Below are 71,181 nucleotides of genomic sequence, written 5' to 3'. Positions count from 1 at the left end.
TATAACTTGAAGTTCACATAATCTTACAACTCTGACTAAATGTATCTACATCATTGTTACTTTTGTATTGTAATAAAGCACAGGTGAAATGAAACCACCATATTTTTCAACAGGACACATTTTTGGATTGGAACTAAACACAGGCTGGGACAGACATTCTGGGAAGAGAAAATCAGGAGAAAATCAGACAACCATAGCCATATGATTCATCAGAGTACCCAAACCTTTGGAATTGTTATTCTGTCCCTGCTGCTGTGTCGTAGTCACACTCTTTATTCAAGGCTCCATGTGACATTTACATACAAAACAAATTTTTGCCTGTTGCTTTGATGTTTGCTCGGTAGAATTCTGAGGAGCTGAACTGCAGGGTGATGCAAAATTGCAGGCCACAAAACAGATAAATAATGTTTGGCAACATTTCACATCAGATTTTTTTTCACCCTTTTAAATTAGATAATTATTTAAGATATAAATGCACCGTTGAAACTACGAACTGCACTAATGTTAATAACAGCAGTGTTGTTGTTGAGTAAATTTGTGGCTAACATTTAAACATGGAATTGACAGTGAAAGTTCTTTGCACAGAATTCTACACACTTATTGTTTACATAAATTACCTAATGTGCAAGCAGAAGCTAAACCTCCCCTGTGAATACATATACTTCATCCAGACACACACACACACACACACACACACACACACACACACTACCGGTCAGAGCAGTTCTGCTGCATTTCCAACACTCCACAATGTAGAAGATACAGATGTGCTTACACTGAGACAGCTCTGTGCAGCAGATTCAGCCTTTCACATATGAATACGGGCACACAATGCTTCATGAAATGTTTAAGGTTCTCAAGTAGATTCAAGATAGTAGGTGACACTGGAAGCCCCGGAAGACCACAACAGTAATTACTGTAGTCTTAATTTACATGTGCATTAGCTCAAGTCCTATACGAGTATTTATTACGAGAACATTTTCAGGAATTCACGAGAATGTGCAGCTATCTTATAGGAAATGTTATATACAGTTAAACTTAGGGCCACACCCAGGTTTTTTGGGTTGTAGCTTTCCTTAGAACTTGAGTATTAAACAGAATTAAATCTGTTTTATTATTTACAATGCCTACGAATATCTTCATTAAAACATTTCAATAAAAAAATTCATAGGCCACTAGTAGCATGTCTCTAATAAAAATGGATTTGTCATAACACTTTAGATTTAGAACCTCAGCAGTTAATGGTCAGAATCTTGTTCCCTTATGTTACTATTACAGTCATGTTACAAAACAAACCTGACTCTCAGAAAAGCTGAAGTGCTGAAGCTACAAAAATACTCCTGACTGTTTTGCAATCATGTCAACAGTGTTACTGCCAACTCCCTTCATCAAATGATTCCACTGTATAAAACATACTGTCAGATGTACTGTATTTACACATAGACCTCTGACCCATAAGGTCACATAAGGGTTCTGCTAATAACGGAACCCTTCCCTAATCTTCCCTTTTCCACATGGCTATGTGTGATTTCTAAGTAGAAGTTAAGTAAAAGGTGAAGTTCCCCAAGCAACAAAGGGTCAAATTAACTTAAGTAACTTAAGGGTCAAATGTGTCTCATTGCTTCAGTATGTCATTGTATGTGACTAAATTCAGAAACACTGTTAAATTAACTTTATTCTAACTTATCATGTAAATTGTAAAATGTAGAAGACCTAATGGTGTCATTTGAAATGTATCAGACATACAGTATTCATGTCTATTATGCATAATTTGCACTGTACAGCATATAAATAAGCTGCATTATTACAAAAGTACACAGAAATTACTATGCCAAAATGTCTACTTCTCTAGTCAACTTGACACACAAAGTATTCTGAATTACAACCCTCAGATATATCTATATGTTAGTAGACTAAACAATAGAACGAATGCTTTTAGGAGGTCTTTTTTTTTTTTTTTTTAATCGCAATTGGTTTTAAAACTGTATCTTTCCATGAACTGCCTCTCTGTGTCTCTCCTGTACTTTTCGCACATATCACATGTATCCCTTCCCAGTGAATCACACAGTCATACACAAAGAAGTCACTGATGTTTTGCTTACATTATGTCATGCAGAAATATCAACAGAATTCAGATGAGTCCCAACCAATGCCCTCTAACACACAAAACACAAAAGACAACCACAACCATAAGTCAAGCACAGGTTCCGGTCATGCAGTAAGCAGTAAGAGCCTACATTAGCATATCCCTGGCCTATAGCCTGCTGCACCTCGGCTGTGCCATACTTGGACCTCCAATTGCCATGGAGACCAGAACTTCAGTGGCAGACTTCCAAAGGGGCCTTTTAGTTCTTTCAAAGAGCTATAGTTCAGTGTGGAGTGAGATTTCACAGTCACTTTTTCACTGCTCTTTACTCATATAGATAGATAGATAGATAGATAGATATACTTTATTGATCCCATGAGGGAAATTCTTGTGTTACAGCAGCATGGTCAGTAGCAAGATACAACACGTACACATACAAAATATAAAATATAAAATACAATAAGTTAAATTAAATGTAGTAGTGCAGATATGGAACACAGCTGCATACTACCCCCAACTGCATACTACCGTATTAACTAGTATTCCATATACATGGAATTATGAGAATTCAGTTGTCTGAACATGCTGAAAATGCCAAAAATGAAATTACCAAATTATGTCTACTCATCAGGAGTAGATGTCATCAGTGTGAGCTAATACTAAAACATTCATCCATTCTCTGTACCACTTATCCTACACAGAGTCACAGGGTCGTCTATCCCTGGGGACTCAGGACACATGGTGGGGGACACCGTGGACAGGGTACTGGGGTACCGGGGTACCGCAGCGCATGATCATGCACTAGAGACAATTTTAGAGGCACAACAGCCATGTCTTTAGACTGGGGAAGAAACCACAGTACCCAAGGGAAACCCCCAAAGCAGGGGGAAAACACAAAAGAGCAGATGTGGGAATCAAACCCCAGTCCTGTAGGTACAAGGCAAACGTGCTAACCACTAAACCACCAAAATACTAGGCACTGAGCATTTTATTACGTCATTAATACTACCGTATTAACTAGTATATTAAATCTGCACCACTGACGGTCGCATTCTCACACGGTCTCCATGGCTACCTGCTACTTTCACGTACTTTTAGTGCGCTAGAATGCGATTTTATTTATTTAAACACAGACTTTATGTAGCCGCGAACCATAGTACTCAACCCAAAAGTCATTTAAAGGCAAAGGAGAAGTTATTTTGCTGACACGAAACCTCTGGTGTTTCAGGACCTGAAAAAAGGGAACCAAATTAAAACTAAAGGCGTTTCCTGATTCACCTGGATCTGCTACATCCTCTACAGAGAAAGTGCCACAGCCTACCGTGCAACAGGTGTTTTTCCTTCTAGAAAGAGTTAAAATGATTATCTTCTTATTAAATCCCTCGTGAAACGACGGATGATCCTAGGGCAAGTTGATGCTGTGTGTGGAAAACAGGTAGTCGTGTTGGGAAGCTGGTCCGTAGGGAGTGTTTTGCGCACCAGGAGCGCATGAACTTAACTCTTTCAGCGCCTTGGCACAAAGACAGCTGCGCTGAACTGTGTGGCCTGTTCAATTTCATCACCATCACCTTTACCTGATGATTTACTGTTGACTGACATCATAAAGCATGTGAAAAGAGATTAACAGTTAAAGATTCAACAATAAAGTCACAATAAATCTCATGCAAACACTGTGGTCAGTTTTGGTCAGTTGTCTTGATACTCTTAGACCTATGTCAAGTGAGCTGGAGGGAAAAAAAATCAGCTTCATAGACCAGCAACTCCTCTTAGATGTGTTCATTTATCAGAATTTATCTGGAAAGTTACACTAACAGATTGAACACATACATCACCTACAAAACAGATAAACAGATTGTAATTCATTACCAAGAAAACAAACTTTCCAAATTATGGTTACTCTACATTGCCTTGTCAAAATATTCATCCCCTTGAACTTTTCTCCACATTTTTCTAGTATAGTGGACTTAATTAGAAAACAGATTTCATTAGGATAATATATAATTTTTTTTTACCTTGCTAATGAAAAATGACTTATCATTTCACATTTTGTCAATAGCTGAGTTTATAGCCCTGCGTTTATTAATCTATTTTGCCCCCTAGTGGAATAACTGAGAAGGCTGCTCCCAGCTCAGGGGCACATGTTTGACAGGCTTGATCAAATTATGTGAATGCTTTGATTTATCAAATAGGGTAGTAAATTAACATACTGTATATAAAACAAAACATATTAACATATAAACATATATAATGTATATATATTCTTCTGGAGACTTTGACTTGCTTCTTATTTTTGCAGCAAAACCCAGCAACCTTCATTATGTTTTTGTCTGAAAAGTGTCTCTTATGTAATATGCTGCTTTCTTTACTGACATACAGACATTTTTCTATAACATTTAATTTTGTGCTGGAAAACTAATGTTTGGAAATCTAAAAGGTTTTTGTACTGAATCAATAATGTAGAAGTCATAAAATAAAAACCAATAAAGTTTGTACTAAAACAAATAGGGTGCCTAAGACTTTGGCACAGTGCTGTATATATATATATATATATATATATATATATATATATATATATATATATATATATATATATATATAAAAGTACTGAATTTGCTTCAGGGCCTGTTTCATTGGGTGCCCCATAGCAATAGAGCAACCAAGCCAGCACAGAAGACATGCATCTCATTCACATGCAGATTGCTTGGCACAAAACACCATAGCGATTAAGGCTTTTCGACTGAGCATTTGATCATTGGTAGTAAATGAGTGAACTATGTTTGCAGAAATGGGACATTGCTTGCTACTGAATGTTATGAATGAATGTAATTGATGCTAAGAATATATAGCGTACAACAACAGCTATGTGCATTAAAAGCAAAAAAATCTAAAAATCTAAAAAGCTTATTTTCATTGAGAATTATCTCCTTTAGTTTTGGAACTGTTGCAATTTTTTTTTTTTTAATAAAAATTTGACTTGGCACACAGTCACAAAGCAGTATTATGATCAACATTAGATATTAAGAGTGATTATTATGACAGACAGTATTATGATTATGGGCATCATTATCACAAACATAAATAAATAAATATCATCTTCCTGAATCAGTGAGCTTTATACCACACCTTAGAACCTTCTGATGAAATTCAAGAGTCCAGTACTATAAACCAAGACTACAAACATTTGCCCAGAGGTACAAGGTTTCCACACAAGTCAGTCAAATAACAGACATTTTATGGATTACTCTTAATTAGTTTGCCTTCCAAGAAGGTGACCTTTAGTTAATTGGCAGACGTACTTTTCTAACACAAACATACAACACATTATAATTGTCTTTTGATAATACAGTTGGAGGTCACTTTAGGAATTTCAAAACTGCTCTTGGCAGATTAAAATAATCACAACTGCATGTACATAAGTCTAAGTCCAGTGCTCAATTCCCTTTTCCAGCAGGCATTACCTGAGGATGTGAAGTTAGCCTGTTATTTTCTGACACCATTTCTTTGCACTCCAAATTTTGTTGCTTACAGCACCACACAGTGGGGCCATGTGCATGACTAACACTTAGGTTTTGTTTACTACTCAGCAGTGAATGTACTGCTTGATTCACCCAGGCCATCCCTTCTAAATATGTGGCAATGCAACTGTCATTTTGAAAATATCCCATCTCTTCATCAAAATTATTAGCAGTACAAACTATGTGACTCAGGTCAAATTACTTTAACATAATATCTGTAAAATAAATCTGATGCATAAAAATGTTTTAATGGTTAGAAAACTGAGTCAAACAATTGGTATAATAATTTTTATTACAGTTGCAGTTTAGTAGTGTTGCAGTTAAAAATTTAAACAGAACATAATGGATAGACTGTTTTCCTTTTCATTTAAGTATAATTCTCATAGGGATGAATAAATAAAGATGGACTGTACCTTCTCAGTGAATGCACATGACATGTCAGTGGGAGAACCAGGACTCTGCTGTAGAGAAAATGAAGGAGATGTAGATGAAGGAGAAACTGGAGAGACCAGTGCCACTTCTACCTCCACATTTCTCTCATTGTCTTTAGTGTCCTGAACCACTGAATCCTTTACTGAATCTACAGACTCACATATACGGTCTTCCTTGAGGTCCCATATTTTTGGGTCCCAGCCAGCCCGTATGAGCATTCGAATATCATCGTTGAGGTCATTATGAGGATTTTCATTTGATTGAATCTCACTGGGCACTGTTAATGTTCTTTGCGAGTTAGTAGTAGGGATATGTGGTTGGGAGACAGCATATGCACTTTCCCCTTTAACCAGAGAAAAATAATTTGTTAAACCAAATTGGCTAATATCCAACTGGTTTGCGTCCTTGTACAAGTTGTAAGGATCAAGCCCTGGCTCAGCTTTAGCCTCATATGGCACATTCTCTGAGGATTTGTTTTTGTACTGATCACTTGGAATGACAACCTTGGAGATCCTGTGTTCATGCTTTTCATTAGCTGTCTTGATGAATTTTTGGTCTTTAATGGTCACCTCCAAAGACACAGGGGGCACTGTGTCAGAATATGGCATTGGAGTATCCTGCACATCCTGCTTATTTGAAGGTTGAATAGTCTCATTTTCAGAGGACAATACTGTGACATATTGGGCTGGGATAAAGAAAGGTTTGGTTGCCTCGTCTTTGCGTACATGCCACCAGTGGTCATTGGTCTTGGCCACCAGTACATAGCGTTCGTTGGGCTTGATGGACACATGCCTGCCGTCGCGTGCTGTGTATTCGTACTGAAAGTTCACCATCACGAACTGCGGGAGCGACATCTTTTCCCAGCTCTCAGTGTTCACAGGGTCAGGGCTCACAGTGGATAATCATTGGAACTGGAAGTCAAGAAGACAAATAGTGATGTTCAAGGGAGACAAAAAGATATTTTATTAATTCACCCTTGCACACTCTGATGATTGACATGAATTAGTCCAAATCATGATCTTCAGCTAAATCCACTACGTGTATGTTTTCTTTTTGACTGAACCTTGGTTGAGTACACTGTGGACTGAAAGACATATAGTTATGAATGTCATATAGTTAGATCATGTACAAGCAATCTAACTTTGTTTAACGTTGTCTTTTTAAGGATCATGTGTCAAATCAATCATGCCTTTGAGAACAAATTATTTAACAAACATTTTGGTCCTTCTAAATTCTTGACTATGTATAACAACGTTTCCAGAACCCCACATCCTTTTAGAAAAGAGGAATGTGGACAGACAAGAGGAACAAAAACCCTACTTCTGTTGGTTCTATTTCAAGTGCAGTGAGCAAAGGGTGAGGCCAGCTATGTGATGCACAAAGACTTAACAATAGAACTGAATCACCTGCAAACATGAAGAGCTGGTTTTCCTGAAACTGAGTCTAGCTGGGAAATATACATTTTCATTCTGCAATCCTTCAGAGCCCTTGGACTAGGCATAATTTATGTCTGGGAACAAACAGCTGCTCAAGTTTCAGAATTCAGGAACTGCATCTACCACAGTAGAAACTTATGACTCATGTATCTACTGTACACAAGTGCAATAGAGCTAATGGAATAGACTTAAGAATACAAATGCATATAATATGCGTTAATATGCATATAATATGCATCTGTATTCTTAATTCTTTTCCTTTTTGCAATTAGTTGGTTGAGATGCATTGCTACTTACACTTTATATATTAATACAAAATACTAAGTGAAATATTCAGGTGTGACACAGTACCGACTGCAGGAAGCAAAGCAGAGACACTTGAAAGAAGGGAAATGAAGTCACAACCCACAAACAGGAAATCATTCAGCAGCAGCAAATCATCATGTTGTTACATGCAGACATCAGGTTCCCATAAAAGGACTGTTCTAAACAGATTGTATAATAAGCTCCTGCATTATTGCTCCAACACCATTTGTTATGCCAGCAAAACAAAAATGCCTGCAAAGTGAATTTATTTCCATGGCAATACATAGTGCCTAAGCATGGTAATATAGGTGTCTTAAAATGCTATTTGGACAACTCAGGCATCTGCTTGGAAGCTGAATCTTAAAAACAAGTTGAAAAATAATTAATGACTGCTAATTTTTTTAAAAAAATAATATGAGTAGTCAGTAAAGTATGTTTCTTTTTATTGTACTTTGATTATAAGATAAATAAGCCAGTCAAATATTATGCTACACAAAAGTAGAAGAAATCAAAGAAATGAGTTAGACCCATTATAGAGCATTATACAACTAAGTGAGGTAAGTTGTCATTAGACATGTAATCAGTTTACGCTTCCTCAGTAATTTACCCAACAGTGTCTGTCTAGATGATGATGTCACAAAAAAGGTGTTTCCAGGTGTGGCATGTCACATATGCCAAAAATTTGAAAACAGGGTAGGCAGAAAGAGGTAAAAGTCTTATAATTTCATTAGCATTTATAATTCCATTTCATTTCATATTTTCATTAGCATTAAAAATGATTGTAATTTAATGCTAACTGTAATTTAATCCCTGCAGTATTATCTAATATGACAAGTTTATTTACAATACAAGAGTATTAGGGTTTTATGGTAAGGTAAACATTAACAGCTCTTCCAGCAGCCAACTCTATACGTTTATTCATTGCAGGAAGATAAAAAGAGTGCAGAGCGAGCACTCACTCACTCACACACACACACTCACGCACACACACACACACACACACACACACAGTATTACTCTGCGTGAAATTTGTGGTCAGAGTGTGTAAATTAAATGTTAGATGATAAAGGCTTACCTATAGTGAGCAGACAGCAAACTTCTTTACACAGACAAAACACACTAACAGGTGGCATGTCTTCACTTCGTATCCAGACGGGTGTGTGTGCGGGTGCGTACGTGTGTGTGTGTGTGTGTGTGTGTGTGTATGTCTGGAGGGCGTGTTGAGTGTGACTGCTGAGATGCTTGCAAGGCGCCTCGTGCGCACATATTTAGTACTAGTGTGCATTTTAATCTACATCTATGAAGTCAGAAATGCATTAGGAGAGACAAAGTGAACATAAACACTTTGAACAAAAATAATCAGATAAGTAGAGAAGGAGCAGTGGTGTGACTTGTTCCTCAGAACCTACCACACGGCAACACAGACACAGACACAGGAATAAAAACAGGCTCTAGGTTTAAGTAAATACCACCAGCTTCTCCTGACTGACTCCTTTAATGCTGGCTGGACAACATTAAAAATCTGTAAATGTGTCATTCACAAAATAGAGTTCAACTTTCATGTCAAAAGTTTGCTTCAAGAGCTTGTGTTTGTTTAAAACACAGACGCATATTTCTAAATTTAATAAGCAAATATGCGGCTCCGAACCAGTATTACCAGCTCTTTTCAGGGAGAAGTAGCTAATGCATGCTCACAAGCGCCCTAGGGGTCGCCAGATGACGTCATAAATATCAAAACGTGCTATATGAAGAAGATTTTCATAAAATGAAAATATCCTTTGTTTTTGATTTATTGATTATTGATAGAAACATAGGCTATCAGGGCCACTGCTACTAGGGTGGCGGCTCATCTGGCCCTTAATGCCGCCCAAGTGATTTGCCAATGATTACATTTTTTGACATATTAGTGAATGACACATCACACAATTTACCTGTTCATAGTTACATTTAACATTATGGAACATCCATGAAACTCAAGTCTACATGACGGAGGCGTTTGCGCTTTCCAGTTTCTCTATAACATGACAAGCTGCATTTTCTGTCTCATTAACTTCAAGAGAGACCAAAAATGATGCTGGTTAAGCGATAAGAGGAACTAACTCCCGTGTCAGGAAACTTACTGATTTTGACAAAGTGCTGACACACCTTCTATAAATGTTAATTAAATATCTCCTAACAGAAACCTTCACCATATCAATGATTATATCCGTTTCTTTGTTATAGAACATATTTTTAATCTGCTTATTATTAGGCTTAGATCATGTTGTGCACCTGCCACACAAGGTCCTGTGAATTAGCTATAGAAATGGCAACATATTAGAACAAGAGCTTTAATATAAACCTGTGATTTATGAATACCATCATAAATATTTGTACGACATAATGGAGAAGGAGAGAGAGAGAGAGAGAGAGAGAGAGAGAGAGATAAAGCAGTCTGTCATTATGTGCTTATGTGCTGGACTGGAAGAACGAGTCCAGGCCCAAGGTCTTAGTAGAACACAGTATGAATTTAAAAAAAAAAAAAAAAAAAAAGAATGACTCCTGACTGCATGCGTACTGAATGCATACTGGCAATATAGGGTACCTGTCCTGATATTTTACTTACTGTTTTATGCAGTGAAGCCCTTTATTTATGAAAGGTGTTATAAAGACAAAGATGACAAAGATTATTATTATTGACAGCTGGTACTGATATAAGTTTTACTGATATAACCCTTTTGTTAAAAAAACCCACTGTATAGTCTTAAGTTCCTAAATCTTAAGTTGTGCTTAGTCTATCTACTTTTAGTTTCTCCTCCAAAGGCATTTAGAGTTTTAATTCACAACTGTATTTGTGATTCACAACTGTATGCACCTTCAGTTGTGTCAGTGACATGGGCTGAAAAATATCAGCCCTAATGGGGATCATATCTAGGAAGCATGTCACTCTGTGTAATCACCTGACACGAGTGTCATTGACAGGTTGCATGAATCTACAGTATAAACAAGAAAGAAATCAGCCCCAGCCTATCTTCTTCATACCATTCTGTGTATTTTCCTTTGATCCATTTTCTGAAACCACACACCCGATCATGTTTTATTCCTTAATTATCTTTACTACCTATACAGTTTCATAAAATATCAGAATACATAAAAAATAAAATAACAACAATAATAATACAAAATAAATTAAAACTATACAGGGTGTCCCACAAGCCCAGCATCACAGGAGAAGAATTAAAATGGCAAAACAAAATCTTTTATTTAGAGAACTTGCACAATATGTCTCAGTACACAAATTTAGACATAATAATAAAAAACACATGGTTAATGATGTCAGGAGTAATGGTGTAACAAGCATGAATAATGCGCTGTCACAAACGTTCGACAGTCCTAATTTTCTCTGTGTATTCTTGGCACTTTCAAATGGCCCCAGAGATAAAAATCATCATCAGTTTATCTCCCTGAAGGTCCACTACATGGTTTATCTTGTATGGATCCCGTTTCTTCAAACTTTGCAATGAGTCTACTAACTAACACAGTGCTCGTGGTCTGTATGCAGTCTGTTACATTCAACAGCGGCTTCTCTTTGTCTTGGATCTCCTATGTGTAAAATTATTTCTTTTTGGATTCTTCCTGGTCTGTAAAAGTATGAAAATATACATTAACCCTATGACGCTGGACTTACGGGACACCCTGTAGTATTATCAAAATCCCTTCTAACATCCATTTCTGTCTCAAAAAACTGTAAATCTTAAAGCCAAACCGTCTACATGAGTGATATTAAACTAGGTGCGGAGGAAGAAAGAGGTTACAGGTTCAAAATGGCTGCCTCTAATGTTTTCAGCTTTGCAATATACCTTTTGTCCATTTTTATAGATAACAATGTCATGCAATGTCAGCAACCAAATAAACAAATCACAAAGCAAATAAGGCAGAATCGAAGCCAAGCATTTAAGGTTAAACAGAAGGAAAAAATAAAAACAGTAGTAACAAAATTCACTCTGTTCACTATTATATACATTATTTAATCATGATGAGATAAGGCAATGGTTATGAAAAAGCACCAGTAGAAGAGTTGAGAAATCAGAATTTGTAAAGCATATCACAAGCCAAAAGAAAAGTGCTATATGTGTAAAGTATGTAAAGAACTGTTCAATTCTGCTACAGGTTGTGCAAGATGCATTGCCCTGGATATTGCACCCTGAACTCGGAGGTGGCAGCACCCCACAATTACCCGGCACAGTTATGTTGAAAAACGACTTTAAAAATTAATTTAAAATAAGTTATTCTAAATCTAGAAGTGTACAGAGTTAGACTTTCCTGTAAAGTTAAGACATCTGTGTGAGCTAAATAACAATGGTAATTACACTAACATTCAAGACAAAAACTTTTCCAACATTATGTGACTCAATAAGTCCACGCATGAGTGTGATGCAACGGCAAACACGTGACCATAAACCAACAGGAAAACACAGCATCATCTTCAAACAGGCAACTGATCATAAGCTTGTGCAAATTACATTCATATAAACAGTAATTAATTTGGCAACTAAACCAGGAAGTGTGCAGTACAAGCAAAAACAGACTAAATCTCGAATAGTTCCATACTTCCTGTGCAGTGGGCTACATGGAACTAATGGCTTTTATAGCCTCTGTAGTGCACTAAACATGGATTAGACCTATTCAAGATTCACGATCACCTAATTCTACATGAGGGGTGAAACATTACATACTGCTAGAACTGAGTAATTACCTTTTAATTACTTGGCAGTAGCAATACAAACATAATTGTGAAATGAATGATTATGTTATGTGACAGTGTACAAAGTATTAACATTCATATAATAGTTAAGGTTTGGCAGAATGAGTTGAAAAGAATCATACAATCAGTATGAATAATATTAAGCAATAAAAACAAATGAACAAACATTAAAAGATGAGTTTTAGGATCTTTCTTAGTATAAATTAATGTAGATAAGAGTAGAAAGCTACAATGTTGCTTCCATATTAGAACAGACCTTCATTTCCATTAAGAACATCATCATTAAGATATGGTCCTATTATAAAAACCATGCTTTTCATACAGATAAATGTAGAAGTGTAGCCATATAAAAACAGGAGTCATATGATCCTTGGCAAAACACTGCTTCCTGTGTCTCTTACCTTAGAAAAATGAATAAAAAAAAAAAAAAAGCGCTAATAATAAAACCCTTGAAGTGCCTTTTTGCAAGATATATACGATTCTCAGAGAAGTGTGTATGTCTCTAGGTTACTGAGATGAAGACAAAAGAAAAAATAAAAGTATCTATCCAGTATAGGTCATCTCATTCTGACGGATCTAATGGCCATGAAGACCATAGGCAGAGACGTTACTCGTTTCTCATTTAGTGCAAGTTTAGAGTCTGGTCCTCAAACTCTCATATTGTTTGCTTGGCAAGACACACATATGGTGTGTATGGTCATTATCTACATACATATGTATAAATAAGTGCACTTAAGGAAGTGTAAATAAATATATTAACATTAGATTGAACTGGTTGAGCTCTGCAGCGATCATGTCACAGCTAGTGGTGGTCGTGAGGAACATACTGTGCCACTGTGTCAATTACACTGGAGCTGGGGGTATGGGAAATGTAGAAGGGCACATGATTTATTCAAGAAAGTCTCTCTCCTTATATCTCTGCAGACGTTCACAGCGAGGACAGGTAACACTCTGGGCTTTACAGGAGGAGTGGAAAACAGTTTTGCATGCCTTACACCTGAGAGAAAGCAAGAAAGAATGAAAGAAAGAATGCAAGCACAAAATTCTATGATCATGACTGTACAGAGTTTTTCAAGGCGGTGCATGGCTGAAGACTAAAATGAAGAATCAATCTCAGTTGGCAGCTATATTCAGCTCTTTTTCAGCCATGGCCTACAATCCATCCAATATTGTTCTGTTGTCCTGTCTAGTTAGCATGCACTGTCCACTGTATTTATTTATTTGCTATTATGCACTCGTCTCACTGTTGTGTATTTGTACTTTATTAAGTCCTATGTACCATGCTACTGTATTGTGCATTGTACTATGGTCCAGAAGAAACATTCTGTTCCTATGTATGCATGTTATATGGAGGAATAAAAATAAAAATCACTTGACTTGACAAAGCCCTTAAAATCCTGTGACCAGTTATATAGTGTGGTTCAAAGTGAAACTTTCACATTTCACAGGTTTCACAACTGAAAGGGGAAGGTGAGGCTTCTCCCTGAGCAACCATGTTATGGTAACATACTGAAGATTGTGCTATGTTCTGTACATACCTAGAGGTGGTGTCGAACTGAAAAGGAAAAATGATGTCGTCCACATTGCAGATCTGGCAGATGAAGCCTCGCTGAGTGCAAAGGTCACAATGATGCACATGATTGCATGAGAACTGGATGAGAGACTGCAGGAAGGACTCATACTGGCTGTCCGCTATCTGCGTGGAAGGAGTGGGAGAGAGATTGAAAAGCAGCAATACAGAAGGACTTGAGGAGTGAATAAATATTAATTTTAGCGGAGGTACTACTATTAGGGAATTGATTGGTTTGTCCTTTGTCTGATTTACAAGGCTGGGTAATATAAATGAGACACAGGTAAAAATATGTAAAAATCATCCTAATTCAGTTTAAATACCACTCCATCTCAGTTGAGCAAAACTACAAATACATTTATGGACCACATTCCCACTGCTTTAAAAAAAAATTATGTTATGGGCAATGAGTGTTGTGTGTGTAACTAGCTAGATAATTATCTAACAAACATTAGCTATTTTTGCACTGCCACTAGACTGGTTTATTTCTTGATCCTGTTCACTTCCTTGCCCTACGGCGTCACCATGACTGTACACTGTTCATAAGGCTATTGTCAACAGAAGTGATGTTTAATTTGTTCATTCTGAATGGGTGTAAATACTCTTTGTTTATCAAGTGATGTGGCTTTGAGGTCTGGCTCTTTCTAAATGACTGACAACTTTATAAAACAACCTTACCTGCCTGAAATCCAGCACGCTATATAGATGACTTGATTCCAATAGGTAGGTTCTCTGCTGTAACCTGCAATGAAAAGAGCTATCTTAGATTTATCATAATTACACACCTAAAGAATGTAACATGATTAATAGCACATTAGTGTAGTATTTCCTGTATGTGTTCACATTTCCGTTCTCCCCAGTTCCCAATGCACCTAAACTAAGCAATCAAGCACTCAGCACTGATAGGAAGCAAAAACAGTTTAGAATAGTGGACAGTTTAGGAAACTGTGCATTGGTCAGTAATGTGTATACTCACACAGACACACACAGACACACACAGACACACACAGACACACACAGACACACACAGACACACACAGACACACACAGACACACACCTGGCCTCGACTTTCTTCCGGATTCCACTCCGACAAATGAGCAGGTAATCTCCAAGGAGGCGGAGTATCTGCCTGAAGCGTTGCACTGTTGCCATGGTATCAGAGTGATCAAACAGGTCAGGGTTTAACAGGTCAAGGTTCAGCAAGGGCTCCTGCTCAATGTCAGCCAGCAGCTTCAAGGCCTGCCTGGAGACCTACATGCATACATTTGTGCGCGCACGCACACACACACACACACACACACACACACACACACACACACACACACACACACACACACACAGGTGATGGACAAAAACACACACATACACACAGAGAAACAGTGAAACAGGGAAGTATAAGTAATAATACGATCGTGTTGAAGCATACTGACAGTGCTCACCTCACGTGCAGTGAGATCCCAGTTGTGTACCACGCGAGAGGGGATGATGGTGGTGTCACCGTGGTGACAGACATCACAGTAGTATTGACCTGAGAACTCACACAACCTGGCTCGTCCCAAAGATACACCAATCTGCCTGGGACAGCCTAGTCATGCGAGCATGCACACACACGCACGTACGCACACGTGCACACACACACACAGAGATCACCACGTTAGTCAGTTAACTCTCTGCTGATGCTAACATGTCAGTGTAAATCATGTTCATCTGTGGTCTGCAATCATGCAATCAAGTAGCTTGGTATTAGCCATCTTCACACATTCAATATAGGTATATTAATATAGGGTGATGGAGATCCTCCAAACAGCATTCACATTTAACACTACTGGGCCGACTAAAGAACTATTTCCCAGTTGGAATATTCAGCTGAAACACTGAAACAAAAAGCAAAATTATTTTTACCAGGGTAAGTAACATGTATCAGAGAATAAAAGGATTATTCTCTTGTATGTGATTTACACCACCATGCTGCCTATAATGGTATGAATGCAGCCAACATGAAGCCATATGCAAATTATCTCATGCTAAACGGTGGGTACTAGCTTGTATTCTTAGTCACATTTAGATGTGCTAGAGTTATTTTAAAACCACAAAGCATACCTGCACATTTGAAGTTCTGTGCATTTAGTCCTTTTTCTTTAGGGACGACTGTCAGATAAGGCAGCAGCACTGCATCCCCCTTCAGCCTGTGTTGAACAAGTCTGTGGATGTTGCCTCCACTCACTGATGACATTTCACCTCCTGTCTCGTTCCCCTCTTCCAGATATGAATCTAGCGCCCCTCGGATAATGCTCCTCCAGGCATGCGCCTCCTCGCCACTCTCGGCCCGCACCGTAAGTGTCTCCTTTGCTGTCAGCACCTTGAAAAACAGCCCAAAACTAGCCATATGAGAAACACATCATGCGACTTCAAACTTAGCCTTATTAGCATGCTCACAATGCAAATAGTACCTTGAAGAATGCAGGGCCACCCAATGCCACGGCAGGCACAACATCCCTCACAGAATCGATGCCATGAGAGAAAATGCGTGTTTTACACCCATTCTGCATTGAAAAACCTTGAAGCGCCTCCAGCGAGAGAGAAAGCACCATCAAACGCCACCCTTGCTCCTCCCGGCTCAGGAACACCACTGTCTCCTTTATGGCCTCTGGTTCTGGTTCACAGGGCCTGCTCCAGTCTGTTTCAGGCAGATTAGATGGCTCCGGGGGTATGGAGACAGGCATGATAGAGGGCGAGAGGTCATCCCAGTCGTCACGCAGTTGGTGTCGCACATTGCTCACAGCCTCTAAAATGCGCTCCACCCAGTCCTCAGCCTCAGCCTTGCTTGGTGCCCGCAACTGGAGCCTCTTTCCAGGGAATTCGAGATGGAAGCGGCCATCGGAGCCCAGGTGCACATCCTCACAACGCAGCAGTGAGCGATTTTCACAGATGTTACGCTCATCATCATCAGCATATAGGCGCAGCTCAAATGGTGACAACTCGCAGTGGCAGGCGCGCCACAGTCCCACAGGACCACGCCGCTCCAGCTGGCCCAGCTTTAGAAGGCCTCGAAACGGGTTTGACAAGCCTTAAAGAAAAAAAACATGCGGAACTGTGTTTTACAAAGCAGAGGAAAATGAGCAAATTGTAAAGTTGGCATTCAATACACAATAAATGCATATAGATTTATCCAAACCTCTGGAGCAGCTATGCTTAAAGCTATAGTCACTACTTTCGCAAATTTGGTTAAATGAGTTGTTTTGTATCTCAAAGTCCAAACATATCCAGTGCCTCATGTCAGTATTCCTTCCTACACCCTGAAAACACATGAACACCTGAAGAGGGTGAGCTTTCCGAATTGAGAGGTAACATGATTGACAGGCAATTAGTAATTCCTCCTTGTCCTGATAATTTAGATGCTGCTGGTCCACGTAATTTGTTTTTTTTTCTACCTTTCACAGGCCCTGCTGCAGCCACAGAGCTTTTTCTTTCTGCTTGTATTTTATTGAAATCTGGAATTATTGTATAAATATTATTTTTTAAAAATCCAATAATAATGTCCAGACCTTTTTAAGAGGAAGGGCTTGTTAACAGGAAACATGTATACAGTATATAACCATATAATGCAAATCACTGGTCTGAGAAAGGTACTTGCGTTTTTTAGTTCCCCAAATTATGCTTATTATGAGGTTTTTCTCATACAAGCACAGAAAAAGGACTCTCCAGCACACACATTACTAAGGCTACTAAAAGCAGTGGAGGTAACTTTAGAAGTGTGTGAGTCTGAGCCTGAGCCACTTCCCTACTCAGACACATGATCAAAGTCACACAGCAGAAGTCACATAGCATCTGCATTCTCATTAGTGGAAGCAGTTCCTACTCTTGTAGCTCAATGTGACATTTTGTTCCACAATGTCAGCTATCCTTGGAGCATTGCTTCGTTATTTATATAAATGTCAGCTCCAGAATTATTGGCACTTCTGGTAAAAATGGTACAAAAATGTCAATAAAATGTCTCAAATAATTAGCTTGATTTCACACACAAAAAAAGAGAGATTCGAGAGAATCTAACCTTTAATTGAAGTAAATTTATTCTATTTGAAATAAATAATAATTATTTTAATAATAATTTATTTCAAATAATTGAAATAAAAATGCTTATCAAAAATATATTTTAACAAACCCACAAGTGACAATTACTGGCACCCCTAAGTAATCCTTAGAAATAAAATGTAAATAAAGTGTGTTCCCATTACACTTTAGTTAATATATTTAACTGTTTTAAGTTCACCTGATAGTTTAGGAACTCTTTAGTGGTCATCCACTTCCTGTTTCAATGGCGTATAAATCTGAGGTGGAACAGAGGCCAAATTCTCTTCATCAACATTTGGAAGATTACACAAATGAAATGAAAAAATAGTGTGCTGAGCATGCCGATATCCACTGTGAGGGCAATAGTTAAGAAATAACTGGAGCTGTAATCTAATCAACAGAGAGGCCAGAAGAAACACAATAAAGCTTTCGAATTTTTTTGTCTTAGTATTTTTTTTTTTTGTCAGAAGACTGTCACTAGGATAAGACTGCTTCAAACGCCATCATCCCCTTACCAATCTGCCTGCGACGAACCACACTAGGTGGAGATTGGTGGGATTCAGTTTCAGCAACAGGAGATACCATCCCATTAATCTGGGCGGATTCTACAATATCAGGATCTTCAGAATCACCACTTGCATAAGTATCTGGCTTATAAATATCCTCCTCTGAGATCCAGGACTCGGGCTTCTGAAAGACATGAGTGAGATGGTCTCATTAACATGCATTCCGTTCCATTCAATCACAAAAATGTGCACAACCTCAGTTATTTTCAGTAGATGATGGTGTATAGAACCAGAAACTTACATGGTGAGAACAGACAGAGCCTGCAGATGTTTTTCTGCTCAGAGCATTAGAAGTGTGATGGAAAGAAGCATGCTCCGAGTTTTTTACCAGCTCGACGTCACTAGAAATCAATGGAGCAAGAGTGTTGTGAGCCAATGAATCGGAAGTCACCTGACAGGTTAACATAGGGGTGGAGGAATCAAAGGAAATGGCAGTAGAGTCTTCATCCTGCTTCTGATCTTCTACTATGCAAGACTCAACATCTATTGGGCTTATATTTACACATGCAGTTGCATGCTCTTCTAATTCCTCTACTAATGGCTCTGCCTCCAAAACAACTGAGTTTGCATTGGGGACAGATGAATCCATGGAAGGTTCAAGCATCTGGTGTATATCCTGTTTGTTAGATGAGTCTTCATCACTACTGCTGTGAGTGGAGGATTCAATCAAGCTGTCTGCAGCAGGGCTAAGCACATCAAGGTCTTTTATTATATCCTGGCTAGAGGAGCTACTCGTTCTGAAACAACAGACAGAGACATTTTAGACAACTGACAAATGTTGCTCAGTCTAATTCAAGAGGCTTTCAGAAACATCTGTGCTCAGATCAGAGTCAGGTATTTGCTAACCAACAGATATTTTTTCAGATATTTGTAACGTTAATCTCATGTAATAAATAAATAAATAAATAAATAGCCATAAATACTACATTCAATGCTGTCATAAAACATAACACTGAAATATAACTCATGCTTTAAACCTCACAAGAAACCCACACCTTTCATCTCCCCACCCAGATTTTAGTTGAACATTTCTCCAAGTTATTTCTATTATCCCCACCCATATGTATGCTTTGGCTTACTCACTCTCCAAGTGCACTCTTGTTCTCTGTTTGGCAGCTCCAGCTCTCTCTCTCCGAACCAAAGCTGGAAGAGAGATGGCACGAGCCTGCTGTGTCCAGGCTGAGGTCTGAGGGCGTCCTGCCTTCCTGACCTCTCCCTGAGCCCCCTGATCCAGATGACTGTGATGCAGTATCCCAGGATTCTCGGCGTGAAGAGGGAGGCCACAAATCATCAGTAGACAGTGGTGGACATAGACCGGCAAGTGCCAGCGGTGTGGTGGTCCACTCATTGAGCATTGCAGATTTGTAGGAGAGCTGGAAAGCAAGCGAGGCCAGGCCCTGCAGAAGGCTGAGCAGCACCTCACGCTCTTCAGGGTCAAGGAGCAGTGCACCAGGCTGGTAGTGGGCCTCCAGCTTGGTGCTCTCACGGAGAAGTGAAGTCAGGTAGCACTCCAATAGTCCATCGTTCAGTGCCAAACGCACCCATGCCCTGCACCGGCCTACATCTGTGTTGATGAAGCTCAGGCCCTCTAGCTCCAGAATCACGTCTCTGAAGGACAAAACGAATGTTTTAAGGCTATCTCATCCAAAACATTTTAAACGTCTGGTAATAAATCAAGTCAGCAGGAATATGGTTTCTTGTTCCATGAGTGCACTGCTCAATCAAAGCTAGAAAATGCAGTAACGTTACAAAATGTATAAGCGATGGCAACAAGGTTATAATAAATATGAGACAGTTGTAAAAATATTTGAGAAAAATTGCACTAGAGCACCTGTAAAAATACTATATTGACAATGACATAAGAAATCTTAACCTGGGCTTGATAATAGCTGGAAATAGTAGTGTATATTCAGCCATCCTACATCATAAAATGTTGAAAATAAATAAAATGTTGAAAGGCATTACTAAAGGAAACTAGGCCTATATTAAGGCCACACAGCATTTATTTTGATGAAGGAGCTTGTTATTAGCCTGTTGCTATTTGTGTTTAGAAACACAAAATGTAAAGGTACAATATAGGAACACTGCTTATTAACATATTTAACCGAGTTTGGGACAGGAAGTTGTGGTTATAGGCTGGATGAAATCCCATATCCTCTCTATTGTATAATAAGACGCGATGTTGCAATCATTTCACTGGTTTATACAAAAAGTTCAAACAAAGCATGAACATTTTAGTAGCCTACTTCAAGGAGACAAAATACTCTGTACCGTAACCTTGGACTATGAGCTGAATATTGGACTATGAGCTGAATATTGGACTATGAGCTGAATATTGGACTATGAGCTGAATACTGTGCTCCGTGGTGAAACTAGGTGTGATATTGTGAAACTGGGTGTGACGCACCGCACAATAAATTGAGGCAGTGAATGAATTGACATCTGCAATGCACATTTTACTTTGGTTTTTACTTTCAAATCTTTCAGTTAAGAATGTGCCATTGTTCTAAAGTGACTGACAGGCTTGTTCCTTGGTCCAGCATGCTTCATTAAAGTGTGCATAAAACTTTCACCACCCAACCATTAGACAACGCCATCCAACGATTAACCTTAAACCTCAGAGGGAAACAGAGAAGATTATGTTACTTTGGTAGCAGTATTCATGTGGTCACTGTTTATTCATATTATGACTGGTATCATTTACCTGACTGTCATTCAGTTAAATAAGGTGTTACAGTGTTTTTGACTTGTTCCTGTCTATAAGAAAATTAGCACAGTTCTCTTTAATGGCTGGCAATATATAGGCATCCTTTTAAAACAGTATTAATATAAATGGCAGTAAATCCAAACGTAACAGTTTCTCATCCCTTTCCTTCTTTTAGTCGCTCTTGAATTTTACTTTCAGTCCAGATGTTAATTGATGAAAGTGTCTCAATTTTACCATACACGGAAAGAAAAATGGTGAATACCTACATCAAGCCATCCCACCCACATAGCCCTGTCATACTGAATATAGTTAGCTAAAGACAACAAAAAAGTTTGAAACTGTTCTAGGCTTAACCATGCTCATGTGAAAATTCCACTGGAATGGTTGCTCTGCTTGCTCAGAACTGTTTGGCTCCACAGCGGAAAAGAGGCTCAGTACTTCATCACCAATTCATTCAAAAAATGAGTAGCAAAGCATTCAAGAAAATGTTTTGTCACCCTGATAATCTAGACAGAAGGAGGGCTTAATGTAGGTCTCAAACTGTAAACACAACACTCCCAATGATTTATATATACTTTAACTAATCTCCAAGGTGAAACTCCTGGTTTTCCTTTTCATATATCTTTACTTGAAAGGGGTCTGTGCACAAACTTAGCTATTATACCTGTGGAGCTGTTAAGGGTTAAGGGCTTTCCTCAAATGAGCCAAAAGTGACAGTCTGGGAAAAACTCACAGTTTTACATGCATTAGTTCAACATGCACTAAATACAAGTGTAATGCTTTATGTGACAAGCTTTGACTAAACCAAATCAAATAGCAATTAATAATCAAAGTAAGATAAACCCTGTGCTATTGGAACTTTATCAGTGTTTGACTAAAGAGGAGCATTTCTCCTTACGACAATAACAAGAACTGACTGACTTGAAGAGTCAATCAGTATCTGAGTAAGATGACTCAACTAATCCTACAGCTTGTCACAAACCTTGTCACAAACTTACCCCATGGTCTTGTGATATTAGAAACACTTCCTCGTTAACCATTCTGGCCAGAAAAGCCTCTCAACATCAAAAAAATTATATTGATTTGCCAACTAAGCTGAAAGGCAGTTCAACAGCAATGACTAGGTCAACTGGAGCCAGGTAACCTATGACCTGCCTGTGAGTGATGGTTTTAAGCAGGTTCCAGAAGACAGGCTGAGGAAGTGAGCCTCCTTTGCGGTTGCGTGCTCCTGCTCCATCTGTGCGGATGTGTTTACTCCGGAGGCCATGAATGAAGACGGCTTCCAGAGCACAGCAGAGCTGGTTGGCCTCAGAGTCCTCACTGGTCACTGGGGCATCTGTGGTCACGTAGCGCTTCTGCAGCGTCTTCAGTGTCTGTGCTATCTTCTCCTTGATCCACTGCAGAGGGGATAGGCCAGGATTATTGGACAAATAAAGATGAAACATTGCCATTTCACTACGGTTTAGGCTAATCTGCTGTTTGTAACAGGGAGGAGTTAAAGATCAAGAAAGTGAGATAGCAAAAAGGAAAAGGAATGTAACCACAAGCTGGAAATGGAAACGGCTATAACTCGCCTGAGCTGATATCATTATAAGCACCCCAACAATTTGCATAGTAGTGCACAGCAAGGAATCTAAAGTTAAAATTTTTTTTACAATTAATTCAAGTGAAGATATATTAGCTTTATATCATGAAAAAATAGATAATTTTTCCAGTTATACAATATTCAGTTGTCTTTCTAATGTTCAAATGTAACCACATCATGAACTACCTCATGAAATATTCAAATATGAAATGTGATACTCAGTAAAAGGCTATGCTAAAGCAGTGAATAAGAAAATAAAACCCAACTGATTCAGAAAAGTTTTTAAATTTCCATACTTTTCCATTTCTGTAAATGCATGCCTGAAAATTGTAGACTTTCCCAGACTATTCATACCTCTGTAATGAAGCCAAAACATTGTAACACAGCTCACATGACAAAATGAAGAAATATGATCATAGCAGCTTTATTATTTTGCTGGCATTGCTATCTGAACATGTGGTAGGAAGAGCTGTTTTACTGGTCCTCAGACAGATTAAATGTCCATCCTGCCTTTAACCTGTTTTGTTCAGCAAGTAGCAGAGGGGAAGTGATGATCAGTTAAGGCCGTGCCACATGAATGTGAGCCACAGTGAGGGGCTGGCATGTCACCAGATATCAGCTGACTGACTATACATAGGAACATGACCTAAGAGCTAAGTGTGAGAACCACTCGGCAAGTTTGTGCAGAATTGTGAGCAGGTGGATGTTTTCTGTGCTTAATTTGCACCAGACATGGAAAAGGTGCAGCAAACTATGGGGAAAAGAAATTGCAGTTAACATGAATTTTAGTACTCACATCTTTCAAGTTATAAAATACTCAGTGTACGATGCCACTGAGGAAGGATACAAAGTTTTGCCCCAGCAAAGTATTTCAGCTGACTGAACCAAGTACTTGAAAAAATGCTGTAGCAGAACTGGTCAATGTATGGGGGTGAGAAAAAAGGAAAAAAGAAAAAAGAAAAAAGAAAAAAAAAAAAAAGGAAAAAAAGAAAAAAGGTCCAACTCAACACCAACGGCACTGACAGGGATGATTCTGCCACCAGAAAGTCTAGTCTTTCTTGTTACTAATTTGTATGTCAAACTACCCTTAAAAGATACTTCAAACGTGAAGTATGCTTTTGAAGAAAAACTATTTCAGACATTCAAGCTTGCTGCCATCTTGACCCAGTTTGGCTCAATTCCAAAATTTAATCAGTTCATCTGCTGGTTACGATTCCTTGTAAATCCTACAAATCTTCGACCTTGTTCTTGTTCTAGAGATATCGCAATAACGAGGACGATCAGACACACAGATAACCTGAAAACATAAGTAGTTCAGTGACTGTTTTAAACATGAACCCGCTCAGCAGATCCTCTGTCACAGCTTGCTGTGGCCAATTACATGCTACATGCTAATGTTTAAGCCTTAGTACGTAACAGCTGTTGGCATTCAGTCCTGACTTTTATAAGCAAGGAATCTTGTGTAGCTGGTCCTTCATAAATTTAAGCTGAATTTAGATGCTTTATTGAATCTACTTTTACGTTCATTGACGAGTGAAACATCTGCACGGTATCTCAAACAATACAAATAAAACAGACATCTCCAGACAACTGGAATTCTTATCTTCTGTCATACTGAGGCAAACCTTTGACCTTCTGAGGCACTGCACCAGTGTGTCAGTAGAGCAAGGGTGTTACTGAGAATCAATACCGGCTCTGTGTGATCCACTAGGGCTCAATATTAACCCTTGGGAATAAAAGGAAGTGCACGTGTAATGCGTTGGCATAATAGCAGATCAACAAGCAGCTCCACAGGTTTTGTAGATCTCGCTATACTAACCTGTTTGACATTTTTGGCCTCTAGAACAGAATCAGCGAGCTGTGTTGCGAGCATGTCTCCTCTCAGTTTCTCCTTACTCCCACTTGACACACTGAGGGGAAAAAAGCAAATATGGTACAAAGTTAAATCTCCCTCTGCACTTAAATTGATCACATCCAAGACATTAAAGAGAGTATGAGGAATCATGATGAAAGATGGGCTTCAGTTATTGCAAAAAGCTTCTTTCTGGAAAGTTTCTGTGTCAATCCTTGATTAATCAGCAGAAATTACTTCATGTTTCCTTTTAAAGAAAACGGCCCTAATTCATTAATGACACCGACTCATTGTCAGTCAACAGTAACTTCCATCCACCCATCTTCTGTACCGCTTCCTACACAGGGTCGCAGGGGGAACCTGGAGCCTATCCCAGGGGACTCGGGGCACAGGGAGGCAGCCCATCGTAGGGCACAATCGCACATACACCCATTCACACAATTAGACAATTTAGAGATGCCAATCAGCCTACAACGCATGTCTTTGAACTGGGGGAGGAAACCAGGGTACCCAGAGGAAACCCCTGAAGCATGGGGAGAGCATGGAGGTGGGAATCGAGCCCCCTACCCTGGAGGTGCGAGGCAGGCATGCTAGCCACTAAACCACCATGACCCCCCCCAAGGTAACATACTGAAAGTATAGACATGTTTCACAATCACGTATTTTCCTCCAGTTGTATTGCATTTTTCTTGGGTTAAGATTGGCTAAGAATATCCCGCCTCCTGCTCTGGGATTGGTTGACAGTTCAGTCCCACAAGCAGTTAACCAATCGGATGAGGCATATGTGGAATATGGGTGCAAAACTCTTCAAACTATTTGGGGCAGTCAGACAGACATAATCAGATGCAGATAGCCTATAATGACACAATGCCTTCCTTAAATCGTTCAGTTATGAGAAATGACTGGGGGAAGGGCACAGCGTTTGGCTCTGACTGACTGATTAGTATGAGCTGTGAGAATATGAAAACCCAGAGAGAACAGTTTGAGCTACACTGCTAGCTAGTGTTCTGACTCAACAACTAACCATCAGAGCTTAGAAACAGAGAAAACAAAGATCAGTTGTGAGATCATTAAAGGTTAACGAACCTAAGTGTCTGTACATTAAACTGTTTACATTTCAGTTGCAACAGTATAACACTCCTCAATCAAGACAAGCTATGCTAAGAACTGTAAAGTAGCTGAATACAATGTATCAGCGTGTGTTACAGAAAAATTAAAACAACCTGCTGCCGGCTTTAAGCCATAATTTAGATGATAAAAATGATAAATGTCTAAAAACAAACTACAACCTGTACACACTGAAGCTAAACACCAGCGTTTGTTTGTAGCCACGGAAGGTGTAGTATCCTAATGTTAGCTAGCTAACCTTTATGCACGCTGATAAACTACATACAAAAAAGCGAGATGTTCTACCGTTAAATGCAGCACTTACCATGTCGTGAGAGAATTTCATTTCCCTCAGATTTAATGCTGTCAAAGCAATTCAGACAGTGACCAGAGCACTACACGGGAGAGTCCAAGGATCCTGCCTCAATCCCTCCGCTCAGCTGAGACTGCACCGAGGCATCATGGGAACGATCACGCGTTTCCTGTTGACCAGCGTTCATATTGCGCAATCTCAAAACAGCCTTTATTTACTCACAGACTGCGTATAAAGTTGTAATATATAAACTGTGAATTGTTTGCATTTTTTTAATAAACAACGATTGCAAATTTGAACAATAATGTTGCCATAAAATACCTTTATGACATTTTCCGTTGAAAATGTTTAAAAGCATGCTAGAATTAGAGGGTTGGTTCTTTTTTCCCTCCTCCTGCAGTAAACATCTGGGACTTCACACATTGTCACTTCGATATCCCTGAGCTCAGAGTGTAGCTCATCTTCAGTAACCGCTTTATCCTGCGCAGGAGCCAGTCCTGGAAGCACAGGGTGCAAGGTGGATGACTTCACTCTGGATGGGACGCAAGTCCATTGCAGGGCACCATGCACAGACAGACTCACACACTCATTCAGACCAAAGGGTAATTTAGCATAAACTGCATGTTTCTGGACCGAAGAACCTGGAGAAAACATACAAGAAGAGGTGGGAGACCTCAGAAAGCTCTAGGAGAACATGTGAAAGTCTACACAGACAGTAACCCAAGCTCAGAAGCAACCCAAGGACCCTGGAGCTGTGAGGTGGCAAAGCTACCCACTGTGCTACCATGCCACCATGCCACCAAGCTTTCAAAAAGAAACTTAAAAATGCATGATCCTGATTGGTTCATGCCAGTTCTCAATGTTCATTTGATACTTGAGGTGGGCAGATATAGAGGAATCCTAATGAAGACTCTGACCTTTTATAAACATCATTATACTGCAGTTACTGCACAAAACCTATTATATGACACATACACTAAATGGCAAAAAAGTATGTGGATGTATGAGCATAACAGCACTATGTAGGCTTTCCCCATACTGTTGCCACAAAGTTGGAAACACACAGTTGTCTAGAATGTCTTTGTATGCTGTACCATTGAGTTTTCCCTTCACTGGAACTAAGAGGCCCAAACCTGTTTCAGCATGACAATGCCCCTGTGCACAATGTGATGTCCATAAAAATATGAGTGCCAAGATTGGTGTGGAAGAACTTGAGTAGCCTGCACAGAGCCCTGACCTCAACCCCACTGAACACCTTTGGGATGAACAAGAACACCAACTTCATGCCAATCTTTGGATATCAGTGCCTCACTAAAGGTCTTGTGGCTGAATGGGCAAAATTTCCCACAGCCATGCTCCAAATTCTACTAGAAAGCCTTCTCAGAAAAGTGGAAGATGTTATAGCAGCAAAAGGGGAACAACTCCATATTAATGCCCATGGTTTTGGAATGGGATGTTCAATACTCAGGTGTCCAAATACTATTGGACATACAGTGTATATAATCAGCTGCACTGGGTTTGTGTTATGTTAACCATCCATGCATAAGCATTTGGATATGCCATCTACAGTGCTTAAAATTTACAGCCTGAAAAAAAAAAAAAATTAAATTAAAGCTGCAAGCAGCAAATTCGAGGGCCAAGCACCCAGACTTGGTGAGCCGCACATTCACAGACACGCTATAATTGCTGCCTATGCAATCACAGGAAAGCAGAGCCATACCTTTAGGCAAAGAGTGATTTGTAGTTTCACTCATGATGTGTATGATGTGTATGAATTCTCTGACTGTAGGAAGAAAGGTCTAGATTAGCAAATGGGCAGCAGGGTGGCATTGCTGCTGCAGCTGCCACTACTGCTGTGACCTGTGGGGTTGTCAGTTACTACATTGACCTTTGGTTGTGATTGCTATTGCTCTAACCTAATTTTTTTTTCTTCTTGTAATTTAAAAACATCTAAGGCATTTATGTTTTTTTCTCATCAGTCTGGTCCTTTTTCTCTCACTTTGTTTAGACAGGTCTGAATATGATGTGAGCCAAATTTGGTGAGAAAACATGTCAAAACAAGATTGGACAAAATTTGGAGGAGCATAGCAAAAATGGCAGTTAGATGGAAGCATTTTTGGTATGTTATTGTAACTTATGACCAGTAAGTGGCACTGTCACAAAATTTGTTGTATAGCCTTAGAGCATGGTCCTGAAGATGCCTACTAAGTTGTGTCTGTGTGCATTGTTGAGATACAGCCTCACTTCCTGTTTGGTGGCATCACAGTCAGATTAATTGGCACAATACAGGCCAACCATTTGGAGTAATAAAAATTGGTTTGATAACTTTTGTGAGGCTCACTCTGAATTTGGTGATGATTGGATAAAATTTGTAGAAGGAGTAGCAAAAAAAACAAAAAACAGTTTTTTAAAAAATCCAAGATGGCAGAGACTCTAGTTAGGCAGAAATTGATGTATATAGGGTGTGTTGAACTTGTCACGACCCAGGAAATCCAGGGATGCCTAGCTTTTAAATTTTGGGCAGATGGTTCAAAAGTTATGACCATAAACCTTCTTCCAAATTAGGGCAAAATTTGACCCGATGGTGGCACTAGATCGTTGGCAGCATTTGGCCAAAATTTGGTCAGGTGCTTGGCCCCCTAATGATAAGAAAAGGTAGAATAACAATAGGGTGCGTATACACCCTCTGTGCTTGGTCCCCTAAATAACCTCATGGAGAAGCTTTTATTTAGGGTGACATCAGCTAAACTGGACCAAATTTGTCAAATCCTAAAAAACATTCATCATTCAACTTCAGTAGCCTCTTTATCCTGCAGAGACCCTGACTCAGGGTGGCAGTGTATCCTGTCCCACAAACACTAGACGTTATGCAGGAATACACCCTGCATATGATGCAAGTCTATCAAATGGAACCATGTACACATACATTTGCAAGCTCTTTCACAGTTAGGGCAATTTTGAGTAGCCAATTCACCCACCAGCATGTTTTTGGGTAGTGGGTAAAAACCAGGAAATCTGGCAGAAACCCACACAAACATGAGCAGAACAAGCACTAACCTGAGCTCAGGATCAAACCAAGGATCAGTGAGGTGGAATCACTAAACACTGCACCGCCTATAACACCCAATTCAAACTTCAATAATTAATAAAATAAGTCAGCCTACACATATTGTTCATGTTTTCTGTTGGTGGAAAATCATAGGAATTCAAAGTTTCATGGGTCCAATAAATAGCCAGAATAATATTATACAAATAGAAATGAGCCTAATATTTAGCTCATTCATTCATCTTCAGTAACCGGTTTATCCTGGTCAGGGTCACATGAATCTGTGGCCAATTTTTAAAATAGTTTTAGAGTAAAAGTGATCGCTGGTTATATGCATTTATATTTATATGGATAAATGCACACAAACAAAGATGACACAGCAACATTTCCAGTGCTTAAAATGTAATGTTTCAGTACATGCTAATTCATAGAGCCATATAAAACCAAAAAATAAAATAAAAATAATAAATAGATAAATAAATAAAGAAATAAAAAAATAAAAAAATAAATGATTGATGCTTCACCTTTTTTATGGCCAATTTTTAATATTGTGTTTATGTGTGAGATGGATCTAGATAATAAGTTGTGGCTCTATGTTGTATAGATGCTTGTGTGAGCAGTAAATTTGTGTGAGAACATTCGTGAGCACTCTATTTATGCAATATGACATATCCAGTCTTGAAAGTTTAGGCTTTTAATAATATTTAAATAGACTTATAGGAATATGTAAATTACCTGTTGTTCAGTGGCACATGTGAAATACATAAATGCCCCATTAAAATAAATTGAGGCAGCAATCAAAATTCCATTTTAGTGGCAATAATATGAAAATTTTATTTAGAATTTTATTTATTTAAAACATTATTTTTTTGAAAGTAGCTTTAAAAAAAGATATTAGGATGCTTCAGTCAGGTGTAATAAGGTGTAAGTGCAATTAAGACTGGAGCTAATGTAACAGAGTGGTTATTATTACTATTATTATTATTATTATTATTATTATTATTATTATTGTTTAGAGTGAATTAAGAATGCTTTACTTAAATCCTGTGTGTCGTCTTCCGGTGTGTGTCAGTTGATATTTCACCAGTTTTTGCAACCTGTTTTACACAACAGGGACAATGGGCTGAACATAACCTGAATGTGACGACCTTCTGTGCGCGAGCTTCACCTTACCGACTTGTTTCCGGTTTGAACGTTCACCTTCATTAACAAACTGCAAACTATTTTGTTGTATATCATCATTTCGGTGGTGTTTCACACTCGCTGCCTGAGGTCCTGCGCTTTCTGTTTCTCTTTCCTCAGAATTCTTCGGTAGGAATTTCCTCCAGTCTCCGGTGTGAATCTCACACACAGGTGAACGCACCCTAGCGGTGTATGGTTTTGCGTCATAGTTGTATCTGGTTCTGTGTTGTATGTCCAGAAAGTGAAATTTCGACTCGTATAACTTTCCTTACATTGCACATCTCACTTTTTGCCTATAAATACTAAGTATTAACAGTGCACAAGATGGTAATAGTAAAGTGGAGAGCACTTCACACTCTGATTAGGAGTAACAGTCTGCTGTACAGGAAAGTAGAGTGTGTAAACTGGGAATACAATGTTTCTACGTTTGGTGCACCTTTGTGTCATTTTGACTCTGTGCAGTGTGAGCTCTGGCTTCAGCTGCCGATGGATCAATCTTAGATTCAAGCAGCACCATGCGACATGTTTAGCACTGCTTAGAGAAATGGTGAGGCTTGTCTATCTATCTATCTATCTATCTATCTATCTATCTATGTATGTTTGTGGAAAATGTAACGTTGGAATACTCTTTTTGTTCCTACAGGGAGAGGAAATCAGCGTCAATGCCTCCATCCCGGATAACTGGCATCATTGGTTCTTTAACCAAAGCTATTCTCAGGTTAATATATTAATAATGGTGTTCACATACAGAAATTGTTGTTCTGATTCTGTAATCTTGTGTGTACTCTTCCTTCATCTTCATCTCTATCCTTCTTCCTCAGCCAGAGAAACAGATCTGGTTCATCGTTCAGACTCTGGATGAGGTCTCTCGTTTATTGGAAGATTCAGACTCTGTCTCCTGGAACAAGGACAAGCTGGAAACTTTCTTACATATGCTGGATCTGCAGGCCAACGGACTAAGCTCATGTGTGAGTGCTCCTTTTCTCAATGCGTTCTCTAAAGGTATCAATCAGGTGTGGAATGAATATTGTAAAATAAAGTAGTGCTGTGGTTTATAGCCTGACGTTTGCTAAAATTAAAAAGAGTGATCCAAGTATAATGTACTTCTTTCTATAACCCTGGATTTCTTTTAAACACAGCTTGAGCACAAAATGAAAAAGAACAAAAGATTGCCCTTATACTTCAAACAACTAAGAGATCTCACCAAGAACGACAAGGTCAGCAATTATATCAACTTCCCTTATTCACACACACTGTGACAGAGGCAGAAAGATGTTTAATGTAAAGGTGACTTGGTGTAGCTCTGATTGTAAAATATTGGGATTTAACTTTACAGCAGGAGAAGAACGAGGCATGGGAGTGGATCAGAAAAGAGCTGCTTCAACTCTTCGGGCTGTTGGACTTTTTCCCTGCTGTCTCTGTGAATCGTGCTGAAAATGACAACTAATAATCAGTTGAAATCTTGCAGTGGTGACCAGTAGATTGTGAGTTCAAATCGCAGAACCACCATAGAAAAGCTGTTGGCTGTTGTGAAAGACTCTTAAAGACTTCAAGTTATATTAATTATTCAGTTTTGCTCTATTCATAGTATGCAAAATTAGCAGTGTATTTCTGTTTCATCCCACATTTTCAACTGTTACATGATGTTTACTCATGGTATTTATTTAATTTTAATGAAATCTGTTATTTAAAAATGTATCTGTCTGTTAAATGATAAAACTGTGATTATGGCTTAACTTTTTTGGGATTTATATTTTTTAAAAGTATGTATGTATTGTATGTATGTATGTATGTTTTTATTTATTATTTGTTTTTATATTATGTATGTCGTTATTCATGCATTATGCAGCTGGACTGTGAAAATTTTTGAAATTTTTGAAGATGTTACAATTACACCGCTAGCAAATACCTCATAATAAAAATTATCTTTAAAACCAAAATGCCTGAGTCTTCTAAGTGTTATTCATTAATTACTAAATACTGGACTTTATAATGATGAAGTTTAAAGTACATGTCCATAATAGCTTTATCTTCATAGTGACGTTCCCCAAAACACAAGAAACAACTAAGGAAGGTTTACATTAAAGACCATGATGCCAGGCCTGATGGAACTGTTAATAAAATGCAGAGGACTAACTAAGCTCAGTCTTATTGCTACAAACGTTATGCTGACTTAGTAGACCATTTATGAACATTACAGTGCAATTGCTGTACAAAGCATGATATTTGCACCATAATGGTATTCTGCAGTGTATGTGTGTGTATCTGAAGTTATAGACTCTTGAGTTTGGCAGATATTTGATTAAATCAAGCCATTTCATAAAGGATATAATGACTCAGTTAAACTGGCACATGGTACTACACCTAGATTTCTGATGAGATGTGGAATTAGACCGGGTTGTCCAATAATTCTCCTCTTGTTTTAACTTATTACACAAATAATTCCTTTGCACCTTAAAAAGGAAGAATTTCAAGGTATATTAGTGTTTGGTAGAAAGCATAATTCTTAAAAAATTATTTCAGTTTGCTAATGATACAACAATATTTTTACACAATAAAAAAGATTCTAAAAGCAACTGAATGCAAAAAATAATTCTCCTGAGTATTTGAATTAAACATGGATGTAAAGAAATCTGTCTTGTTAAGCAATGCCAAACATAGAAAGTTAATTTTCCTATGGAGCACACAGTTACATATTTGGGTGCAGTCGCATAATGAAAATGAACAAAAATGAAACTATCTAAACTTTAATCCTATAACTGACAGAAAAGGAAAATGCTTAATATGTGGCTTTAGAGAGATATATCTTTAAATGGGAGGATTTTATTAAAATTATTTTATTATAAAGCTGAAGGAATATCTAACTGTATGCTTATGTCTTGAAATGCTTCCAAACATATAGTCAATTTGTTGAATTTCATGTGGAAGAATAAATGATATTATTTGAATTTTGAATTACTTAAAATATCACATTTAAAGTAAAATGTTTAATTAATTTGATCAAAGAAAAAGAGTATCTAGAATATATTCCCAAAACATGTGTTTAATTTAGTGGGTGGAGTAGAATTTTTTTTTCTTAAATGCGACTATCGCATTAAGCATCTAGCAATAAAACTGTGTACCTTCCATAAGTAAGTTCTTCTAGCATGGAAATTAGCACACAAACATATTTTTGTCCGTACATAGGGTCTTTTTTTATTAGGAACAACAGGATTATTCGAAATTAAAAGAAAAAAAAATCCCTTTAAAAGATTAAGTTTTAGTCAACAGATTTATTTTAGTTAAACAGATTTTGAAGACAGAAGGTTACTTAGTTTACCATTATTTGGTTTACCAATCCCACCCAAAGAGTGCTGTGGTTTTGATGCTATACCTGGGAAAGCTTTACAGCTCTTCACAAACTGCATAACTGATAGGTTTAACCACAACATTAACTTTTGGAAAATGAAATAGTCTTATGGGAAGTTAACATCACAATTTGAAAAATTTAGATAAAGAAAACCTTGATTAATCTAAAATGCTTCATGTAAATCTTTTTAATTATAAGACTCCAAAATAAGAATAAGATATAGACAATTTGTTATAAATATTACATGAATAATAAAGCGGAAGAAGTTTCTTTCAGAACTTCACATATATCCTGTAAAATGTCTGTTAGAAAAAAATTAATGGGATTTGATGTATTGTATTGTTGTAGTGTCTATAAATTTGGAAAAAGACAGTTAATCAGTTATTCTTTAATTGTATTTATGTGAAAGTGTTTTGGATTGATTCTGAACATTTCAAAAAGACCAAAAACTGGAAAAACAATACATTTGCAGGATCGTGACATTATTTTTAAAAATTTTATTAAGACTGATGTGGAAAGCTGAATGAATATGGCACTACAGTTAAAACTATAAAGAACAGAAAAGTTCTTAAAATGTAATATTTTTGTCAAATTCAATATTTGTATTGTCTCTGGTGTTTTTTATTGTCTGTTCCTATATATATATATATATATATATATATATCCATATATATATATATATATATATGTGTGTGTGTGTGTGTGTGTGTGTGTACACCCTTTTCATTCCATGATATCTGAGGGTTGTGTGTGTGTGTGTGTGTGTGTGTGTGTGTACACCCTTTTCATTCCACAATATCTGAGGGTTGTGAACGTAAATACAGGGGAATTCAAGGACGATGGGGTGGTCCGCACTGACAGAAATGGGGAATGAAATGTGTTCTTGGTGGAGAGCACTGGCTTGGAAGAAAACTTGTTTGGTGCTGTGGAAGCGGGGGCGTGGTCAAGCGCCGGTTTGTGAGTGGAGGGCGGAGCCGGAGAAAGTGAGTGGTAAGGAATTCACACTTGCGGGGAATTCTAATAACTGAGTGTTCAGGCGAGGATAAAAAGGAGACAGACAAGTAGCGAGAGAGAGAGAGAGAGAGAGGGAGAGAGAGAGAAAGGGAGAGAGAGAGTTATCCAGCACAGAGCCACTTGTGTGCGTGCATGTGTGTGTGTGCGCAAATAAAATAAGCCTCTAAAAGCAAAAGTTGGAGACGAAAACGTCTGAGTTGTTCCCAAGCTTGCCCCCTGCTTCTTCATTCCCATCCAATACTGTAAGGTTGCTACACTGGTGCCGAATCCCGGGAAGTTGAGGAAGAGTCCTCACCACTGGCCGACATCATCACGTCCCTTGCCAGCCTCCACCAGACCCAGCGTCAGGTCCTTCTCCAGCTGCACCCAGACCAAGAGCAGCAGATCAAAGATCTGCTCGACGCCAGTCAGCAGCTCGGCAGGTGCTCCAGGGCCTGGTCAAGTGAAAGCGGAGTGGGTCCAGTGCCACTGCCCAGCGACGCTCGATCAGGCCATCTAGCTGGCAGAGAACCACAAGGCGGCGTATCTGGGGGCAGACGAGCCCCTCTCTTCTCCATGTCTCTCTCAGTCACTCTCGTGGCTCTCCCCCTCCTCCTCGCTCTTTCCCCATCCCTGCTCCATGGAAATGGGGGCCAATTCCCCCAAAACCCATTCCCCGAACCCATGCTTTCCCTCCCGGTTCCTCTCCTTGTGTCTTTCTCCTCTTTCCCCCAGGTGGGTGAATCCGGGGCCACAGGTGTGGGAGTAAGGCCTTGGCAGGTGTGCTAGTGCTGCGGGGAGCCTGGGTATTCCCAGGACCGCTGCAACATGATGGAGGTGGGGGCGTTGGTCTGGATCCCTGATGCACCGCAGGCCGCCCCCGATCCAGCCGGGTTGTACTGCATACCGGTGAGTGTTCAAGGGTAGATACCACACATTGGTGGATTCGGGCTGTAACCAGACCTCAATTCACCAAAGCTTGGTTCAAGGTGAGGCATTGGGAAAGGCACATTTGGTGAAGGTGAGGTGTGTACAAGGGGACGTTCACGAAAATCCGGTAGTGCCGGTCATTTCCCTCGGATATTTTCCCTTAGAGCAGTCGGACGATTAGAGCCTCAGGCATGCCTTCAACCAAGTGAGGGTAATTGATGGTGAGGAAATTCAGCCTAAAGACGATCCAGTTGTTGGTTCCAAAGAGCCATCAGGAATTATTATTCCAGGTGGCTCACCACAATCCGATGGCAGGGCACTTAGGACAGGATAAAACACTGGCCTGTCTCATGGCCCGCTTCTATTTGCAGGGCATTCGCAGCAATGTTCACAGGTGGTGCACGGCATGTTGTGAATATCAGCTGGTGAATACGCCAGTCACCCCAAACGTGCCCTTGCACCCACTCCCATTAATCGAGGTCCCCTTCGAAAGAATTGGCATGGAACCTCGATGGGCCATTAGATCGGACTACACGAGGGCATCACTTTGTATTGGTTCCAGTGGACTATGCAACCTGATACCAGGAAGCAGTGCCTCTGCTCAACATCTCCACATGTAATGTTGCAGAGGCACTCTTCCATCTCCTTAGTCAGGATCCTGAAAGAGATCCTGACTGACCAGGGCATGTCGTTTATGTCACAAACACTACGTGAGCGTTTATGTCACAAACACAACGAGTTGTTGGAGATTAAATAGATTTGCACCAATGTTTATCATCTGCAGACAGATGGGCTGGTGGAGCAATTCAATCAAATGTTGAAAAACACGATTTGTAAGTTTGTTCACGATGATGCGCGAAATTTGGCTAGATCCCCTGTTATTTGCAGTGCGAGACCTCCACGGGGCGTTTCCCCATTTGAGTTATTGTATGGGTGGAAGACTCATGGCGTGCTCGAAGTCATTCTGGGAAACTGGGAGGAGGGATCTTCCAGCAGTAAAAATGAAATTCAGTACGTTGTTGACCTGAGAGCAAAACTCCACCCTTTAAGCCTTTGCTACAGATGCGAGAACATCAATCCCTGCTGTATAACAGGGGTACTTGGCTACGGAAGTTTGCACCTGGAGATATAGTGCTTTTTTTGCTTCCAACATTTAGCTCTAAATTACTCACCAAGTGGCAAGGGCCCTTTGAGGTCAAATGACAGGTTGGAAATGTTGACTATGAGGTAAGGCGAAAGGATAGAGGTGGGGCGTGGCAGATTTACCACCTTAAGCTCCTTAAACCGTGGAGGAAGGCGGTTCCCGTGGCTTTGGCGATGGTTATCCCGGAGAGGGAGGAGGTAGGACGGGAGGTAAATCTAAAAACAGCAGCTCAATTCACCCCAGTCCCCTATGGAGACCAGCTCTCTCCGTCCCAAATCACGGACATGGCTAAATTGCAAGTGGAGTTTTCCGACATGTTCTCGACTCTCTCTGGTTGCACTGATCTTATAAAGCAGCATATAGAGACAACCACAGGGGTAGTAGTACACAGGCACGCTGCCCCAACACAAGAAAAATGTGGTTCGGGATGAACTCAAGGCTATGCTCGACATGAGAGTAATCAAGGAGTCCCACAGTGACTGGAGCAGCCCAGTGGCTTTGGTGCCCAAGGCCGATGGGACTGTTTGTCTTGTGTGGACTTTAGAACAGTCACCGTGGTGTCTAAGGTTGACACACACCCAAATGCCTTGCATTGACAAGCTGGTCAATCAGTTAGGCGCGGCTCGCTTTAATTCGACGTTGGATTTGACAAAGGGATATTGGCAGACCTGCACTGAGATACTGGTGCGGGGGGGGAGTTGGCAACAGGCCGGATGGCTCCCCGGCCGGAGTCGGGTGGTGGGGGTATATGGAAACAGGGGTGTGGTCGAGCATCGATTTGTGAATGGAGTGCGGAGGCGGAGAAGGTGAGTGGTAAGGAATGCACACCTGCGGGGAATTCTACTAATGAGTGTTCTGTGTTGCAGTGACCTGGGACAAGAATAAAAAGGAGAGAAACAAGCGCCTTGAAAGAGAGAGAGAGTTATCCAGCACAGAGCCACGTGTGTGTGTGTGCAAATAAAATAAGCCGCTGAAAGTGAAAGGGAAAAATTGGACAATAAAATGCCTCTGAGTTGTTCCCAAGCCTGCCTTCTGCTTCCTTATTCCTGCCCGAACCTGTAAGGTTGCTACAGGTGCATAATGTGACACTTCCATTTCCTGTGGGTTGTCCATCAATGGCACAAATCTTAAGTGGATAATGTAGGGGTTCTGTGGGTATGATGAGCTTCATGATGGTATTGTGATCCATGAAATTTCCTGCTGCTCCAGAGTCGATCAGCACTGAGAGGTCAGAGACACGGTTTGAGTGTTTCATCTGTTCACTTAGCGTTAATGATTAGTGAGAGAAAAACTGAGATGGACTCACTGCGGGAATACATGAGGAGGTCGAGGTCCTCTTAGCAGACTGGGTTGGACCGGGGTTTTTTGACAGACAGGGTACTGTGCTATAAATTGATTGGCATGACTGCAATAGAAACACAGCGTTTCCCTTCTTCATTTGTCACGTTCAGCGTTGCTTAGTCAGGTCTGCCCTAGCTGCATGAGTTCAGAGCGTACAATTACCAGTGTGGGACTCACCGTCCTCTTATGCACTTGGTGGAGGCAGATGAGATGTTCCAGATGAATGGCTAGATCGATCAGGGAATTGAGAGGCATTTTGACATCATGGCAGGCCAGTTCAGTGAGCACTTCCTGATTGAGACCCTGGTGGAAAGCATCTGCTTCCTGCAGCAAGAGTGTCGGACTCCAGTGCCTATTCAACCACATTTCTCCTCCCTTGTGTTACCGTCAAGAGTTGCTCACCAATTTTCTTGCCTTTGGTGGTGTGATTGACAACTTGTTGGAACATTTCCATGAAACGATCATATGACAATAACAGTTTCCCTCCTTGACACCCTCTTGGTAAGGGAAGTACAGTGAGCACTGTAGCAGAAAGCTTTTGCACTGGGACGTTTCTCCTGCGTACTCGTCATGGCGACAGATAAGCGAGCCGGGGTTTGCAGGCGGGGTTCTGTGGAAGACGAAGGCAGTGGAGATAGTGCCGGTAAGCATGTTTAATTTGGCATCTAGCTCCACCAGATGTTGTTGGTGTTCTCCTACCAGCTTTTCCTGAGCTGCCATGATGTTGTGGCAGTTTGATTCTCCTGCTGCATCCATGGTGATGGTGAAGTAGTATGTCATGCGATAGAGTTGGATGAAAATGCAGTTTAGAATTTATTATAAAACGTGAAGCAAAATTCATAAACAGGAACTGGCAAAAAGTCACGCAATCCGCATACAACAATTCAGTGGCAAAATCCAAGCATGTGAAAACCAGGAAACAAGACAAGATCAAAACTAGAATATCAGACACAGACTGAAAATGCTTGGTAGGTTCAGGTAAGTGTAGACTGAGTGTTACTTCACAATAAGGTAAAGTTCAGAGTCCATTTATATAGGCCATGTGTGTAGTTGGAAGCAGGTGCACATGAGTAGTATTCAGGTGAGAGTGTATGTGCTGGTGGAGTGAGTTGCTGGGGATTGTAGTCTGTTGTGGCCATGTTAGTACGCTGCAGTGTGTTCTGGGAAGTGGAGTTTGTGGTGGATTCCAGCCCTGGCATGAAATATACGTGAAGAATGTTTTATTTTCAGAAGTTGGGGTCAAAATTAAACAAATACCATCAAAATCTTCTTCAGCATGAGTAATATCCTTTGCTGGATAAATCTCTGGAATGATCAAAAATGTGATTTAAGGAATGTATGTTTAAGGATGGGTCTGACTCTTGCTTGGAGAAATAGATAACCAATAAAAGAATATAACTGGAGAAGTAAACAGTCACATATAGTTTTCCACTGGGAATGAGGGGACATAAAAAGTAAAGTGGAATAATTTCAGACAGAATCATAATGCCTAAGAGATCACAAGGCTTTCTCGAATAAGATTAACATGCGTGCGTTAGATTTACGTAATTAAAACAGGAATTATAGAAATGTATTGGAAAAAAAGGAAAAGGTCTTGAATACTTTTCTTGTTTAATTTGGTTTACCAATCCCACAAAAGAGTTCTGTTCAGAGGCATGCAATACCAGGGAAAGCTTTACAGTTCTTCAGAAACTGCATAAATGGTAGGTTAAACCACAACATTAACTTTTGGAAAATGAAGTATGCTAATGGGAAGTTAACATCACAATTAAAAAATTTTGTTAAGGAAAACCTTGGTTAATGTAACGTGCTTCATGTAAATCTTTTTAATCAGAAGATGGTGAAATAAAAACAAAATATAGAACATTTCAAAAAGACCAAATCTGGACAAACAATCTGCTAGATTGTTACATTATTGTTTATTTTATTTTATGGCACCACAATTAAAACTAAAATAGAACTAGAATAGAAAAGCTCTTAAAATATGAAATATTCATCTCTCTCTCTCTCTCTCTCTCTCTCTCTCTCTATATATATATATATATATATATATATACACGCAAACACACACACACACACACACACACACATATATATATATATATATGTATTTTTTTTTTCTCTGGTGTATTTGTTGTCTGTTTCTATACCGCTGGCATCTTCCCTTTTATGTTTATTTTGATACTGTACTTTGTACTTTGTACCTTATACTTTGATTCTCGCACTGAATTAAAAAATGATTGAACATTATGAGGTTGTTTTAATTGGAGTTTTTAACTGATGAAAACTGCATAAAGCTGGACTTGATCTTGAAAAATCTTTTAGCACATGTCAAACAGGACTCCAACAATGTGTTAATTATTGAATATTTGCAAACATCTATGCGCAAGCTTCACCTTACCGACTTGTTTCCAGTTTGAACGTTCACCTTCATTAACAAACTGCAAACTATTTTGTTGTACATCATCATTTCGGTGATGTTTCACACTCGCTGCCTGAGGTCCTGCGCTTTCTGTTTCTCTTTCCTCAGAATTCTTCGGTAGGAATTTCCTCCAGTCTCCGGTGTGAATCTCACACACAGGTAAACACACCCTAGCGGTGTATGGTTTTGCGTAATTACAACTGTATTTGGTTTTGTGTTGTATGTCCAGAAAGTGAAATTTCGACTCGTAGAACTTTCCTTACAGGGTGCATCTCACTTGTTGCCTATAAATACTAAGTATTAACAGTGCACAAGATGGTGATAGTAAAGTGGAGAGCACTTCACACTCTGATTAGGAGTAACAGTCTGCTGTACAGGAAAGTAGAGTGTGTAAACTGGGAATACAATGTTTCTACGTTTAGTGCACCTTTGTGTCATTTTGACTCTGTGCAGTGTGAGCTCTGGCTTCAGCTGCCGATGGATCAATCTTAGATTCAAGCAGCACCATGCGACATGTTTAGCACTGCTTAGAGAAATGGTGAGGCTTGTCTATCTATCTATCTATCTATCTATCTATCTGTCTATCTATGTTTGTGGAAAATGTAATATTGGAATACTCTTGTTTTTGTTCCTACAGGGAGAGGAAATCAGCGTCAATGCCTCCATCCCGGATAACTGGCATCATTGGTTCTTTAACCAAAGCTATTCTCAGGTTAATATATTAATAATGGTGTTCACATACAGAAATTGTTGTTCTGATTCTGTAATCTTGTGTGTACTCTTCCTTCATCTTCATCTCTATCCTTCTTCCTCAGCCAGAGAAACAGATCTGGTTCATCGTTCAGACTCTGGATGAGGTCTCTCGTTTATTGGAAGATTCAGACTCTGTCTCCTGGAACAAGGACAAGCTGGAAACTTTCTTACATATGCTGGATCTGCAGGCCAACGGACTACGCTCATGTGTGAGTGCTCCTTTTCTCAATGCGTTCTCTAAAGGTATCAATCAGGTGTGGAATGAATATTGTAAAATAAAGTAGTGCTGTGGTTTACAGCCTGACGTTTGCTAAAATTAAAAAGAGTGATCCAAGTATAATGTACTTCTTTCTATAACCCTGGATTTCTTTTAAACACAGCTTGAGCACAAAATGAAAAAGAACAAAAGATTGCCCTTATACTTCAAACAACTAAGAGATCTCACCAAGAACGACAAGGTCAGCAATTATATCAACTTCCCTTATTCACACACACTGTGACAGAGGCAGAAAGATGTTTAATGTAAAGGTGACTTGGTGTAGCTCTGATTGTAAAATATTGGGATTTAACTTTACAGCAGGAGAAGAACGAGGCATGGGAGTGGATCAGAAAAGAGCTGCTTCAACTCTTCGGGCTGTTGGACTTTTTCCCTGCTGTCTCTGTGAATCGTGCTGAAAATGACAACTAATAATCAGTTGAAATCTTGCAGTGGTGACCAGTAGATTGTGAGTTCAAATCGCAGAACCACCATAGAAAAGCTGTTGGCTGTTGTGAAAGACTCTTAAAGACTTCAAGTTATATTAATTATTCAGTTTTGCTCTATTCATAGTATGCAAAATTAGCAGTGTATTTCTGTTTCATCCCACATTTTCAACTGTTACATGATGTTTACTCATGGTATTTATTTAATTTTAATGAAATCTGTTATTTAAAAATGTATCTGTCTGTTAAATGATAAAACTGTGATTATGGCTTAACTTTTTTGGGATTTATATTTTTTTAAAAGTATGTATGTATTGTATGTATGTATGTATGTTTTTATTTATTATTTGTTTTTATATTATGTATGTCGTTATTCATGCATTATGCAGCTGGACTGTGAAAATTTTTGAAATTTTTGAAGATGTTACAATTACACCGCTAGCAAATACCTCATAATAAAAATTATCTTTAAAACCAAAATGCCTGAGTCTTCTAAGTGTTATTCATTAATTACTAAATACTGGACTTTATAATGATGAAGTTTAAAGTAGATGTCCATAATAGCTTTATCTTCATAGTGACGTTCCCCAAAACACAAGAAACAACTAAGGAAGGTTTACATTAAAGACCATGATGCCAGGCCTGATGGAACTGTTAATAAAATGCAGAGGACTAACTAAGCTCAGTCTTATTGCTACAAACGTTATGCTGACTTAGTAGACCATTTATGAACATTACAGTGCAATTGCTGTACAAAGCATGATATTTGCACCATAATGGTAATCTGCAGTGTATGTGTGTGTATCTGAAGTTATAGACTCTTGAGTTTGGCAGATATTTGATTAAATCAAGCCATTTCATAAAGGATATAATGACTCAGTTAAACTGGCACATGGTACTACACCTAGATTTCTGATGAGATGTGGAATTAGACCGGGTTGTCCAATAATTCTCCTCTTGTTTTAACTTATTACACAAATAATTCCTTTGCACCTTAAAAAGGAAGAATTTCAAGGTATATTAGTGTTTGGTAGAAAGCATAATTCTTAAAAAATTATTTCAGTTTGCTAATGATACAACAATATTTTTACACAATAAAAAAGATTCTAAAAGCAACTGAATGCAAAAAATAATTCTCCTGAGTATTTGAATTAAACATGGATGTAAAGAAATCTGTCTTGTTAAGCAATGCCAAACATAGAAAGTTAATTTTCCTATGGAGCACACAGTTACATATTTGGGTGCAGTCGCATAATGAAAATGAACAAAAATGAAACTATCTAAACTTTAATCCTATAACTGACAGAAAAGGAAAATGCTTAATATGTGGCTTTAGAGAGATATATCTTTAAATGGGAGGATTTTATTAAAATTATTTTATTATAAAGCTGAAGGAATATCTAACTGTATGCTTATGTCTTGAAATGCTTCCAAACATATAGTCAATTTGTTGAATTTCATGTGGAAGAATAAATGATATTATTTGAATTTTGAATTACTTAAAATATCACATTTAAAGTAAAATGTTTAATTAATTTGATCAAAGAAAAAGAGTATCTAGAATATATTCCCAAAACATGTGTTTAATTTAGTGGGTGGAGTAGAATTTTTTTTTCTTAAATGCGACTATCGCATTAAGCATCTAGCAATAAAACTGTGTACCTTCCATAAGTAAGTTCTTCTAGCATGGAAATTAGCACACAAACATATTTTTGTCCGTACATAGGGTCTTTTTTTATTAGGAACAACAGGATTATTCGAAATTAAAAGAAAAAAAAATCCCTTTAAAAGATTAAGTTTTAGTCAACAGATTTATTTTAGTTAAACAGATTTTGAAGACAGAAGGTTACTTAGTTTACCATTATTTGGTTTACCAATCCCACCCAAAGAGTGCTGTGGTTTTGATGCTATACCTGGGAAAGCTTTACAGCTCTTCACAAACTGCATAACTGATAGGTTTAACCACAACATTAACTTTTGGAAAATGAAATAGTCTTATGGGAAGTTAACATCACAATTTGAAAAATTTAGATAAAGAAAACCTTGATTAATCTAAAATGCTTCATGTAAATCTTTTTAATTATAAGACTCCAAAATAAGAATAAGATATAGACAATTTGTTATAAATATTACATGAATAATAAAGCGGAAGAAGTTTCTTTCAGAACTTCACATATATCCTGTAAAATGTCTGTTAGAAAAAAATTAATGGGATTTGATGTATTGTATTGTTGTAGTGTCTATAAATTTGGAAAAAGACAGTTAATCAGTTATTCTTTAATTGTATTTATGTGAAAGTGTTTTGGATTGATTCTGAACATTTCAAAAAGACCAAAAACTGGAAAAACAATACATTTGCAGGATCGTGACATTATTTTTAAAAATTTTATTAAGACTGATGTGGAAAGCTGAATGAATATGGCACTACAGTTAAAACTATAAAGAACAGAAAAGTTCTTAAAATGTAATATTTTTGTCAAATTCAATATTTGTGTTGTCTCTGGTGTTTTTTATTGTCTGTTCCTATATATATATATATATATATATATCCATATATATATATATATATATGTGTGTGTGTGTGTGTGTGTGTGTGTACACCCTTTTCATTCCATGATATCTGAGGGTTGTGTGTGTGTGTGTGTGTGTGTGTGTGTACACCCTTTTCATTCCACAATATCTGAGGGTTGTGAACGTAAATACAGGGGAATTCAAGGACGATGGGGTGGTCCGCACTGACAGAAATGGGGAATGAAATGTGTTCTTGGTGGAGAGCACTGGCTTGGAAGAAAACTTGTTTGGTGCTGTGGAAGCGGGGGCGTGGTCAAGCGCCGGTTTGTGAGTGGAGGGCGGAGCCGGAGAAAGTGAGTGGTAAGGAATTCACACTTGCGGGGAATTCTAATAACTGAGTGTTCAGGCGAGGATAAAAAGGAGACAGACAAGTAGCGAGAGAGAGAGAGAGAGAGAGGGAGAGAGAGAGAGAGAGAAAGGGAGAGAGAGAGAAAGGGAGAGAGAGAGTTATCCAGCACAGAGCCACTTGTGTGCGTGCATGTGTGTGTGTGCGCAAATAAAATAAGCCTCTAAAAGCAAAAGTTGGAGACGAAAACGTCGGAGTTGTTCCCAAGCTTGCCCCCTGCTTCTTCATTCCCATCCAATACTGTAAGGTTGCTACACTGGTGCCGAATCCCGGGAAGTTGAGGAAGAGTCCTCACCACTGGCCGACATCATCACGTCCCTTGCCAGCCTCCACCAGACCCAGCGTCAGGTCCTTCTCCAGCTGCACCCAGACCAAGAGCAGCGGATCAAAGATCTGCTCGACGCCAGTCAGCAGCTCGGCAGGTGCTCCAGGGCCTGGTCAAGTGAAAGCGGAGTGGGTCCAGTGCCACTGCCCAGCGACGCTCGATCAGGCCATCTAGCTGGCAGAGAACCACAAGGCGGCGTATCTGGGGGCAGACGAGCCCCTCTCTTCTCCATGTCTCTCTCAGTCACTCTCGTGGCTCTCCCCCTCCTCCTCGCTCTTTCCCCATCCCTGCTCCATGGAAATGGGGGCCAATTCCCCCAAAACCCATTCCCCGAACCCATGCTTTCCCTCCCCGTTCCTCTCCTTGTGTCTTTCTCCTCTTTCCCCCAGGTGGGTGAATCCGGGGCCACAGGTGTGGGAGTAAGGCCTTGGCAGGTGTGCTAGTGCTGCAGGGAGCCTGGGTATTCCCAGGACCGCTGCAACATGATGGAGGTGGGGGCGTTGGTCTGGATCCCTGATGCACCGCAGGCCGCCCCCGATCCAGCCGGGTTGTACTGCATACCGGTGAGTGTTCAAGGGTAGATACCACATATTGGTGGATTCGGGCTGTAACCAGACCTCAATTCACCAAAGCTTGGTTCAAGGTGAGGCATTGGGAAAGGCACATTTGGTGAAGGTGAGGTGTGTACAAGGGGACGTTCACGAAAATCCGGTAGTGCCGGTCATTTCCCTCGGATATTTTCCCTTAGAGCAGTCGGACGATTAGAGCCTCAGGCATGCCTTCAACCAAGTGAGGGTAATTGATGGTGAGGAAATTCAGCCTAAAGACGATCCAGTTGTTGGTTCCAAAGAGCCATCAGGAATTATTATTCCAGGTGGCTCACCACAATCCGATGGCAGGGCACTTAGGACAGGATAAAACACTGGCCTGTCTCATGGCCCGCTTCTATTTGCAGGGCATTCGCAGCAATGTTCACAGGTGGTGCACGGCATGTTGTGAATATCAGCTGGTGAATACGCCAGTCACCCCAAACGTGCCCTTGCACCCACTCCCATTAATCGAGGTCCCCTTCGAAAGAATTGGCATGGAACCTCGATGGGCCATTAGATCGGACTACACGAGGGCATCACTTTGTATTGGTTCCAGTGGACTATGCAACCTGATACCAGGAAGCAGTGCCTCTGCTCAACATCTCCACATGTAATGTTGCAGAGGCACTCTTCCATCTCCTTAGTCAGGATCCTGAAAGAGATCCTGACTGACCAGGGCATGTCGTTTATGTCACAAACACTACGTGAGCGTTTATGTCACAAACACAACGAGTTGTTGGAGATTAAATAGATTTGCACCAATGTTTATCATCTGCAGACAGATGGGCTGGTGGAGCAATTCAATCAAATGTTGAAAAACACGATTTGTAAGTTTGTTCACGATGATGCGCGAAATTTGGCTAGATCCCCTGTTATTTGCAGTGCGAGACCTCCACGGGGCGTTTCCCCATTTGAGTTATTGTATGGGTGGAAGACTCATGGCGTGCTCGAAGTCATTCTGGGAAACTGGGAGGAGGGATCTTCCAGCAGTAAAAATGAAATTCAGTACGTTGTTGACCTGAGAGCAAAACTCCACCCTTTAAGCCTTTGCTACAGATGCGAGAACATCAATCCCTGCTGTATAACAGGGGTACTTGGCTACGGAAGTTTGCACCTGGAGATATAGTGCTTTTTTTGCTTCCAACATTTAGCTCTAAATTACTCACCAAGTGGCAAGGGCCCTTTGAGGTCAAATGACAGGTTGGAAATGTTGACTATGAGGTAAGGCGAACGGATAGAGGTGGGGCGTGGCAGATTTACCACCTTAAGCTCCTTAAACCGTGGAGGAAGGCGGTTCCCGTGGCTTTGGCGATGGTTATCCCGGAGAGGGAGGAGGTAGGACGGGAGGTAAATCTAAAAACAGCAGCTCAATTCACCCCAGTCCCCTATGGAGACCAGCTCTCTCCGTCCCAAATCACGGACATGGCTAAATTGCAAGTGGAGTTTTCCGACATGTTCTCGACTCTCTCTGGTTGCACTGATCTTATAAAGCAGCATATAGAGACAACCACAGGGGTAGTAGTACACAGGCACGCTGCCCCAACACAAGAAAAATGTGGTTCGGGATGAACTCAAGGCTATGCTCGACATGAGAGTAATCAAGGAGTCCCACAGTGACTGGAGCAGCCCAGTGGCTTTGGTGCCCAAGGCCGATGGGACTGTTTGTCTTGTGTGGACTTTAGAACAGTCACCGTGGTGTCTAAGGTTGACACACACCCAAATGCCTTGCATTGACAAGCTGGTCAATCAGTTAGGTGCGGCTCGCTTTAATTCGACGTTGGATTTGACAAAGGGATATTGGCAGACCTGCACTGAGATACTGGTGCGGGGGGGGGAGTTGGCAACAGGCCGGATGGCTCCCCGGCCTGAGTCGGGTGGTGGGGGTATGTGGAAACAGGGGTGTGGTCGAGCATCGATTTGTGAATGGAGGGCGGAGGCGGAGAAGGTGAGTGGTAAGGAATGCACACCTGCGGGGAATTCTACTAATGAGTGTTCTGTGTTGCAGTGACCTGGGACAAGGATAAAAAGGAGAGAGACAAGCGCCTTGAAAGAGAGAGAGAGAGTTATCCAGCACAGAGCCACGTGTGTGTGTGTGCAAATAAAATAAGCCGCTGAAAGTGAAAGGGAAAAATTGGACAATAAAATGCCTCTGAGTTGTTCCCAAGCCTGCCTTCTGCTTCCTCATTCCTGCCCGAACCTGTAAGGTTGCTACAGGTGCATAATGTGACACTTCCATTTCCTGTGGGTTGTCCATCAATGGCACAAATCTTAAGTGGATAATGTAGGGGTTCTGTGGGTATGATGAGCTTCATGATGGTATTGTGATCCATGAAATTTCCTGCTGCTCCAGAGTCGATCAGCACTGAGAGGTCAGAGACACGGTTTGAGTGTTTCATCTGTTCACTTAGCGTTAATGATTAGTGAGAGAAAAACTGAGATGGACTCACTGCGGGAATACATGAGGAGGTCGAGGTCCTCTTAGCAGACTGGGTTGGACCGGGGTTTTTTGACAGACAGGGTACTGTGCTATAAATTGATTGGCATGACTGCAATAGAAACACAGCGTTTCCCTTCTTCATTTGTCACGTTCAGCGTTGCTTAGTCAGGTCTGCCCTAGCTGCATGAGTTCAGAGTGTACAATTACCAGTGTGGGACTCACCGTCCTCTTATGCACTTGGTGGAGGCAGATGAGATGTTCCAGATGAATGGCTAGATCGATCAGGGAATTGAGAGGCATTTTGACATCATGGCAGGCCAGTTCAGTGAGCACTTCCTGATTGAGACCCTGGCGGAAAGCATCTGCTTCCTGCAGCAAGAGTGCAGGACTCCAGTGCCTATTCAACCACATTTCTCCTCCCTTGTGTTACCGTCAAGAGTTGCTCACCAATTTTCTTGCCTTTGGGGGTGTGATTGACAACTTTTTGGAACATTTCCATGAAGCGATCATATGACAATAACAGTTTCCCTCCTTGACACCCTCTTGGTAAGGGACGTACAGTGAGCACTGTAGCAGAAAGCTTTTGCACTGGGACGTTTCTCCTGCGTACTCGTCATGGCGACAGATAAGCGAGCCGGGGTTTGCAGGCGGGGTTCTGTGGAAGACGAAGGCAGTGGAGATAGTGCCGGTAAGCATGTTTAATTTGGCATCTAGCTCCACCAGATGTTGTTGGTGTTCTCCTACCAGCTTTCCCTGAGCTGCCATGATGTTGTGCCAATTTGATTCTCCTGCTGCATCCATGGTGATGGTGAAGTAGTATGTCATGCGATAGAGTTGGATGAAAATGCAGTTTAGAATTTATTATAAAAGGTGAAGCAAATTCATAAACAGGAACTGGCAAAAGGTCAGGAAATCCACAAACAACAATTCAGTGGCAAAATCCAAGCATGTAAAAACCAGGAAACAAGACAAGATCAAAACCAGAATATCAGACACAGACTCAAAACGCTTGGTAGGTTCAGGTAAGTGTAGACTGAGTGTTACTTCACAATAAGGTAAAGTTCAGAGTCCATTTATATAGGCAGTGTGTGTAATTGGAAGCAGGTGCACATGATTAGTATTCAGGTGAGAGTGTATGTGCTGGTGGAGTGAGGTGCTGGGGATTGTAGTCTGTGGTGGCCATGTTAGTACGCTGCAGTGTGTTCTGGGAAGTGGAGTTTGTGGTGGATTCCAGCCCTGGCATGAAATATACGTGAAGAATGTTTTATTTTCAGAAGTTGGGGTCAAAATTAATCAAATACCATCAAAATCTTCTTCAGCATAAGGAATATCCTTTGCTGGATAAATCTCTGGAATGATCAAAAATGTGATTTAAGTAATGTATGTTTAAGGATGGGTCTGACTCTTGCTTGGAGAAATAGATAACCAATAAAAGAATATAATTGGAGAAGTAAACAGTGACATATAGTTTTCCACTGGGAATGAGGGGACATAAAAAGTAAAGTGGAATCATTTCAGACAGAATCATAATGCCTAAGAGATCACAAGGCTTTCTCGAATAAGATTAACATGCATGCGTTAGATTTACGTAATTAAAACAGGAATTATAGAAATGTATTGGAAAAAAAGGAAAAGGTCTTGAATACTTTTCTTGTTTAATTTGGTTTACCAATCCCACAAAAGAGTGCTGTTCAGAGGCATGCAATACCAGGGAAAGCTTTACAGTTCTTCAGAAACTGCATAAATGATAGGTTAAACCACAACATTAACTTTTGGAAAATGAAGTATGCTTATGGGAAGTTAACATCACAATTAAAAAATTTTGTTAAGGAAAACCTTGGTTAATGTAACATGCTTCATGTAAATCTTTTTAATCAGAAGATGGTGAAATAAGAAGAAAATATAGACAATTGTGACAAATATTAAATTAGTAATAAAGACGAAAATGTTTCTCACAAAATTTCACATATATCCTGTTAAATATGTATTAGAAAAAAATTAATGGGATTATTTGTATTGTATTGTAGCGTCAGTAAACTTGCAAAAAACAGTTAATCAGTTATTCTTTAAATGTATCTACGTGAAAGTGTATTGGATTGATACTGAACATTTCAAAAAGACCAAATCTGGACAAACAATCTGCTAGATTGTTACATTATTGTTGATTTTATTTTATGGCACCACAATTGAAACTAAAAAGAATAGAAAAGCTCTTAAAATATGAAATATTCATCTCTTTCTCTCTCTCTCTCTCTCTCTCTCTCTCTCTCTCTCTCTCTCTATATATATATATATATATATATATATATATATATATATATATATATATATATATATATATACACGCAAACACACACACACACACACACATATATATATATATATATATATATATATATATATATATATATATATAGATAGATAGATAGATAGATAGATAGATAAATGTGTGTGTGTGTGTGTGTGTGTGTATTTTACCGCTGGAATCTTCCCTTTTATGTTTATTTTGATACTGTACTTTGTACTTTGTACCTTATACTTTGATTCTCGCACTGAATTAAAAAATGATTGAACATTATGAGGTTGTTTTAATTTGAGTTTTTAACTGATGAAAACTGCATAAAGCTGGACTTGATCTTGAAAAATCTTTTAACACGTCAAACAGGACTCCAACAATGTGTTAATTATTGAATATTTGCAAACATCTATGCGCAAGCTTCACCTTACCGACTTGTTTCCAGTTTGAACGTTAACCTTCATTAACAAACTGCAAACTATTTTGTTGTACATCATCATTTCGGTGATGTTTCACACTCGCTGTCTGAGGTCCTGCGCTTTCTGTTTCTCTTTCCTCAGAATTCTTCGGTAGGAATTTCCTCCAGTCTCCGGTGTGAATCTCACACACAGGTAAACACACCCTAGCAGTGTATGGTTTTGCGTAATTACAACTGTATTTGGTTTTGTGTTGTATGTCCAGAAAGTGAAATTTCGACTCGTTTAACTTTCCTTACAGGGTGCATCTCACTTGTTGCCTATAAATACTAAGTATTAACAGTGCACAAGATGGTGATAGTAAAGTGGAGAGCACTTCCCACTCTGATTAGGAGTAACAGTCTGCTGTACAGGAAAGTAGAGTGTGTAAACTGGGAATACAATGTTTCTACGTTTAGTGCACCTTTGTGTCATTTTGACTCTGTGCAGTGTGAGCTCTGGCTTCAGCTGCCGATGGATCAATCTTAGATTCAAGCAGCACCATGCGACATGTTTAGCACTGCTTAGAGAAATGGTGAGGCTTGTTTATCTATCTATCTATCTATCTATCTATCTATCTATCTATTCATTATTTCATTATCTACTATATCAGTGCACTATGTTTGTGGAAAATGTAACATTGGAATACTCTTGTTTTTGTTCCTACAGGGAGAGGAAATCAGCGTCAATGCCTCCATCCCGGATAACTGGCATCACTGGTTCTTTAACCAAAGCTATTCTCAGGTTAATATATTAATGATGGTGTTCACATACAGAGATTGTTGTTCTGATTCTGTAATCTTGTGTGTACTCTTCATTCATCTTCATCTCTATCCTTCACCCTCAGCCAGAGAAACAGATCTGGTTCATCATTCAGACTCTGGATGAGGTCTCTCATTTATTGGAAGATTCAGACTCTGTCTCCTGGAACAAGGACAAGCTGGAAACTTTCTTACATATGCTGGATCTGCAGGCCAACGGACTACGCTCATGTGTGAGTGCTCCTTTTTTCAATGCGTTCTCTAAAGGTATCAATCAGGTGTGGAATCAATATTGTACAGTGAAGTAGTGCTGTGGTTTATAGCCTGATGTTTGCTAAAAAAGAATGTATAATGTACTTCATTCTATAACCCTGGATTTCTTTTAAACACAGCTTGAGCACAAAATGAAAAAGAACAAAAGATTGCCCTTATACTTCAAACAACTAAGAGATTTCACCAAGAACGACAAGGTCAGCAATTATATCAACTTCCCTTATTTACACACACTGTGACAGAGGCAGAAAGATATTTAATGTAAAGGTGAATTGATGTAGCTCTGATTGTAAAATATTGGGATTTAACTTTACAGCAGGAGAAGAACGAGGCATGGGAGTGGATCAGAAAAGAGCTGTTTCAACTGTTCGGGCTGTTGGACTTTTTCCCTGCTGTCTCTGTGAATCGTGCTGAAAATGACAACTAATAATCAGTTGAAATCTTGCAGTGGTGACCAGTAGGTTGTGAGTTCAAATCCCAGAAGTGCCATAGAAAAGCTGTTGACTGTTGTATTAAATATTCAGTTTTGCTCTATTCATAGTACACAAATTTAGCAGTGTATTTCTGTTTCATCCCACATTTTCAACTGTTACATGATGTTTACTCATGGTATTTATTTAATTTTAATGAAATCTGTTATTTAAAAATGTATGTGTCTGTTAAATGATAAAGCTTTGATTATGTCTTAACTTTTTTGGGATATATATGTTTAAAAAGTATGTATGTATGTATGTATGTATGTGTTTATTTATTTATTTATTCATTTATTGTTTGTATTTATATTATGTATGTCTTTATTCATGCATTATGCAGCTGGACTGTGAACATTTTGAAAATGTTTTGAATAAGAAATATATGAAATTTTTTAAAGATGTTACAGTTATAGTGCTAGTGAATGCCTCATAATAAAAATTATCTTTTAAACCAAAATGCCTCAGTCATGTAAGTGTTGTTCATTTATTATTAAATATTGGATTTTATAATGACCGAGTAGAAAGTAGATGTCCATAATAACTTTATCTTCATAGTGACGTCCCCCAAAACACAAGAAACATCTAAGGGAGTTCTACATTAAAGACCATGATGCCAGGCCTGATGGAACTGTTAATAAAATGCAGAGGACTAACTAAGCTCAGTCTTATTGCTACAAACATTATGCTGACTTAGTAGACCATTTATGAACATTATAGTGCAATTGCTGTACAAAACATGATATTTTCACCATAATGGTATTCTGCAGTGTATGTGTGTGTATCTGAAGTTATAAACTCTTAGATTTGGCAGATATTTGATTAAATCAAACCATTTCATAAAGGATATAATGACAGTTAAACTGGCACATGGTACTACACCTAGATTTCTGATGAGATGTGGAATTAGACAGGGTTGTCCAATAATTCTCCTCTTGTTTTAACTTATTACACAAATTATGCCTTTGCACCTTAAAAAGGAAGACTTTCAAGGTATATTAGTGTTTGGTAGAAAGCATAATTGTTAAAAAAAAAATTATTTCAGTTTGCTAATGATACAATATTTTTACACAATAAAGAAGATTCTAAAAGCAACTGAATGCAAAAAATATTAAATAATAATTCTCTCTTGTTAAGCAATGTCAAACATAGAAAATTAATATTCCTATGGAGCACACAGTTACATATTTGGCTGCAGTCACATAATAAAAATGAAACTATCTAAACTTTAATCCTATAACCGACAGAAAAGGAAAATGCTTAATATGTGGCTATTAAGAGATACATCGTTAAATGGGAGGATTTTATTATCTAAAGCTGAAGGAATATCCAAATGTATGCTTATGTCTTGACATGCTTCCAAACATATAGTCAATTTGTTAAATTTCTCTTTCATTTCATGTGGAAGAATAGATTATACTATTTGAATATTGAATTAAAGTAAAATGCTTAAATAATTTGATCAAAGAAAAAGAGCATCTAGAATATGTTCCCAATACATGTGTTTAATTTAGTGGGTGGTTTTTCTTAAATGCGACTATGGCATTACCCATCTAGCAATAAAACTGTGTACCTTCCATAAGTAAATTCTTCTAGCATGGAAATTAGCACACAAATATATTTTTTTCTGTACATAGGGAAGGTTACTTCCTGACAGTAACAGAAGGTTACTTACTGACATACAGTGCATTTCTTGTTAAATTTCGTTTAACCAATCCCACCCAAAGAGTGCTGTGGTTTTGATGCTATACCTGGGAAAGCTTTACAGCTCTTCAGAAACTGCATAAATGATGTGGTTAAACCTAAACATTAACTTTTGGAAAATGAAATAGACTTATGGGAAGTTAACATTCCGATTCGAAAAATTTAGATAAGGAAAACCTTGATTAATCTAAAATGCTTCATGTAAATCTTTTTAATTATAAGACTCCGAAATAAGAAAAAGATGTAATATTTATCAAATTGTCTATCAATAATAAAGCAGAAGTTTCTTTCAAAACTTCGTATATCCTGTAAAATGTCTGTCAGAAAAAAATTAATGGGATTTGATATACTGTATTGTTGTAGTGTCTGTAAACTTGCAAAAAGACAGTTAATCAGTTATTCTTTAATTGCATTTATGTTAAAGCGTTTTGGAATGATTTTGAAATGTTCACTAAGACCAAAAACTGGACAAAATACATCTGCAGGATCGTGACATATTTAAAAAATTTATTAAGACTGATGTGGAAAAAGACACGGGAGTAATCAAGGACCCCCATAGTGAGTGGAGCAGCCCACTGGCTTTGGTGCCCAAGGCCGATGGGACTGTTTGGTTTTGTATGGCCTTTAGAAAAGTCACCGTGGTGTCCAGGTTTGACACATAACCCAACGCCTCGCATTGACAAGCTGGTCGATCAGTTAGTCGCGGCTCGCTTTAATTCGAGGGATATTGGCAGAGATACTGGTGCGGGGGTAGTAGGTAGCAGGCCGGATGGCTCCCCGGCCTGAGTCGGGTGGTGGGGGTATGTGGAAACGGGTGTGGTCGAGCGTCGGTTTGTGAATGGAAGGCAGAGCCGGAGAAGGTGAGTGGTAAGGAATGCACACCTGCGGGGAATTCTACTAACGAGTGTTCTGTGTTGCAGTGACCTGGGACAAGGATAAAAAGGAGAGAGACAAGCGCCTTGAGAGAGAGATATCCAGCACAGAGCCACTTGTGTGCGTGCGTGTGTGTGCGCGCGCAAATAAAATAAGCCGCTGAAAGCGAAAGTTAAAAATTGGAGAATAAAACGCCTCTGAGTTGTTCCCAAGCCTGCCTCCTGCTTCCTCATTCCTGCCCGAACCTGTAAGGTTGCTACAGGTGCATAATGTGACACTTCCATTTCCTGTGGGTTGTCCATCAACGGCACAAATCTTAAGTGGATAATGTAGGGGTTCTGTGGGTATGATGAGCTTCATGACGGTATTGTGATCCATGAAATTTCCTGCTGCTCCAGAGTCGATCAGCACTGAGAGGTCAGAGACACGGTCTGAGTGTTTTATCTGTACACTTGGCGTTAATGATTAGTGAGAGAAAAACTGAGATGGACTCACCGAGGGAATACATGAGGAGGTCGGGGTCCTCTTAGCAGACTGGGTTGGACCGGGGTTTTTTCACAGACAGGGTACTGTGCTACAAATTGATTGGCATGACTGCAATAGAAACACAGCATTTCCCTTCTTCATTTTGACATCATGGCAGGCCAGTTCAGTGAGCACTTCCTGATTGAGACCCTGGGGGGAAGCATCTGCTTACTGCAGCAAGAGTGCGGGACCCCAGTACCTGTTCAAGAGCATTTCTCTTCATCAAGAGTCACTCACCAATTTTCTTGCCTTCGGGGGTGTGATTGACAACTTGTTGGAACATTTCCATGAAGCGATCCTATGACAATAACAGTTTCCCTCCTTGACACCCTCTTGGCCAGGGAAGTACAGTGAGCACTGTAGCAGAAAGCTTTTGCACTGGGACATTTCTCCTGCGTACTCATCACGGCGATAGATAAGTGAGCATGTTTAGTTTGGCATCTAGCTCCACCAGATGTTGTTGGTGTTCTCCTACCAGCTTTCCCTGAGCTGCCATGATGTTGTGCCAGTTTGATTCTCCTGCCGCACCCATGGTGATGGTGAAGTAGTATGTCATGCAATAGAGTTGGATGAAAATGCAGTTTAGAATTTATTATAAAACGTGAAGCAAAATTCATAAACAGGAACTGGCAAAAGGTCAGGAAATCCACAAACAACAATTCAGTGGCAAAATCCAAGCATGTAAAAACCAGGAAACAAGACAAGATCAAAACTAGAATATCAGACTAAGCCAGAGACTCAGAAGGCTTGGTAGGTTCAGGTAAGTGTAGACTGAGTGTTACTTCACAATAAAGCAAAGTTCAGAGTCCATTTATATAGGCAGTGTGTGTAATTGGAAGCAGGTGCATATGATTAGTATTCAGGTGAGAGTGTATGTGCTGGTGGAGTGAGGTGCTGGGGATTGTAGTCTGTGGCGGCCTTGTTATAAGGCTGCAGTGTGTTCTGGGAAGTGGAGTTTGTGGTGGATTCGAGCCCTGCCATGACATATATGTGAAGAATGTTTTACTTTCAGAAATTGGGGTCAAAATTAATCAATTATCCTTTGCCGGATAAATCTCTGGAATGATCACAAATGTGATTTAAGGAATGTATGTTTGAGGATGGGTCTCACTCTTGCTTGGAGAAATAGATAACCAATAAAAGAATATAATTGGAGAAGTAAACGGTCACATATATTTTTGTACTGGGAATGAGGGGACATAAAAAGTAAAGTGGAATCATTTCTGACAGAAGTGTCATGTTTAAGAGATCAGGGATTATAGAAATGTATTGGGAAAAGAAAGGAAAAGGTCTTGAATACTTTTCTTGTTTAATTTGGTTTACCAATCCCACAAAAGAGTGCTGTTCAGAGGCATGCAATACCAGGGAAGGCTTTACAGTTCTTCAGAAACTGCATAAATGATAGGTTAAACCACAACATTAACTTTTGGAAAATGAAGTATGCTTATGGGAAGTTAACATCACAATTAAAAAGATTTTGTTAAGGAAATCCTTGGTTAACGTAACATGCTTCATGTAAATCTTTTTAATTATAAGATGGTGTAATAAAAAGAAGATATAGACAATTGTGACAAATATTAAATTAGTAATAAATGGTGAAGATTGGACAAAATTTGGAGGAGCATAGCAAAAATGGCAGTTAGATGGAAGCATTTTAAGGATGTTATTGTAACTTATGACCAGTAAGTGGCACTGTCACAAAATTTATTGTATAGCCCTAGAGCATGGTCCTAAAGATGCCTACTAAGTTGTGTCTGTGTGCAAAGTCGTTGTTGAGATACAGCCTCACTTCCTGTTTGGTGGCATCACAGTCAGATTCACCGGCACATTACAGCCCAACCATTTGGAGTAATCAAAATTGGTTTGATAACTTTTGTGAGGCTCACTCTGAATTTGGTGATGATTGGATAAAATTTGTAGGAGGAGTATCAAAAAAAAAACAAAAAACAGTTTTTTAAAAAATCCAAGATGGCAGAGACTCTAGTTAGGCAGAAATTGATGTATATAGGGTGTGTTGAACTTGTCCCGATCCAGGAAATCCAGGGATGCCTAGCTTTTAAATTTTGGGCAGATGGTTCAAAAGTTATGACCATAAACCTTCTTCCAAATTAGAGCAAAATTTGACCCGATGGTGGCACTAGATCGTTGGCAGCACTTGGCCAAAATTTGGTCAGGTGCTTGGCCCCCTAATGATAAGAAAAGGTAGAATAACAATAGGGTGCGTATACACCCTCGGTGCTTGGTCCACTAAATAACCTCATGGAGAAGCTTTTATTTAGGGTGACATCAGCTAAACTGGACCAAATTTGTCAAATCCTCAAAAACATTCATCATTAAACTTCAGTAGCCTCTTTATCCTACAGAGTCCCTGACTCAGGGTGGCAGTGTATCCTGTCCCACAAACACTAGACGTTATGCAGGAATACACCCTGGATATGATGCCAGTCTATCAAATGGAACCATGCACACATACATTTGCAAGCTCTTTCACAGTTAGGGCAATTTTGAGTAGCCAATCCACCCACCAGCATGTTTTTGGGTAGTGGGTAAAAACCAGGAAATCTGGCAGAAACCCACACAAACATGAGAAGAACAAGCACTAACCTGAGCTCAGGATCAAACCAAGGATCAGTGAGGCGGAATCACTAAACACTGCAGCGCCTATAACACCCAATTCAAACTTCAATAATTAATAAAATAAGTCAACCTACACATATTGTTCATTTGGACTTCATGTTTTCTGTTGGTGGAAAATCATAGGAATTCAAAGTTTCATGGGTCCAATAAATAGCCAGAATAATATTGTACAAATAGAAATGAGCCTAATATTTAATTCATTCATTCATCTTCAGTAACTGGTTTATCCTGGTCAGGGTCACATGAATCTGTGGCCAATTTTTAAAATAGTTTTAAAGTAAAACTGATCACTGGTTATATGCATTTATATTTATATGGATAAATACACATAAACAAAGATGACACAGCAACATTTCCAGTGCTTAAAATGTAATGTTTCAGTACATGCTAATTCATAGAGACATATAAAACCAAAAAATAAAATAAAAATAATAAATAAATAAATAAATAAAAAAAAAATAAAAGATTGATGCTTCACCTTTTTTATGGCCAATTTTTAATATTGTGTTTATGTGTGAGATAGATCTAGATAATAGCTTTTGGCTCTATGTTGTATAGATGCTTGTGTGAGCAGTAAATTTGTGTGAAAACATTCGTGAGCACTCTATTTATGCAATATGACATATCGAGTCTTGAAAGTTTAGTCTTTTAATAATATTTAAATAGACTTATAGGAATATGTAAATTACCTGTTGTTCAGTGGCACATGTGAAATACATAAATGCCCCGTTAAAATAAATTGAGGCAGCAATCAAAAATCCATTTTAGTGGCAATAATATGAAAATTTTATTTAGAATTTTATTTATTTAAAGCATTATTTTTTTGAAAGTAGCTTTAAAAAAAGATATTAGGATGCTTCAGTCAGGTGTAATAAGGTGTAAGTGCAATTAAGACTGGAGATAATGTAACAGAGTGGTTATTATTATTATTATTATTATTGTTATTATTATTATTATTATTGTTTAGAGTGAATTCCCGGTATGCTTTACTTAAATCCTGTGTGTCGTCTTCCGGTGTGTGTCAGTTGATATTTGACCAGTTTTTGCAACCTGTTTTACTCAACAGGGACAATGGGCTGAACATAACCTGAATGTGACGACCTTCTGTGCGCGAGCTTCACCTTACCGACTTGTTTCCGGTTTGAACGTTCACCTTCATTAACAAACTGCAAACTATTTTGTTGTATATCATCATTTCGGTGGTCACACTCGCTGCCTGAGGTCCTGCGCTTTCTGTTTCTCTTTCCTCAGAATTCTTCGGTAGGAATTTCTCCGGTGTGAATCTCACACACAGGTAAACACACCCTAGCGGTGTATGGTTTTGCGTAATTACAACTGTATTTGGTTTTGTGTTGTATGTCCAGAAAGTGAAATTTCGACTCGTAGAACTTTCCTTACATTGCACATCTCACTTTTTGCCTATAAATACTAAGTATTAACAGTGCACAAGATGGTAATAGTAAAGTGGAGAGCACTTCCCACTCTGATTAGGAGTAACAGTCTGCTGTACAGGAAAGTAGAGTGTGTAAACTGGGAATACAATGTTTCTACGTTTAGTGCACCTTTGTGTCATTTTGACTCTGTGCAGTGTGAGCTCTGGCTTCAGCTGCCGATGGATCAATCTTAGATTCAAGCAGCACCATGCGACATGTTTAGCACTGCTTAGAGAAATGGTGAGGCTTGTCTATCTATCTATCTATCTATCTATCTATCTATCTATGTTTGTGGAAAATGTAATATTGGAGTACTCTTGTTTTTGTTCCTACAGGGAGAGGAAATCAGCGTCAATGCCTCCATCCCGGATAACTGGCATCACTGGTTCTTTAACCAAAGCTATTCTCAGGTTAATATATTAATGATGGTGTTCACATACAGAAATTGTTGTTCTGTTTCTGTAATCTTGTGTGTACTCTTCCTTCATCTTCATCTCTATCCTTCTTCCTCAGCCAGAGAAACAGATCTGGTTCATCGTTCAGACTCTGGATGAGGTCTCTCGTTTATTGGAAGATTCAGACTCTGTCTCCTGGAACAAGGACAAGCTGGAAACTTTCTTACATATGCTGGATCTGCAGGCCAACGGACTACGCTCATGTGTGAGTGCTCCTTTTCTCAATGCGTTCTCTAAAGGTATCAATCAGGTGTGGAATGAATATTGTACAGTAAAGTAGTGCTGTGGTTTATAGCCTGACGTTTGCTAAAATTAAAAAGAGTGATCCAAGTATACTGTACTTCTTTCTATAACCCTGGATTTCTTTTAAACACAGCTTGAGCACAAAATGAAAAAGAACAAAAGATTGCCCTTATACTTCAAACAACTAAGAGATCTCACCAAGAACGACAAGGTCAGCAATTATATCAACTTCCCTTATTCACACACACTGTGACAGAGGCAGAAAGATGTTTAATGTAAAGGTGACTTGGTGTAGCTCTGATTGTAAAATATTGGGATTTAACTTTACAGCAGGAGAAGAACGAGGCATGGGAGTGGATCAGAAAAGAGCTGCTTCAACTCTTCGGGCTGTTGGACTTTTTCCCTGCTGTCTCTGTGAATCGTGCTGAAAATGACAACTAATAATCAGTTGAAATCTTGCAGTGGTGACCAGTAGATTGTGAGTTCAAATCCCAGAACCACCATAGAAAAGCTGTTGGCTGTTGTGAAAGACTCTTAAAGGCTTCAAGTTATATTAATTATTCAGTTTTGCTCTATTCATAGTACGCAAAATTAGCAGTGTATTTCTGTTTCATCCCACATTTTCAACTGTTACATGATGTTTACTCATGGTATTTATTTAATTTTAATGAAATCTGTTATTTAAAAAAAATATCTGTCTGTTAAATGATAAAACTGTGATTATGTCTTAACTTTTTTGGGATTTATATTTTTTAAAAGTATGTATGTATGTATGTATGTATGTATTTATTATTTGTATTTATATTATGCATGTCGTTATTCATGCATTATGCAGCTGGACTGTGAACATTTTTGAAATTTTTGAAGATGTTACAATTACACCGCTAGCAAATACCTCATAATAAAAATTATCTTTAAAACCAAAATGCCTCAGTCTTCTAAGTGTTATTCATTAATTACTAAATCCTGGACTTTATAATGATGCAGTTTAAAGTAGATGTCCATAATAGCTTTATCTTCATAGTGACGTTCCCGAAAAAACACAAGAAACAACTAAGGAAGGTTTACATTAAAGATCATGATGCCAGGCCTGATGGAACTGTTATTAAAATGCAGAGGACTAACTAAGCTCAGTCTTATTGCTACAAACGTTATGCTGACTTAGTAGACCATTTATGAACATTACAGTGCAATTGCTGTACAAAGCATGATATTTGCACCATAATGGTATTCTGCAGTGTATGTGTGTGTATCTGAAGTTATAGACTCTTGAGTTTGGCAGATATTTGATTAAATCAAGCCATTTCATAAAGGATATAATGACTCAGTTAAACTGGCACATGGTACTACACCTAGATTTCTGATGAGATGTGGAATTAGACCGGGTTGTCCAATAATTCTCCTCTTGTTTTAACTTATTACACAAATAATTCCTTTGCACCTTAAAAAGGAAGAATTTCAAGGTATATTAGTGTTTGGTAGAAAGCATAATTCTTAAAAAATTATTTCAGTTTGCTAATGATACAACAATATTTTTACACAATAAAAAAGATTCTAAAAGCAACTGAATGCAAAAAATAATTCTCCTGAGTATCTGAATTAAACATGGATGTAAAGAAATCTGTCTTGTTAAGCAATGCCAAACATAGAAAATTAATTTTCCTGTTGAGCACACAGTTACATATTTGGGTGCAGTCACATAATGAAAATGAACAAAAATGAAACTATCTAAACTTTAATCTTATAACTGACAGAAAAGGAAAATGCTTAATATGTGGCTTTAGAGAGATATATCTTTAAATGGGAGGATTTTATTAAAATTATTTTATTATAAAGCTGAAGGAATATCTAACTGTATGCTTATGTCTTGAAATGCTTCCATACATATAGTCAATTTGTTGAATTTCATGTGGAAGAATAAATGATATTATCTGAATATTGAATTACTTAAAATATCACATTTAAAGTAAAATTTTTAATTAATTTGATGAAAGAAAAAGAGTATCTAGAATATATTCCCAAAACATTTGTTTAATTTAGTGGGTGGAGTAGAATTTTTTTTTCTTAAATGCGACTATCGCATTAAGCATCTAGCAATAAAACTGTGTACCGTCCATAAGTAAATTCTTCTAGCATGGAAATTAGCACACAAATATATTTTTGTCCGTACATAGGGTCTTTTTTTTATTAGGAACAACAGGATTATTCAAAATTAAAAGAAAAAAAAATCCCTTTAAAAGATTAAGTTTTAGTTAACAGATTTATTTTAGTTAAACAGATTTTGAAGACAGAAGGTTACTTAGTGACATACAGTGCATTTCTTGTTAAATTTGGTTGTTTGGTGCTGTGGAAGCGGGGGCGTGGTCGAGCGCCGGTTTGTGAGTGGAGGGCGGAGCCGGAGAAAGTGAGTGGTAAGGAATTCACACTTGCGGGTAATTCTAATAACTGAGTGTTCAGGCGAGGATAAAAAGGAGACAGACGAGTGGTGAGAGAGAGAGAGAGAGGGAGAGAGAGAGAGAAAGGGAGAGAGAGAGAAAGGGAGAGAGAGAGTTATCCAGCACAGAGCCACTTGTGTGCGTGCATTTGTGTGTGTGCGCAAATAATCCAAGCCGCACCCCAGAACAACACCGTCAGTGCTTCCGTACACTGACCTTTTGAGAGCTCGGCCGCCTGTTCGCTTTCATCGAAAAGCTCTGAGACACCTGCCGGAGGTGCCTGCTGGCTGAGGGATGTGGTGCCCGGAATGTGATCGACCTTGTGATACTGGAGCAGTTTGTCGCCTAACTTCTGTAAGGGACAGCGGAGTGGGTCCAGTGCCACTGCCCAGCGACGCTCGATCAGGCCATCTAGCTGGCAGAGAACCACATGGCGGCGTTTCTGGGGGCAGACTAGCCCCTCTCTTCTCCATGTCTCTCTCAGTCACTCTCGTGGCTCTCCCCCTCCTCCTCGCTCTTTCCCCATCCCTGCTCCATGGAAATGGGGGCCAATTCCCCCAAAACCCATTCCCCGAACCCATGCTTTCCCTCCCCGTTCCTCTCCTTGTGTCTTTCTCCTCTTTCCCCCAGGTGGGTGAATCCGGGGCCACAGGTGTGGGAGTAAGGCCTTGGCAGGTGTGCTAGTGCTGTGGGGAGCCTGGGTATTCCCAGGACCGCTGCAACATGATGGAGGTGGGGGTGTTGGTCTGGATCCCTGATGCACCGCAGGCCGCCCCCGATCCAGCCGGGTTGTACTGCATACCGGTGAGTGTTCAAGGGTAGATACCACACATTGGTGGATTCGGGCTGTAACCAGACCTCAATTCACCAAAGCTTGGTTCAAGGGGAGGCACATTTGGTGAAGGTGAGGTGTGTACAAGGGGACGTTCACGAAAATCCGGTAGTGCCGGTCTTTTCCCTCGGATATTTTCCCTTAGAGCAGTCGGACGATTAGAGCCTCAGGCATGCCTTCAACCAAGTAAGGGTAATTGATGGTCAGGAAATTCAGCCTCAAGACGATCCAGTTGTTGGTTCCAAAGAGCCATCAGGAATTATTATTCCAGGTGGCTCACCACAATCCGATGGCAGGGCACTTAAGACAGGATAAAACACTGGCCTGTCTCATGGCCTGCTTCTATTTGCAGGGCATTCGCAGCAATGTTCACAGGTGGTGCACGGCATGTTGTGAATATCAGCTGGTGAATACGCCAGTCACTCCAAACGTGCCCTTGCACCCACTCCCATTAATCGAGGTCCCCTTCGAAAGAATTGGCATGGAACCTCGATGGGCCATTAGATCGGACTACACGAGGGCATCACTTTGTATTGGTTCCAGTGGACTATGCAACCTGATACCAGGAAGCAGTGCCTCTGCTCAACATCTCCACATGTAATGTTGCAGAGGCACTCTTCCATCTCCTTAGTCAGGATCCCGAAAGAGATCCTGACTGACCAGGGCATGTCGTTTATGTCACAAACACTACGTGAGAGTTTATGTCACAAACACTATGAGTTTTTCGAGGTTAAATAGATTTGCACCAATGTTTATCATCTGCAGACAGATGGGCTGGTGGAGCAATTCAATCAAATGTTGAAAAACACGATTTGAAAGTTCGTTCACGATGATGCGCGAAATTTGGATAAGTGGCTAGATCCCCTGTTATTTGCAGTGCGAGACCTCCACGGGGCGTTTCCCCATTTGAGTTATTGTATGGGTGGAAGACTCACGGCGTGCTCGAAGTCATTCTGGGAAACTGGGAGGAGGGATCTTCCAACAGTGAAAATGAAATTCAGTACATTCTTGACCTGAGAGCAAAACTCCACCCTGTAAGCCTTTGCTACAGGTGCGAGAACATCAATCCCTGCTGTATAACAGGGGTACTTGGCTACGGAAGTTTGCACCTGGAGATATAGTGCTTTTTTTGCTTCCCACATTTAGCTCTAAATTACTGACCAAGTGGCAAGGGCCCTTTGAGGTCAAATGACAGGTTGGAAATGTTGACTATGAGGTAAGGCGAAAGGATAGAGGTGGGGCGTGGCAGATTTACCACCTTAAGCTCCTTAAACCGTGGAGGAAGGCGGTTCCCGTGGCTTTGGCGATGGTTATCCCGGAGAGGGAGGTGCAACGACGGGAGGTAAATCTAAAAACAGCAGCTCAATCCACCCGGGTCCCCTATGGAGACCACCTCTCTCCGTCCCAAATCACGGACATGGCTAAATTGCAAGTGGAGTTTTCCGACATGTTCTCGACTCTCTCTGGTTGCACTGATCTTATAAAGCAGCATATAGAGACAACCACAGGGGTAGTAGTACACAGGCACGCTTATTGCCTGCCCCAACACAAGAAAAATGTGGTTCGGGATGAACTCAAGGCTATGCTCGACATGTGTGTAATCAAGGAGTCCCACAGTGACTGGAGCAGCCCAGTGGCTTTGGTGCCCAAGGCCGATGGGACTGTTTGTTTTGTGTGGACTTTAGAACAGTCACCGTGGTGTCTAAGGTTGACACACACCCAAATGCCTTGCATTGACAAGCTGGTCAATCAGTTAGGCGCGGCTCGCTTTAATTCGACGTTGGATTTGACAAAGGGATATTGGCAGATCTGCACTGAGATACTGGTGTGGGGGGGGAGTTGGCAACAGGCCGGATGGCTCCCCGGCCTGAGTCGGGTGGTGGGGGTATGTGGAAGCAGGGGTGTGGTCGAGGATCGATTTGTGAATGGAGGGCGGAGGCGGAGAAGGTGAGTGGTAAGGAATGCACACCTGCAGGGAATTCTACTAATGAGTGTTCTGTGTTGCAGTGACCTGGGACAAGGATAAAAAGGAGAGAGACAAGCGCCTTGAAAGAGAGAGAGAGAGTTATCCAGCACAGAGCCACGTGTGTGTGTGCGCAAATAAAATAAGCCGCTGAAAGTGAAAGTTAAAAATTGGACAATAAAATGCCTCTGAGTTGTTCCCAAGCCTGCCTCCTGCTTCCTCATTCCTGCCCGAACCTGTAAGGTTGCTACAGGTGCATAATGTGACACTTCCATTTCCTCTGGGTTGTCCATCAATGGCACAAATCTTAAGTGGATAATGTAGGGGTTCTGTGGGTATGATGAGCTTCATGATGGTATTGTGATCCATGAAATTTCCTGATACTCTAGAGTCGATCAGCACTGAGAGGTCAGAGACACGGTCTGAGTGTTTTATCTGTACACTTGGCGTTAATGATTAGTGAGAGAAAAACTGAGATGGACTCACTGAGGGAATACATGAGGAGGTCGAGGTCCTCTTAGCAGACTGGGTTGGACCGGGGTTTTTTGACAGACAGGGTACTGTGCTATAAATTGATTGGCATGACTGCAATAGAAACACAGCATTTCCCTTCTTCATTTGTCACGTTTAGCGTTGCTTAGTCAGGTCTGCCTAGCTGCATGACTTCAGAGCATACAATTACCAGTGTGGGACTCACCGTCCTCTTATGCACTTGGTGGAGGCAGATGAGATGTTCCAGATGAATGGCTAGATCGATCAGGGAATTGAGAGGCATTTTGACATCATGGCAGGCCAGTTCAGTGAGCACTTCCTGATTGAGACCCTGGCGGAAAGCATCTGCTTCCTGCAGCAAGAGTGTCGGACTCCAGTGCCTATTCAACCACATTTCTCCTCCCTTGTGTTACCGTCAAGAGTTGCTCACCAATTTTCTTGCCTTTGGTGGTGTGATTGACAACTTGTTGGAACATTTCCATGAAGCGATCATATGACAATAACAGTTTCCCTCCTTGACACCCTCTTGGCCAGGGAAGTACAGTGAGCACTGTAGCAGAAAGCTTTTGCACTGGGACGTTTCTCCTGCGTACTCGTCATGGCGACAGATAAGCGAGCCGGGGTTTGCAGGCGGGGTTCTGTGGAAGACGAAGGCAGTGGAGATAGTGCCGGTAAGCATGTTTAATTTGGCATCTAGCTCCACCAGATGTTGTTGGTGTTCTCCTACCAGCTTTTCCTGAGCTGCCATGATGTTGTGGCAGTTTGATTCTCCTGCTGCATCCATGGTGATGGTGAAGTAGTATGTCATGCGATAGAGTTGGATGAAAATGCAGTTTAGAATTTATTATAAAACGTGAAGCAAAATTCATAAACAGGAACTGGCAAAAAGTCACGCAATCCGCATACAACAATTCAGTGGCAAAATCCAAGCATGTGAAAACCAGGAAACAAGACAAGATCAAAACCAGAATATCAGACACAGACTGAAAATGCTTGGTAGGTTCAGGTAAGTGTAGACTGAGTGTTACTTCACAATAAGGTAAAGTTCAGAGTCCATTTATATAGGCCGTGTGTGTAGTTGGAAGCAGGTGCACATGAGTAGTATTCAGGTGAGAGTGTATGTGCTGGTGGAGTGAGGTGCTGGGGATTGTAGTCTGTTGTGGCCATGTTAGTACGCTGCAGTGTGTTCTGGGAAGTGGAGTTTGTGGTGGATTCCAGCCCTGGCATGAAATATACGTGAAGAATGTTTTATTTTCAGAAGTTGGGGTCAAAATTAATCAAATACCATCAAAATCTTCTTCAGCATGAGTAATATCCTTTGCTGGATAAATCTCTGGAATGATCAAAAATGTGATTTAAGGAATGTATGTTTAAGGATGGGTCTGACTCTTGCTTGGAGAAATAGATAACCAATAAAAGAATATAATTGGAGAAGTAAACAGTCACATATAGTTTTCCACTGGGAATGAGGGGACATAAAAAGTAAAGTGGAATAATTTCAGACAGAATCATAATGCCTAAGAGATCACAAGGCTTTCTCGAATAAGATTAACATGCATGCGTTAGATTTACGTAATTAAAAGAGGAATTATAGAAATGTATTGGAAAAAAAGGAAAAGGTCTTGAATACTTTTCTTGTTTAATTTGGTTTACCAATCCCACAAAAGAGTTCTGTTCAGAGGCATGCAATACCAGGGAAAGCTTTACAGTTCTTCAGAAACTGCATAAATGATAGGTTAAACCACAACATTAACTTTTGGAAAATGAAGTATGCTAATGGGAAGTTAACATCACAATTAAAAAATTTTGTTAAGGAAAACCTTGGTTAATGTAACGTGCTTCATGTAAATCTTTTTAATCAGAAGATGGTGAAATAAAAAGAAAATATAGAACATTTCAAAAAGACCAAATCTGGACAAACAATCTGCTAGATTGTTACATTATTGTTTATTTTATTTTATGGCACCACAATTAAAACTAAAATAGAACTAGAATAGAAAAGCTCTTAAAATATGAAATATTCATCTCTCTCTCTCTCTCTCTCTCTCTCTCTCTCTCTCTATATATATATATATATATATATATATATATACACGCAAACACACACACACACACACACACACACACACACATATATATATATATATATATATATATATATATATATATATATATATATATATATATATATATATATATATATATGTATTTGTTTTTTCTCTGGTGTATTTGTTGTCTGTTTCTATACCGCTGGCATCTTCCCTTTTATGTTTATTTTGATACTGTACTTTGTACTTTGTACCTTATACTTTGATTCTCGCACTGAATTAAAAAATGATTGAACATTATGAGGTTGTTTTAATTGGAGTTTTTAACTGATGAAAACTGCATAAAGCTGGACTTGATCTTGAAAAATCTTTTAGCACATGTCAAACAGGACTCCAACAATGTGTTAATTATTGAATATTTGCAAACATCTATGCGCAAGCTTCACCTTACCGACTTGTTTCCAGTTTGAACGTTCACCTTCATTAACAAACTGCAAACTATTTTGTTGTACATCATCATTTCGGTGATGTTTCACACTCGCTGCCTGAGGTCCTGCGCTTTCTGTTTCTCTTTCCTCAGAATTCTTCGGTAGAAATTTCCTCCAGTCTCCGGTGTGAATCTCACACACAGGTAAACACACCCTAGCGGTGTATGGTTTTGCGTAATTACAACTGTATTTGGTTTTGTGTTGTATGTCCAGAAAGTGAAATTTCGACTCGTTTAACTTTCCTTACAGGGCACATCTCACTTGTTGCCTATAAATACTAAGTATTAACAGTGCACAAGATGGTGATAGTAAAGTGGAGAGCACTTCACACTCTGATTAGGAGTAACAGTCTGCTGTACAGGAAAGTAGAGTGTGTAAACTGGGAATACAATGTTTCTACGTTTAGTGCACCTTTGTGTCATTTTGACTCTGTGCAGTGTGAGCTCTGGCTTCAGCTGCCGATGGATCAATCTTAGATTCAAGCAGCACCATGCGACATGTTTAGCACTGCTTAGAGAAATGGTGAGGCCTATCTATCTATCTATCTATCTATGTATGTTTGTGGAAAATGTAACATTGGAATACTCTTGTTTTTGTTTCTACAGGGAGAGGAAATCAGCGTCAATGCCTCCATCCCGGATAACTGGCATCACTGGTTCTTTAACCAAAGCTATTCTCAGGTTAATATATTAATGATGGTGTTCACATACAGAGATTGTTGTTCTGATTCTGTAATCTTGTGTGTACTCTTCCTTCATCTTCATCTCTATCCTTCTTCCTCAGCCAGAGAAACAGATCTGGTTCATCGTTCAGACTCTGGATGAGGTCTCTCGTTTATTGGAAGATTCAGACTCTGTCTCCTGGAACAAGGACAAGCTGGAAACTTTCTTACATATGCTGGATCTGCAGGCCAACGGACTATGCTCATGTGTGAGTGCTCCTTTTCTCAATGCGTTCTCTAAAGGTATCAATCAGGTGTGGAATGAATATTGTACAGTGAAGTAGTGCTGTGGTTTATAGCCTGATGTTTGCTAAAATTAAAAAGAATGTATAATGTACTTCTTTCTATAACCCTGGATTTCTTTTAAACACAGCTTGAGCACAAAATGAAAAAGAACAAAAGATTGCCCTTATACTTCAAACAACTAAGAGATTTCACCAAGAACGACAAGGTCAGCAATTATATCAACTTCCCTTATTTACACACACTGTGACAGAGGCAGAAAGATGTTTAATGTAAAGGTGAATTGATGTAGCTCTGATTGTAAAATATTGTGATTTAACTTTACAGCAGGAGAAGAACGAGGCATGGGAGTGGATCAGAAAAGAACTGCTTCAACTATTCGGGCTGTTGGACTTTTTCCCTGCTGTCTCTGTGAATCATGCTGAAAATGACAACTAATAATCAGTTGAAATCTTGCAGTGGTGACCCGTAGGTTGTGAGTTCAAATTCCAGAAGTGCCATAGAAAAGCTGTTGTCTGTTGTATTAAATATTCAGTTTTGCTCTATTCATAGTACACAAATTTAGCAGTGTATTTCTGTTTCATCCCACATTTTCAACTGTTACATGATGTTTACTCATGGTATTTATTTAATTTTAATGAAATCTGTTATTTAAAAATGTATGTGTCTGTTAAATGATAAAGCTTTGATTATGTCTTAACTTTTTTGGGATATATATGTTTAAAAAGTATGTATGTATGTATGTATGTGTTTATTTATTTATTTATTTATTTATTCATTTATTATTTGTATTTATATTATGTATGTCTTTATTCATGCATTATGCAGCTGGACTGTGAAAATTTTGAAAATGTTTTGAATAAGAAATATATGAAATTTTTTCAAGATGTTACAGTTATAGTGCTAGTGAATGCCTCATAATAAAAATTATCTTTTAAACCAAAATGCCTTATTCATATAAGTGTTGTTCATTTATTATTAAATATTGGAGTTTATAATGACGGAGTAGAAAGTAGATGTCCATAATAACTTTATCTTCATAGTGACGTTCCCCAAAACACAAGAAACAACTAAGGAAGTTCTACATTAAAGACCATGATGCCAGGCCTGATGGAACTGTTAATAAAATGCAGAGGACTAACTAAGCTCAGTCTTATTGCTACAAACATTATGCTGACTGAGTTGACCATTTATGAACATTATAGTGCAATTGCTGTACAAAACATATTTTCACCATAATGGTAATCTGCAGTGTATGTGTGTGTATCTGAAGTTATAGACTCTCGAGTCTGGCAGATATTTGATTAAATCAAACCATTTCATAAAGGATATAATGACTCAGTTAAACTGGCACATGGTACTACATCTAGATTTCTGATGAGATGTGGAATTAGACAGGGTTGTCCAATAAT

The 71,181-nt window shown here is 39.3% G+C and overlaps 6 protein-coding genes and 1 pseudogene across 7 annotated transcripts in view; 5 read left to right on the top strand and 2 right to left on the bottom strand.

Moving 5' to 3' along the window:
• Nucleotides 1-9,358, bottom strand: part of arhgap27 (Rho GTPase activating protein 27) — a 28,490-nt gene extending 19,132 nt beyond the window's left edge. The window contains exons 1-2 of one of the 2 annotated variants that reach the window (XM_053238806.1): nt 8,851-9,358; nt 6,015-6,944 (exon numbers count right to left, since the gene is read on the bottom strand). In XM_053238806.1, the coding sequence (XP_053094781.1) occupies nt 6,015-6,887 (873 nt within the window). In that variant the 5' untranslated portion in view covers nt 6,888-6,944; nt 8,851-9,358. The remainder of the gene's footprint in view (nt 1-6,014; nt 6,945-8,850) is intronic. The other variant, XM_026915508.3, reaches the window with a different exon arrangement.
• Nucleotides 9,359-10,786: 1,428 nt separating this feature from the next.
• Nucleotides 10,787-26,460, bottom strand: plekhm1 (pleckstrin homology domain containing, family M (with RUN domain) member 1). Its single transcript, XM_026915341.3, has 13 exons — nt 26,304-26,460; nt 24,839-24,929; nt 22,590-22,831; nt 19,811-20,335; nt 18,969-19,464; nt 18,677-18,851; nt 16,541-17,157; nt 16,191-16,449; nt 15,530-15,675; nt 15,148-15,341; nt 14,768-14,831; nt 14,058-14,215; nt 10,787-13,516 (listed from the first exon to the last, which is right to left on the bottom strand). Exons 2-13 carry the CDS (start codon nt 24,890-24,892, stop codon nt 13,408-13,410), a joined length of 3,039 nt encoding a protein of 1,012 aa, XP_026771142.3. The 5' UTR covers nt 24,893-24,929; nt 26,304-26,460; the 3' UTR covers nt 10,787-13,407.
• A 3,914-nt stretch (nt 26,461-30,374) lies between these two features.
• On the top strand, nt 30,375-32,402 carry LOC117598588 (interferon a3). Its single transcript, XM_053238849.1, has 5 exons — nt 30,375-31,066; nt 31,163-31,237; nt 31,341-31,487; nt 31,659-31,736; nt 31,856-32,402. The coding sequence occupies exons 1-5, from the start codon at nt 30,935-30,937 to the stop codon at nt 31,964-31,966; spliced, it is 543 nt and encodes a 180-aa protein (XP_053094824.1). The 5' UTR covers nt 30,375-30,934; the 3' UTR covers nt 31,967-32,402.
• Nucleotides 32,403-41,022: 8,620 nt separating this feature from the next.
• LOC128319629 (interferon a3-like) lies at nt 41,023-42,411 on the top strand. Its single transcript, XM_053238892.1, has 5 exons — nt 41,023-41,236; nt 41,336-41,410; nt 41,514-41,660; nt 41,832-41,909; nt 42,029-42,411. Exons 1-5 carry the CDS (start codon nt 41,105-41,107, stop codon nt 42,137-42,139), a joined length of 543 nt encoding a protein of 180 aa, XP_053094867.1. The 5' UTR covers nt 41,023-41,104; the 3' UTR covers nt 42,140-42,411.
• Nucleotides 42,412-51,225: 8,814 nt separating this feature from the next.
• On the top strand, nt 51,226-52,698 carry LOC117598586 (interferon a3-like; annotated as a pseudogene).
• Nucleotides 52,699-59,724: 7,026 nt separating this feature from the next.
• LOC128319605 (interferon a3-like) lies at nt 59,725-61,405 on the top strand. The gene is made up of 5 exons (XM_053238857.1): nt 59,725-60,089; nt 60,185-60,259; nt 60,363-60,509; nt 60,681-60,758; nt 60,878-61,405. The coding sequence occupies exons 1-5, from the start codon at nt 59,958-59,960 to the stop codon at nt 60,986-60,988; spliced, it is 543 nt and encodes a 180-aa protein (XP_053094832.1). The 5' UTR covers nt 59,725-59,957; the 3' UTR covers nt 60,989-61,405.
• Nucleotides 61,406-69,064: 7,659 nt separating this feature from the next.
• Nucleotides 69,065-70,245, top strand: LOC128319650 (interferon a3-like). The gene is made up of 5 exons (XM_053238962.1): nt 69,065-69,327; nt 69,411-69,485; nt 69,589-69,735; nt 69,900-69,977; nt 70,097-70,245. Exons 1-5 carry the CDS (start codon nt 69,196-69,198, stop codon nt 70,205-70,207), a joined length of 543 nt encoding a protein of 180 aa, XP_053094937.1. The 5' UTR covers nt 69,065-69,195; the 3' UTR covers nt 70,208-70,245.
• The last annotated feature ends 936 nt before the right edge of the window (nt 70,246-71,181 follow it).

The sequence above is a fragment of the Pangasianodon hypophthalmus genome, chromosome 12 (assembly GCF_027358585.1).
Source record: "Pangasianodon hypophthalmus isolate fPanHyp1 chromosome 12, fPanHyp1.pri, whole genome shotgun sequence".
In the NCBI taxonomy this organism is placed as follows: Eukaryota; Metazoa; Chordata; class Actinopteri; order Siluriformes; family Pangasiidae; genus Pangasianodon; species Pangasianodon hypophthalmus.
This window is presented reverse-complemented; position numbering and strand designations above follow the sequence as displayed.

Bases quoted from the DNA above. Each gene is read 5' to 3' on its own strand.
- plekhm1 (XM_026915341.3), bottom strand. From the start codon at position 24,892: ATGCTCGCAACACAGCTCGCTGATTCTGTTCTAGAGGCCAAAAATGTC. The intron at 19,465-19,810 runs GTGAGTAAGCCA...CTGTTGTTTCAG, and splicing joins AACAAGAGTGCACTTGGAGA to AACGAGTAGCTCCTCTAGCC. The intron at 14,832-15,147 runs GTGTGTGTCTGT...TTTTCATTGCAG, and splicing joins CGGAAGAAAGTCGAGGCCAG to GTTACAGCAGAGAACCTACC.
- LOC128319629 (XM_053238892.1), top strand. From the start codon at position 41,105: ATGTTTCTACGTTTAGTGCACCTTTGTGTCATTTTGACTCTGTGCAGT. The intron at 41,411-41,513 runs GTTAATATATTA...CTTCTTCCTCAG, and splicing joins TTAACCAAAGCTATTCTCAG to CCAGAGAAACAGATCTGGTT. The intron at 41,910-42,028 runs GTCAGCAATTAT...TTAACTTTACAG, and splicing joins ATCTCACCAAGAACGACAAG to CAGGAGAAGAACGAGGCATG.
- LOC117598588 (XM_053238849.1), top strand. From the start codon at position 30,935: ATGTTTCTACGTTTGGTGCACCTTTGTGTCATTTTGACTCTGTGCAGT. The intron at 31,067-31,162 runs GTGAGGCTTGTC...TTGTTCCTACAG, and splicing joins TAGCACTGCTTAGAGAAATG to GGAGAGGAAATCAGCGTCAA. The intron at 31,238-31,340 runs GTTAATATATTA...CTTCTTCCTCAG, and splicing joins TTAACCAAAGCTATTCTCAG to CCAGAGAAACAGATCTGGTT.
- LOC128319650 (XM_053238962.1), top strand. From the start codon at position 69,196: ATGTTTCTACGTTTAGTGCACCTTTGTGTCATTTTGACTCTGTGCAGT. The intron at 69,328-69,410 runs GTGAGGCCTATC...TTGTTTCTACAG, and splicing joins TAGCACTGCTTAGAGAAATG to GGAGAGGAAATCAGCGTCAA. The intron at 69,486-69,588 runs GTTAATATATTA...CTTCTTCCTCAG, and splicing joins TTAACCAAAGCTATTCTCAG to CCAGAGAAACAGATCTGGTT.
- LOC128319605 (XM_053238857.1), top strand. From the start codon at position 59,958: ATGTTTCTACGTTTAGTGCACCTTTGTGTCATTTTGACTCTGTGCAGT. The intron at 60,090-60,184 runs GTGAGGCTTGTC...TTGTTCCTACAG, and splicing joins TAGCACTGCTTAGAGAAATG to GGAGAGGAAATCAGCGTCAA. The intron at 60,260-60,362 runs GTTAATATATTA...CTTCTTCCTCAG, and splicing joins TTAACCAAAGCTATTCTCAG to CCAGAGAAACAGATCTGGTT.